At 42.2% G+C, this 72,089-nt stretch overlaps 1 protein-coding gene and 1 non-coding gene across 2 annotated transcripts; one reads left to right on the top strand and one right to left on the bottom strand.

The window, feature by feature from the left end:
- Positions 1-1,747: 1,747 nt before the first annotated feature.
- TEX9 (testis expressed 9) lies at positions 1,748-25,289 on the bottom strand. The gene is made up of 12 exons (XM_069956569.1): positions 25,204-25,289; positions 24,917-25,005; positions 23,052-23,115; positions 20,168-20,247; positions 19,429-19,477; positions 17,780-17,859; positions 17,461-17,639; positions 14,073-14,155; positions 13,775-13,948; positions 7,317-7,451; positions 5,902-6,036; positions 1,748-3,156 (listed from the first exon to the last, which is right to left on the bottom strand). The coding sequence occupies exons 1-12, from the start codon at positions 25,240-25,242 to the stop codon at positions 3,079-3,081; spliced, it is 1,185 nt and encodes a 394-aa protein (XP_069812670.1). The 5' UTR covers positions 25,243-25,289; the 3' UTR covers positions 1,748-3,078.
- A 1,326-nt stretch (positions 25,290-26,615) lies between these two features.
- Positions 26,616-26,806, top strand: LOC138781211 (U2 spliceosomal RNA). The gene has a single exon (XR_011361452.1). It is a non-coding gene; the product is annotated as a U2 spliceosomal RNA (small nuclear RNA).
- The last annotated feature ends 45,283 nt before the right edge of the window (positions 26,807-72,089 follow it).

Below are 72,089 nucleotides of genomic sequence, written 5' to 3' on the forward strand. Positions count from 1 at the left end.
GAAGGCTGCAAATTTCCTCTCCTATTTTATGGAAATAAAAAACAGGTTTGTTGGATTTCCACTCTCAAACCCTTATTGTTCTTAGGGAAAGAAACTCCTTTTTTCCCTTATTCAAGCAGAGAAAGCATTATTTTATTATACACAGACAACACTGGTAGTTGAATCTGTGAGCCTTAGGGCGGGTTCACACTACGGAATTCTCGCGGCTGTCCGCCCGCACGGGCACGCGCTTTTCCGCCGGCTCCATAGACACCATTCTATGGGCCGGCGTATTCCGCGATCCGCTAAAAGAAGTGACATGACACTTCTTTCAGCGTATAGTGGAATACGCCGGCCCATAGAATGGTGTCTATGGGGCCGGCGGAAAGGCGCCCAGATGTGCGGGCGGACAGCTGACAGAATTCTGCGGACATTGTCCGCGAGAATTCTGTAGTGTGAACCCGCCCTTATAAAAGACACATGGAACAGGTGATAGTAACATGTTTTAATTAGTAGCAACAATATTACCAGTAGACAAAAAAATATCAGACTTATTTTGGGACATTTACCATCACTGTGCCCAGTGGCGTAGCTACCATAGAGGCAGGGAAGGCGGTTGCTATGGGGCCCGTGGAGGGAGGGGCCCAGGGAAGATAAGAGCCTCCTGTGTCCTTTTGCTTAACGCCTTATTTACTACAGTGTGTAAATGACCCAGTGTTCTCTAACATGCTGCAACACAAAAAAGGGTTAATATAGAAGACAATTAGCTCTCTGCCTGACTACTCTGATAACCTCTGACCTCTGAGTTCCTGCAGAGGTCAGGGGTTATCAGAGCTAATTGTTTTCTGTATTAACCCTTTTTTTGTGTTGCAGCATGTAAGAGAACGCTGGGTCACTTACACACCAGTAAATAAAGGGTTAAGCAAAAGGTAGTCTGCTCCTGCACCTATGTATATAACCATAGGATTCTGCCTTTGGCCACATCACCGAGTATGTATGTATGTATATATAAATATATAGGCTATGTTCACACTACGTATATTTCAGTCAGTATTGCAAGCAAAACCAGGAGTGGATTAAAAACACAGAAAGGATCTGTTCACACAATGTTGAAATTGAGTGGATGGCCGCCATTTAATGGCAAATATTTGCTGTTATTTTAGAACAACGGCTGTTATATTGAAATAATGGCAGTTATTTACCGTTATATGGCGGCCATCCACTCAATTTCAACATTGTGTGGACAGAGCCTTTCTGTGTTTTTAATCCACTCCTGGTTTTGGTTGCAATACTGACTGAAATATATATATATATATATATATATACTGACTGAAATATACGTAGTGTGAACGCAGCCATATACATATATAATTAGTGTGTAGGGGAGGGGGGGCCCCATACAGTTTTTTGCTATGGGGCCCCATGAATCATAGCTACGCCCCTGACTGTGCCTGTCAAAAACATGCAAATAATGGCAATTTTTTTTCCAAAGCATCTACTTTGCACAAAAATCTGCAATTTTTAAGTATTCGACAGGAGCAGTCCTGTTCACCTAAAGGGTGGGCAGAGGGGCACAGCCTCCTCCTGCGCCTGATTTAACATGATTTACGCCTGTTAGCAGGTATAGATTTTTGCACTTGTCTCAGTCTGGCCAGATTTACTAAGATGCACAATAGTATAAACTCCTGCTCTGCACCAATATTTGTATAGGGTAATACTTTATATACCTGGGCATACAGTTAATCAGGTTTCATTATTACCATTTACATGCTTTTTTGTAAGTTCCATTTCATGGACTAATTTACTTGAGGATACGAAGAGGGAGATACGCTTGGAATAGAGGAAGGGTCCTCCAAAAGATGTTGACGCTTTTTGTCCCCCTTTGGCTTCTGTAGTCGTAACATCACAAGCTTCCTGGAAAACGACTTAAATTGCAAGTGTTGCACACACTACTGGACGGAGCGCGTCCCTTGAGAACACACATTTTACCACAGCATTTCCATTGTATAATCTGCAACTGTGACTGCCTTGGAGACTCTCAGAAAGGAGGTGGAACACGGCCGACACATAGTGCTCGGTTGTATATGCAGGACTTAGATGTGCATGTGTGAACGTTACTACCTCAATCTGATTAACTGTATACACATGTGCATAGAGTAATACCCTATACAGTGGTGGCTTGGATTACGCGCATAATTCGTTCCGGGACCGTGCTTGTAATCCAAATCCACTCTTAAACCAGAGTACATTTTCCCATAAGAAATCATAGAAATGCAGACAATTGGTTCCACACCCCAAAAATAATGATTTATTATTCTGAATAACATATAGGACAGATGAAACAAACATTCAGAAACAGCAGAATATGTGATATTATAAGTTACTGTACAGTAATGGAGGATAGGAAACCCAAGGGCTGACAGAGACTACAGGGAGCATGAAGGAATAAGCAGGACAGATGTGGGCACATACATGCAGCACTCTGTCTAGGGAGAGAGGGGTTACAGCTATGAAGAGATTACCTCCACAGTCCTGTCCCCTGATGTAAGCCCCAGTCTGAAGTGGATCTGCTATGATTTGGAAGGTGAGGGAGACTTCCTGTGCTGTAGACCCCGCTATGCAGACTATGCCCCTCCTCCACTTCCCCTCCCACCCAGTACAGGGAGCTCTTAAACCAAAGCAATGCTCTTACACCAAGTCACAATATTGAAAAACTGTGAGCTCTTAAACCAAGTTACTCTTAAACCAAGGTGCCACTGTAGTCATATTAGCGTAGAGAGAGATTTGTACTATTGTGCGCATCAGTGTTTTATTGGGAGATAAAGGTGATTCTACTCTCCTTAGTATGCCGGCTGGCTCCGGTGACAGCACTCGAGTACAAACCACTAGCTTTTTCCAGATTTACCAAGAGCCTTAGTAAATCTGACCCAGTACACTGCGCAGTGAATTTTATTAGCCCAGTGTACTTGTATGCCGGTTTGGTAAATGTTCCCCCATCATGTACATCTGGTCTTGTAGTTAAACATCTAATAGAAAATGCTGTTAAGACATTGAACAAGTATGTTATATACAATCTAAACATCTGTATGTGCTGCGACTTTAGGAGACGCCCCACTCTAGTGCCTTCATGAACTCCTCTTCTGTAAAGGACAGCATCTTGGCTGATTCAATGTGCATCTGTAGAAAACAAGTGACAAAAATATCCTTAAAGAATATCATTCAGGAAAATATAAGTGTTAAACTAAACATTAGGCTTACGGCTAGCAAAATGAGAAGTTCCCATTCATGTGTTTGTGATGTCATTTGAGAAATAAACCTCTGGACTGTGACAGCTGCCTATATGTTTTAGATTTTTTCCTTCAGTCTGAAGCTTTTAATGCTCAATTCTGCCTTTGTTTATATGAAACAAACATTTAGACAAGTAGCAGGGCTGTAAAATGGTCAGTGTGTTAAATGCAGTTTACAACTTGATTATTATAGTCCACAGAGCAGCATAAAACCAACGTTATTTTAGGTTTCAGAGACCAGTGGGAATTTGTTAGGAGCTTAGAAAGCCTTTTGCACCAACTTGTTTGGAAAAGGTTTTTTTTTTTTTTTTTAGTGGACGATGGCAGTAAATGAATAATGTACCTGAAATTTAATAGAACTCTTTTAGCCCCATTTCTGCCAGGAATTATTTAACTTAAAGTGACACTGTCACCCCCTTTTGTGCATTCTGACATCTCTACACAGGTGTAAAGGGTAAATTTAGCGTTTTTAATACCTTATTTCATATCATACGTCATGGTGCTTGTTCAAGTAAAAAGTGTCCTTTTATCAACTGCAGATTGTATTACGTGGGTGTGGCTTCCCGGCATTAGCACCACTTAGCCCCGCCCACAATGGCACACTTGGCCCGGCCCCCCTTGACGTACATTGGTTGGCTGACGTACAGGGGGTGGGGTCTAGACCTTTTGGACAGCCTGTTCCAATGGCCGACGAGGGGCGGGGCCAACTGTGGCATTGTGGGCGGGGCTAAGTGGCGCTAACGTCACAAGGCCCCGCCCACTTAACACAATCTGCAGTTGATAGTTGATAAAAGATTACTTTTTACTTGAACAAGCACCATGACGTATGATATAAAATAAGGTATGAAAACCGCTAAATTTGCCCTTTACACCTGTGTAGAGATGTCAGAATGCAAAAAGGAGGTGACAGTGTCACTTTAACTATCCCTCTACATAGATTAGAAAGAGAGATGAAACAACAGTGTCTCCTTTCTCTTATACTATTCAGGGAGGCAGTTGTTTCCCCCATCCTTGGCCAGGTGATCACTGTGATGTCACTAGTAAGTGGGGTTATAGCTTGCCTGGCAACATAAGAGATCATGTAACCTGTCTCAAAAGGGAGGGGGAGGACAAAGGAGTGGAGTCAGACTGGACCAAGAAGTGAGGATACTCAGAAGCTTCAGGGTGTCAGGGTGTGCTGCAGCCAAATGGACCAATTCATATAATAGAAACCTATTACAAACATGCTTAGATTATGGGTGGGGAAGTGGGTTAAATCTTTTTACAACCGGAGTTCCCCTTTCAAAAGGTCTCACAAGAAATTCGTCACCACCATATCAAATTAATCTCTCCAAATAAGAAGTCTACACAGCCCCTTACTAAAGTGTGACAGATGGGTAATTGATAAGAATTTTAAGGCCTGGATAACCTATAGTATTATTTTAAAATTGATATATTCATTTACACCGGGAGGTGGTCAGCATACATTTTACACTATGACTGGCCTAATATATTACAGAAAATAATTAATAGATAGCACATTTACATGTGTGTAAACAATCCCCACAGAGGTAGTCTGCCCCAAATCAATATATAGGGAAAAAGGAAGTGACCACCACCACTGGTTAGTTGCTGGGACAGAATTAACTAGCTGAAGGGTTACTGACAATAAGACTGGTTTTAGACCGCTGTATTACAGCCACATTTTAGCATTAATTTAATGACCACAGTATTATTTTTTTCTATTGGCTAATGAGAGAAACAGGCAACCAGCACCAGTCTATGCATATAGCATACAGACCTAGAGAAAAAGTAGTGGCTGCACCTCACACCCATGGCTTGCATTAGTGCCTCTCGGCTATATTTACAAACCAACGCCAGAATGTTGGTACATAATTTGATGAAACCATATTGCCTCAGCACAACTTCACAATCCGGAGCATAAAGGAGCGATCCAACTGGAGACCGTAGTAGTGGTGCTTGACAGAGGTAAGTATCCACATGCTACAGTAGAAAGACAACAAATCCAGCAATAACTTCAGTTTATCTATGATGGATACACGGCAAAGAGGGAGACAAGCAAGCGAGGGTGCGTTCCAGGAACGGCTTGTCTCCCTCCCTGCCGTTTATCCATGATTGAGTAAACTCTATGATTGCCACATAGAGTTACTTTCTACTGTCACATAGAGATGATCGAACATTGGAAAATCTTATGTGCTATCGAACTCGAACCTTGTCGAACCCTCCGCATTTGATTCTCGATGCCATCCCGGTCTGTGGGGAAGGAGGAGACAGCCTGGGTACCGCCTGGAATTCCAGGATTCAGCCTAGGTAATAGGCTGAATCGTGGAATTCCAGGCTGTACCTGGGCTGTCTCCTCCTTCCCCACAGACCAGTAAGGCATCGGGAATCAAATGCGGAAGGTTCGAAAAGGTTCGACTTCGATAGCACATAAGATTTTCCAATGTTCGATCATCTCTACTGTCACATTATCTTTAACACATTGTGATCCCAGTCTGGGTCTGTGATATCACAGGATGTCTTGGTACAGTGGCTAAACTATAACAGTGCAACTGTTAAAAGATGGCCACATTATGGAAAACTAAAACGTAAATGTAACATTGCTTTCTGTTTAGTATGGTTTCTGACTGCATACCTTTTGTCTTTTTAAAATATCAATGAGCTTGAGTTGTTTTTTAAATCCAGCCATCAAGTCGGATTTCTGCTTCTCCAGCTTCTTATTTTCAAGTTTCAGTTCTTCAATCTTTTTCTTCTCTTGGTTTGCCGTATCCTAGTATGAAAATAGTACAAAGAAGTGTTTACTGTAATGCTGTTAATCTGGTCAATTCAATAATTTTAGGATTTACTGAAACGCAATGGTTAATACCCTGGGGGGGGGGAACTGTCCAAGGAGGGACAATCAGTGGGCCAGCAACTGGGTCATGGTCATTGATGGAGAGTGAAAAGTAGTCTGCTACTCTAAACTGATAAATTTAATGTAGAATATAATATAAAAGGTGTTAGAACACACAATGGGAGTTCCCATGTCTACTCCTTTACAGTGCTAAAACCTCCTACAAATCAGCACAAACATTAGAACTGGCTGACTGGACTGCTAACCATCAGAAGTAGGCAGTCTGATAAACAACATTTTCTTTCATTTTTTTTTTTTTTTATGTAGATAGCGTCCCATTGTTGGGGTTTGCAGGCCTAGAGCACAGAGACTCTAAGCCACACCAATTTGACACAGAGCTACAAGTTTGAAAGTTGTTTTTTTAAGACAATAACTGCATCAACTGCTGAACAGACCCCAGGACAGATCTTGGATTAAAAGTAGATATCTGACTGTACTCAAAATCTGCCCCCCCAAAACCACTTGTACTGAGTCATTTTAAGGTCCTGCCTGGTCTAACTGCAAATGTAATGACTGGAACTGACAGCATATCAGGGATGGGATCACTTGCTCATTACATCACTAAAGGCTCTTTCTCCTCCATGCAGCGCTGTGGTGCACATGTTTGGAAAATGCAGATCAAAGTATAGAAGTCTCCTGGCATTCATTTGGAGTTGAAGTATCCGAATTGCATCCTCTTTGTTCCTATCTACATTTTCCTATACTGAATAAATAGATAAGCATCTATCTACTTTGCCAAGTGCTGGGAAAAGGACAATACATATATGAATCGGCGTTCTCCTGATCACTAGGGAAACATTTTAGCAAGATGTTTAATTGCTAAAAAGTGCATCTTATGGTACAGTAAGATACAATTGTTAGTTTTCCTTGGTTATAGAATACCAGCATATTGTGCAGAGTGGTCATCAGTGGCATAGGACTGTACTTCAGTCTCTGGATGGAAATGGTGTATCAGAAATATATTACAAAGTTGCTAAAGTTTTCATTGTACAATGGTACATAAAAAAATTAATAGCATAACAACATAATAACATCAATCTGAAAGGCTGGTTGTGTGTGGGTAAGGCCATTGTTGCATGGCATATTGTAGTATGCTACTGAAAAAATTATTCCATGATGTGTACAGTAATATAGAGTTGAAAATTCAATTGAAATACCTTGTTACTTTGTTTAAGTTTATTGAGCTCCATTTTGTATTTATCAGCTTCCTCCATAGCTCTGTTCAGGCGAACCTCAGTAGCACTTTGATTGCTTGCAGACTGTTTCTGTATTCTTTTAATGTTTTCCAGTTCCTAAATCAGATAAAAAATATGTTCCAGATTAGTATGTAATTGCCTTGTGACTGAAAAACCAATGTACAGTGGTGCTCAACATATGGCCAGGACCTTTACTAAAGTCCCACTTTCTTTTGCATGAATCTCACCTTCTGATTAACCCTTGTCAGGGTATATAGCCAACTAAGGAAACATTCTGAAATAGCTTAAAAGAAGAGTATTTTCTGCAATTCACAGAAAAAAATAAATATTTTTAAAAAATAGTTCAAAACTTAAGATGCTAATACATGGTGACTATATAGTTAAAGTGACTCTGTACCCACAATCTGCCCCCCCCAAACCACTTGTACCTTGTTATAGCTGCTTTTAATCAAAGATCTGTCCTGGGGTCTGTTCGGCAGGTGATGCGGTATTGTCATAAAAAAACAACTTTTAAACTTGCAGCGCTGTGCCAAACTGCCGTGGCCTACAGTATCTGTGCCCTAACTTTGCACCTCCCTTCCGTCCCTCCTCCCCACCCTCTTCATCATTAGGAATGCCCCTGGCAGGATACTTCCTATTCCTCTGCAGCGAACACTACACAGGTGCCTTAACGATCCAGCCCATGTGCAGTGTTCTCACAGCTGATGAATAGGAGACAATCAGCCTGGAGCATTCCTAATGATGAGGAGGGCGGGGAGGATGGACAGAGAGGTTTTGCCAGCCTAATGCACACACACTCTAGGCCACGGCCGTTGGGCACAGGGCTGCAAGTTTAAAAGTTGTTTTTTATGACAATAACTGCATCACCTGCTGAACAGACCCCAGGACAGATCTTGGATTAAAAGCAGCTATCCGAATGTATTACAGTATCAAGGTGAGGCACAATATCGGCAAACTGGCACAGTGGTTATTATTGTTACCGTGCAGCACTTTGGATTTGAACCAAGGTCCCACCAGGACAACACAGACATAGGATTTCCTATGTTCTCCCTGCATTTCCCTGAGAGTAAAGTGCTGCAAAAAAAGGTCAGTGCTATATAAATATAGTGGCATTGACTTTTACAATAAATTTTCATTTTCAATAAATTTATAAACTAACATAAAAGAATAGATCAATTGACAACTCTCCTGGATTTACAATATTTACCATTAGCAGCAAGTTAACCATACTAAATAAAATCATCCAGCAGTCTGCTGTGGATGGTTATGCCCTAGGTCAAGAATCCTTTTGTAAGGAGCACCTTCTATTATCATATTCCTTGAGACTATGTGACCCTCAATCAGGTTATTCCTCTCCTAAATAATTAACACAAGGCAGGTCTCCCAAGCTGTTCTAACTAGCAGGGTCTTTGAGATACACCATTACATAGAACTTCTTTTCTGTAATCTTCTTTTTCCTATTTGGGTTTTGTAATATCTTTCAATGATTAAAGACACAAAATAAAGTGAACTATTGCTTCTGACTAATGAAAGTGTGTCCACATTAGCATAAATCCTATTTTTTATTTTTTTATTTCTTTTTGCAGAAAGGATCACAGCCTAATCATGGATACGCAAAAAATTGCAGATGTGTGAATAGGCATATAGAAAGCTATGTGCCTTTGTCCATAACTGTGAATCCACAATTACAAACACATTTTGTGCATGTGTGAAAGAGGCCCAAGATGTAAAGGATAAAGGACATCACAAAATAGAACAAAGTAGAAGCTAGTTTGCCAGTATCAAAATATCCAAATTACACATAGTACTTTCAGTAAAAATCCTAGCAGAGGTTATAATAGGGCGGTATTGTATGTACACTTCGACCATGTATCTAATTCCTCTGAAGTAAGTTATTAAGTGATAAAGCTACTTTACATTCATACTTACAATCTATATTTATTTCCCTTATGATTGCATAAGAGAAGAAATTTTATAATTACAGTATGTTGCTATTTTATGTCTAACCACTATCAATGTATGTTTTGCTGTGCACAGTGGTGCTCCCAGCCACCCAGGTGTACAAAGAACTATGGAGCAGCGCCATTCAGATAGCTTGGCCACCTGATTGCTTTTTATTAAATAAATTATTCAGTTTGCTATAAATTTAGATTTTAATGGGATATATAATTTTTCTATCTGTAAATTTACTGTAGGTATTTTAGGAATCTGTTGATTATGCCCGCAGGCACCAGAAAGTTATATAGATTTGTAAATTACTTCTATTTAAAAGTCTTGTCTTCCAGTACTTAGCTGCTGTATGCCCTAAAGGAAGTGGTGTATTCTTTCTAGTCTGTCTTTTCAAAAGTAGAGAGTTGGTCTATAAAATGAGGATGCTGGGACTAGGGAAACATATATGTAAATGGATAAGTAACTGGGCTGAGTGACAGGAAACAGAGGGTGGTCATCCATGGGGCATACTATAATTGGATCACAGTTACAAGTGGGAGTCAGTGTTGGGTCCATTTCTTTTTAATATATTTATTAATGACCCTATAGACAGGCTATAGAGTAGATTCACAATTTAACATACAGTATATGGGGGTCTCACAGCTTCCTCAGACACCAAAGCCCCAAATCCACTCATTTTTGTAGAAATGTGAATACAGGGAATCTTTCAGGCAAACATACTTATTTGCTCTTCTAATATGTACAGTGGATTTTGCCTTTTTAGTAACTACTGGAGGAATAACAATTTTACCAGCTTAAAATTAATATTTTATTTGTTTCCATTACTTTCAGTTTTAAGGGTAAAGGTTTTATCTGTCCTATAAGGGTAATATGACAATACCAGTCTGTATTTTACACTGCTTATGAAAAAAACAAGCTTCAACAAGAAAATAAATTTAGGTTACATAAAGGTAGGTCTAGGAATCTAAGATGTTGTGTCCTAAAAGCCATGTGCAACTTGGCTACAGATTGGCTAAGTCCTTGTTCATGGCCATACAGTGTCAGTGCATGAGATTAGACTGTAAGCCCTGCTGGGAGTGTTTTCTCTGTACGGCGCATTGGGATTTGCTGGTGCTACATGATTAATGGGAAACAAATAGACTGTAACAAAATAAAAGCTGACAAATCAAGAAGAGGGGCATTTCGGAAATATGCAGATTACAATTTCCGCCTACCCAACAAAATTACTTTACCAATTTGGATTCACTGCATGTTCCCTAAGTACCGTAGGAACATCATGGACATTATTACATCATCCCTTATTAGCAAGTCCTACAGAGTCTCTTCCAAGGTCCTACCTCGGCTAATATTTCAAAAGCAAGAAAATAGAAAATGACCTCATATCCCTCCTCGCCCCCATCCCTGGGGGAATGCATTGCTTTTAACCTTCATCTGTATTGTGATATTTAACTTCTTCAACAGTACAAGGTGCTATCAGGGCTGGAAATGAAATATGAAGGTTAACCCTTGGTACCAAGAAGCTGGCATGATAAGGAAAAATCTAACAATTAGGGAAGAACATTTCATTGATGTAAAGTAGAAGACATGGCAATGTAAAGTAGATGATGTAAAGTAGAAGACATGGCAATATAAAGTAGAAGACATGGCAATATAAAGTAGAAGACATGGCAATGTAAAGAAGTTGATAAAAAAGTAGAAGGCATGGCAATGTAAAGTAGATGATTGCAGGTTGTTCTTCCTAATAATAAGACATCATTGTTACGTCAGCACTTACACTTTTCTCTAGGAAATGTCCTCCATTGCCAAACAATATTACATCAAGGACTGGAATGTGAATGCATTATAACTAGAGATGAGCGAACCTGGTTCGGGTTCAAGTCCATCCGAACCCGAACGTTCGGCATTTGATTAGCGGTGGCTGCTGAACTTGGATAAAGCTGTAAGGTTGTCTGGAAAACATTGATACAGCCATGCGGGTTTGTAGCTGCCTCTCATTACCTCCGGCCCCGGACACACTGATGTGTGTGGGTCCGCTCTCACTGCAGCGGTCCCACACACATCAGAAGCCCTGCCAGTGCAGGAACGTGTATATATACATGTTACTGATGGGAAGGGGTTAATGGCCATTTATTTTGTTTTAATTTTTGAGTGTGTGAATCTAACCTAAATCTTCAATACATTTAGATGGTAACAGAAAACAAGCTCAGGGGGAGCTCAGTTTAGAGCCCTCAGTATTTATCATGTGAAGTGCAAAGTGTGGAAGCAGTCTACTAAGTATATCTACCTCAAGGGTAAATCCATCATACGTCCCTCTTCTTTAAGGCAACTGCTCACAGCCATTATATTAATGACTTAATCATCTAACATAATACCCCCCCATCTCTGCTACAAGGTAAAGCTGTAATGTCCGCTAAAGAGGATTTACTTTCTAGGAATACAACAAATGGTTCTAAAAATGAGCTGCACTGAGAGGGCATAAATCTTGCTTATGCTGCATTGCTTACATGACTTAATGAGAGGCACTAGTGAATAATAATAATAATATTTTTTTTATTTATATAGCGCCAACAGATTCTGCAGCACTTTACAATTCTGGGGGTACATACATAGACATAAATCAGACATCAGACAAATTTATAGACCTGGTTTGCGATTCTCAGCTAGTCAACATGATTGTTTCTTTATAAATCCAATGAAGGTAACCATGGAAGAACTAACTTGCCTGGTTTAAGAAACACAGTGGCCCAGATTTTATAAATCTGTCTAATTGTTAGGCATGTAAAACAGACTTCAAATACACCAGATTTATCTTATGGTGTGTTTACACTGACAGATTTATCTGACAGACTATTGAAGCCAAAGCCAGGATCAGACTATGAACAGAGAACAGATCATAAAGGAAAGTTTGAGATTTCTCCTCTTTTCAAATTCATTCCTGGCTTTGGCTTCAATAATCTGTCAGATAAGTCTGTCTGTGTAAACACATCATGAGTGTATTAGGCTGATTGATATAAGGTGGGTCCTTGAATTAAGAGCATAATTTGTTCAAGGACTGTGCTTGTAATCCAAATCACTCTTAATAAAAGCAAAAATTTCCCATAAGAAATAATTGAAATGCAGACAATTGGTTCTACACCCCAAAAATAATGATTTTCTTTTATTCTGAGCAACATGTAAAACAAATGAAATAAACATTCAGAAACAGCTGAATGTTATATTAAAAGTTACTGTACATTATAACAATCAGCATGTGGTGTATAATATAAAGTAAGCGCATAAACCTGAAAAAACAGCAGAAGTTTTTAGATACAGGATGGAACTGCAGATCCCCATAATGCAGTAGAGTAGTACAACAGGCTAGAATAGAGAAACAGGGCTGCTGTCGAAGGTCTGTTTGGTCACATGACAGCAATTGGGAGGGGTGTGTGCTCAGCATGTGAGAACCACATGGGCAGTGACAGAAACTTTTCTATACAGCAGTGTGCATAGCTGAGTGTAAGTGCAGGCACATTATAGCAGCAGTGTGCAGTGGCGTACCTACAGGGGTCGCATCGGTCGCAAGTGCGACCTGGCCCACCAGCCAGGGGGGCCGGTTGGCCCCCCCGCCACCTCACTGTGTCCCCAACTTTAACAAGCTGCTTGCATTTATGGGAGAGATCTACATATAATTATCCATGCATGAGGAGTATTTATTATTATTATGACCAACTAACTAATACATCAAGGACCATGGACATTACTTAAAACAATAAGGCTTTTTCCTTCAAGAAGGATGTGTTAACAGAAAAGCAATAGTAAAATATGGGTGTTATGGGATGATATATATTTGGACAATACAAAGCAAGCAGATGTCCTTTTAATTCAGTGACGCCTATTTATATAGTGTCTACTTTATCTTGTTGTGTTTTTTGAATGTTGTTATTGGACACTAGGCTGCCCCCACGATTTAAAGATTTCAAATCTCCCCTCATTCTTATTAACCTATTTGTACTTTTAATGTTTTAATGGTGAAGTTGCTAAGCCAATGAAGTTAAAGGGAACCAATCAGTCCAATTGGGCTGATTTGGTTCTCTAAAGCACAGTATAAAGTTCATGTGGATGATTGACAGGGAGAGGCCCCAGTAACGGGCCTCTCTGCCTGTCACTCATCCCCGCTGAGCCCACTGACAGGGAGAGAGCAACGACTAGACACGGGCGGGGAGCCGCCCAGATCACTACCTGACACGCCTCTCCCTGCTGTGCGTGGTGGGATTAAGCTTCATTTTCTCCAGTATAAAGCTGCTGCTGCAGCCACCACAGGTGCGCAATAGCACAGGCGCAGTGCTCTAGAGAACTAAATAAGCCCAATTGGGCTGATTAATTCCATTTAACTCAAGAAACATGGCTGCTGACAGATGTCCTTGCTGTGAGAAGATATGTCGTTTGGAATTGTGACATTTTTTAAGTTAAAGCAAGAATATGCAACACACCTTCTCTAATGCGGAGAGCTGATGTTGTAAGCCATCATTCTTCTTATTAGCTTCTTCAGATAGAGCTTTATATTTGTCTGCCTGGGTCTGCTGTATATTGGCTGTTCTCTGTAGCCTCACACGCTCCTCTTCAAGGTCCTTTACACGAGACGTAAGGTTGCGGTTTTCATCATCCTGTCAATTAGATAAAACAATTAAACTGATCAATCGTTTCATAGAAAAGTAAGTATGCGGGGCAAAGTGGATTAAGATTATTCATCGATGTTCCTTACAGAGAGTTCAGAAAAGCAGCTTTTACCTTCTTATTGCATTCATGAGTTACACTGTCCAGCTCTTCCTGCATTACTCGTAACTTTGCTTTCAGAAATCTGATCTGAGCCTCTGCAAAAAAGAGAAAAAGGCTTACAGCTATTCATAGTAAATAGTGCAGTGTAGCAGGTCCTACTATAAAGCTGTAAAGATGTTGCTAGATTATAGTACCAAATAACATTGGAAAATACAAAATTACACATACAGGCCAAGTTCATAAGTAACACAGATATTACTCAGTACAATACATATCAAAAATTGTATGACATAAACTGCTCCACCAAATACAAGAGGGGACAATATAAATCTAAAGGTTATGCACAATGTGTAAGTATTTGTATTTAGGCAAACAAACAGGGCACCTCTGATCATGTGTGGTCACTTACTGTATATACATTATATGTTGTCATGACTTTTATGTTTGGTGGTGGAGATAGTAGTACTAGTTCTAAAGAAGAATCATCACATCATCTTTTACCTTACATTTTGTCCGTCTTATTGCTATACGTGTTTTTATGTATTGGGAATTTTTAATGTGTGTCTTCTTCTTCCATATTCTTTAAAAAGTGATTCTGGCTATTTGCTATTATAAGTATGCATTTGTTTTTATTTCTTATATGTTGTTACAACTTTTGGTCTTACAAATATTTCATGTGGCTACTCTTCTGTCTATTACTTTATAAAATACTACCACAGTGAGTTACAAAGTCCACCATTTAGACTGTAATGTGATACAATGCTCCAGGCTTGAATACAGGGAAAAATATTTGGAGTGCCTTTAAAACATAGTTTTAATTGGCCCACCAAACCTTTGTCTCGACTAAAAGATCCGGCAACAACACATTAGTCGCTGAAAAATCTATAGCAATTCAAAACAGACTCATCCCTTTTTATTTTTTTACTAGAAAGGTTATAAATACCAATATGCCAACTTGTTTCTTACACCTTATCCTAACATACTGCACTAAATATTCATTTCTTCTGCACTAATTTCAATGGAACACTTTCTTGGAGACAAACCTAATATAAAATCTTTAAAATATATTTACTATTATGCCTGTATGCTCATTTTATGTATTATATAGTGTTACATCTTTGGACCTACAGGTATCCCACAGTGCTACTCTTTTGGCTACATGTTATCCTGACATATTTTTCCTGTGGAATAGTCATGAAATTTTCTTGTAGGAAAACCCAATAATCGTTAAAATATATTTACTAGAACTTTTTAATAGAAATACTTATTTGTAGGGATGGTAACAACTACTCCAATCATTTTACAAGTTGTGTGAAAAGTAGAGATGAGCAAACCGGGTTCGGGTTCGAGTCCATCCGAACCCGATCGTTCGGCATTTGATTAGCGCTGGCTTCTGAAGTTGGATAAAGCTCTAAGGTTGTCTGGAAAACATGGATACAGCCAATGACCATATCCATGATTTCCACATAGCCTTAGGGCTTTATCCAACTTCAGCAGCCACCGCTAATCAAATACCGAACGTTCGGGTTCGGACGGACTCGAGAATGCTCCAGGTTTGCTCATCTCTAGTGAAAAGCAATAAAAAGTCAAATCTGTCAGCGTTGTACCAGGTATGCAGCTGCTTATCCCAGCAAGTAGGTGTTAGGGGGATAAGATGAACCATACCTTTTAGTTTTGCTGATCAGTTTGTAAAGCGATCATCAAAACTAGAAGGTGTGGTTAATTTTATCCTCCAATCACCCAGGATCTGCAGCTCTGTACCTGGCAAGGAGCTGACAAATTCGCAAATATCATACAGTATTTTCTTGGTGGACATATTCACCAGTCCAGTTGATATTTACAAGTGTGCTTATTATTCTCTAGGACAATTCATAAACCCTGTACAATGTGTCAGATATTTAACACTTGACTCAATGTGACAAGCATGCAGAGCTGCTACAGAAAAAAAAAGATGAGTGTCAGCGTCCAATAGAACAGTCAGACCATAGGGGGAATTAGAGATAACAGAATTTCATGACCTGATATTACTTTCTGCCATAAAACAGACTTTTAAACCTGGAATTATTACCGATTTAATAAAATATTTCCTTGATCACAGTTCCAACACAAAGGCAGAGCATTAGATGCATCATTTCCAGCTCTAGGTCTGAGGTTCATAGTCTCATGTCACTGGCTCATACCCAGTGCTGACACTGCAGCTCAATATCTAGGGAGCGAAGGGGTAGTGGAGGTGACAGACAACCTTCGGATGATGCAAATACATTACTCACACTCTGACAATTCACAACCACATGGGCTTTGCTTCAATGTTGTCAAAAACCTTCACACTTTTAGTTTGTGCACTAGTTCTATATAGGTTACTCACCTAGGAATTAGTATATTAAGTATCTATCAAAGAGAGCAGCACAATTAAAAATCTTTAATAACCCATAATAGGAATAATGCTAGAAAAAAAAAGCAATGCTAACTGGTCATCTGGTAAAAATACATTATACATTATTGCATGATGAAACATGACTGAGCATGCTCTGTGACCTACAGTATGAAGAGGACATTGCACAGGGAGTTGTTATTGTCTCCTCTATCTACTGGTGTCACATGTTGCTGCAATGCTGTAGAGATCACTTTACAGCAGCCTCCTCTTATGACCACAGTCACAACACTAAATCTCAGCTTAGTTTTAGCCCCAGTGGTGAGAATGAAAACTGCAATATTTCAGGATTATTTTATAACATAGATACTATTTTTTGATGACACACTCCTTTTAAATGGAATGTATCAACTTTTCTCCATTTAGAGTATTTTTTTGTAGTTTTACATTTTATGTTATTATGGGGTAGCCATATTGCTCGAGTTTCTGCCACACTAGGTGCACAGATCTGCTTTACTGTAGGCATATCTACATCATAACATGGCTCATTGATTTACTTTAGAGAGTGTTGCAAGCATTTACAGAGGTTACTGTGCAGACAGGAGAAGGTAGTGAGCAATTACTATTACCTATGTGTGGGTGGTGGATCCTGTGTTATCTATATATAGGTGCCATCTTTTATTGTAATCCTGTCTGTGATAATAATAAGAAGACTGCTAGTATGAGAACTCACAACAGGAAGTGTCAGCTTAATATGAGGCTTTGTGACCAGTCTCCATCACTGACTGTCAGTGGTGAATCCTGTGTTATCTGAATTCAGTTCAATAACAGAAGCGAAAACTTGTGTTTTTAGAAGCAAAATGTGGATTTCTGTAAACTTTAGCTGGTGGACTGTTGCAACAGGTAGTAATATTATTGAAGACGCCTGATCGGTTTGAAGAACCGAATAAAATACATTACTAAATTTATATTGCACAATACTCTAAAAGACTTGAGATACATCCTGGCTAACGTAGAGGACTTAAGTACCTGATCCAATTTCATTGTTTATCCCAGGAATGACATCATCTTCACTGTTTTCAGGCAGTTCACCCTCTGTCAGTTTGCTTTCAATCTTACTAATGGTTTTTGCAAGGGAGAAGTCTGCAATATCTGTTGGGAGTGCAACGTCATTGGCACTACGCGTGTCAGCCGTTTTTGGTCGAGGCCTTTATATTAAAAAAACAAAACAAAAAAACAACACAGTATAATATGCCCTTGGAAAAAACAGTGGTTACATAAAATACAAGGCATTAGGAGTGATCAAAGAATTTTAGTGCTTACCACATCAGTAGATTTTTAGAATTACCTTGGTATTTGTTTTTTCGCATTTGTTGCAGTATGTGGTCTGTTCCGCGCTGAAGGTTTTGGTCCTGTTTTACCATCAGTCTGTAAAATGAACACTTATTTAGGCACAAGTTTAAGCTATGTTCACTCACCTTTGAAACGATGGTCATTTTATTGGGCGGCTGTCATTTAATGGCAAATAGTGGCCGTAATTTTACAACAAAGGCTGTTTTTTTTCCATTAAATGGCCATCCAATAAAAACAGCAGTCATTGTGATGCTGTGTGAACATAGCCTCAAAGGTAAAGATTTTACGTCTAATGTATCATATTCTTAAAACTGTATGCTATATAAAAGTGAGACGCCTCATAGTTGTTCTGTTTGGTGCAATTCTGCCCTATTCTTGGAGGTGAGAAAACTGACATTGCCCCCACCCTCAGTATGGCGATCCCCCCTCCCCTCTGTGACGCTGAACACGATAACAGGTACAGTCATCATGTAGGTGGGGCAGGTGATCCTCCCATGGGCTAGCTGGAATCACACATTGATCTTAGCCCTGCCCTTGTACACTGAGCTAATACTAGAGCTCAATAGAAGCTATAGCAGAAAAGGTAGCATGAGATGGAGCAGAGCAGGAGCTGATAGCTACCTTGTGGGTGACAGTGGTTAACCTTATTGCCTTTTAGTGTTGGACTCTAACAAAATAGCTATCAGCTCCTTCTCTCCTCCATGTCATGCTGCCTTTTCTGCTACAGCTTCTACTGAGCTCCAATGTAAGCCTCCTTTACATGGGCGAAAATCAATGGAATTCCAGCCAGCCCATCGAAAGGGACACCTGTCCCACCCACCTGGTGATGCCACCAGTGATCATGTTCAGTGAAAGAAACCGGAAACTGATACTAAACGTGACATTAAAGGAAGTAAAGAGACCACAAGAAGAGTGGTCATGTGACTGAGCCCGAGGACACAAGAGGAGCTAGAAATAAATAAAATAAATAAAAGTGCATATAGAACATATGATACAACACCCACAGAAGCCAATGCTAGTTTATTGAACATTCCGGACAACCCCGTTTAAGAAATTTAAATAATAAAACTTTAAGGGAAACAATTTTTTTTTCCATTACACTGTTATGTCATACTTAAAAAAGGGTGTTTTCCAGCTTTTTTAATAGAAGTTCAATCATTGTATAAATAAAAAGTTAAGTAACATTGTAATTATACTTTGTGTTTCAATTTCTTTGCCATTTTTTAGGATAATTGCTTGCACACATAGCTAATCCTGCTTGCACCTGAGAAATAGATGCACTTGTATCACCTCTACACAATATTTCCTATTCCTTTTTATGGTGCGTTCACACCTACAGGATCTGCAGCTGATTTTCTGCAGCAGATTTCATTTAAATAACTGAACACAGCATCAAATCTGCTGCAGATCCTGTAGGTGAGAACGCACCCTTAGGGGACTTTTGTGCATTAAAGAAAAAAAAAAAACTTTTCAAGACTGTTAAAAAAATGCCCTTTAAATGACATCAAAAACCAATCAGAGCTTAGACTTCTTTTCTTTAACTGCTTAGGGATGTTAGATGGTAAACACTGCTCCCCTTGGTAATTACACAACTCTTTTAGGATTATTACATTTCACAATATTACCCCCATACAGTTTGATTACCTTGCTATGGGAAAGGGTTAATGTTGGTACTTCTGGGGAGAGCAGTTTTCTAGAAAAAAGGCAAAAGGGAAGAAAACTTATTAGGACAACAATATAGAAGATAAAGACATTAAGAACTGATTTTACTCCTTTGGGGGGGGGGGATCTGATGTGATTTCAGATAGGGGCAACTTAGACAAGAAGGCAAACAGTCTGCATCAGAAGCAAAGGTAATGAAATAACTTTATTTACCAATATATGTTTATTTATCAGACAACTTGAAACTCGGTTTCATTGTCAGAAAATGCTTTTAAGTTAAGTCACTCAAAAACAGGACTTTTAAATCTTTTTGTACTGGAACCTCATCCAACAGACTAAGGGGCCTCATGGGGAACATTCCTGCTAAAGTTAAAAAAATATTACCAAGTCTACTTTTATTGTCTCCTAAACACTGTAAAACATCATCACAGGGACATGTCAAAAGTTTGGATTGGTTGGGGTCTCACTGCTGAAACCCTAACAATCAGCAGAGTAAACTAGGAGATGTGTGTGGTAATGCATTTCACTCCCCAGGACGCAGCGATCTTTATCAAAATATCTCCATTATAAGCCTATGGGACTGCCTGGACAGAGATGACTGACAGCGGTGAAGTGCAGCACACTGCCACATGCAGCTACATGCTCGTACCTGCCATAAGCATTTTATTCTTTTATAATGACAGGTACACTTTAAAAAGTATTTTCTTTTAGAAAAAAATACCTTAAACTTTCCTCCTCGTCTTCATCAAAAAGCTTAACCTGTGACAGTGCTGGTCTTGATAGAAGCTGTTCCTGCTCTCTCTGTTGTAGTAAAAAGTCGTAGATGTTAAAACTCCCAACATGCATACACTGCTAAATAATTGATACAATTAACAGTAACTGAGGTCATTTTCTCCACTGTAAATAAATATCAATAGGGGGAGCAGATCATAACCTCGAATGCTGTCTAACGTCACTTATTTTGTAATCCTAATCTTCTAATTCTAGCTAATGGATGGACAGAATATTATAGACCATAAAGGTCAGTCAGGTCACTCCCCATGCCGATCTGACTCTTTTATAGTCTATCAATGTCAATGTTTTATTTGTTCTGCCTTTCCACTTTTGACCCTCTCAACAATATAGCAATCAGTTTACAGGAAGAAGGATCCACAGAAGGCAACATCAAGCTTTACTCAAATGTTCATTGGCATAGAAAGAAAGGATATCCCATTGACCTCCTCTGGGTTAAGGCGCCACAATGGTCCACTCCTTGAGAAAGTAAAACGCGCTGGATGGTGAGGTGGGGGGGCATTGTGCTTCTTGGGGTATATGGCTCTGACTTACAGCTGTGACCATGATGGCAATTTAGCCATTAACTTGCATTGGTAAAGGTTTCCATGCTATTATTTCTTGCACTTGCACTTCAGGCATGGGATGTTATGTCTATCAATAGATTTGGAGTCCAAGTATAGTGATTATGTACATTGTTTCCCCTGTACATGTATAATTTTTTATTCATGAAATATTCTCTTCTTGCCCCTCCACCTTGATCTGTGTCTAAGTGTGTGTATATGTTTTTATGGGATCATTTAGGAAACATAATACATTAATAACATTTCATTTCTTGGTGATTTTTGGTTGGTATTTGGTCAATTAAAGGTTATTTTATGGAGCTTTTTGTCATCTTTCTTCCAGAAACTGCACCACTCTTGTCCTTGGTTTGTGTGTGGTTTAGCAATTCAGTTTCATTGAAGTGAAAGGAGCTGAATTGTAATATCACACACAACCTGAGGACAGGGGTGGTACTATTTTTGGTAGAAAATACATTTATTTTACTAATCTTGGATAATCTTTTTTAAGGAGACCATTTACAGGGGCCAATTATCGGCTAGGAGCATTGCTAGAAATGTGTTTTCAGATGCTAATTGGCCCATGCAAAAATGTCTGATCAGCCAAGGATCAGCCGTTCCCTGGCTGAATGCATTTTTTGGGCCAGGCTGAAATATATCGCTATATCTGCCCACAGCAATGTATTTAAATGGCCACACAAACAATGCCGGGATCATTTGTGCGGTCTGGCAGCGCAACTGCTCATGCCTTATAAAGGCACTACAAACGAGAGCAGATCTCAGTGACTGGCTCTGATCTGTATCTTTCCACAGCCCCATATCAAGCAATGTAAAAAGACCTTTAGCAAGAGGTTGAGGTCAGAAAGGAGTAAAACTGCACATTGAAATATACAGGGTTGATTTGTAGTCTCTATCCAGGAAAACATATACAAGTCTGCACAGGTGCTGCACATACAAAAACAGAGGGATATTTTAATCCAAACTATATAGAAAATTGCTTAATTAAAAAAAAAACAAAAAAAAAACCCACAAATGAGCAACAGAAAAAGGGTTGCATACCAATTAAGTGTAATTAAAGATACTTACACCCTAAGGCTGGGTTCACACTACGTATATTTCAGTCATTATTGTGGTCCTCATATTGCAACCAAAACCAGGAGTGGATTGAAAACACAGAAAGGATCTGTTCACACAATGTTGAAATTGAGTGGATGGCCGCCATATAACGGTAAATATTTGCTGTTATTTTAAAACAACGGCTGTTATATTGAAATAATGGCAGTTATTTACTGTTATATGGCGGCCATCCACTCAATCTCAACATTGTGTGGACAGATCTTTTCTGTGTTTTTAATCCACTCCTGTTTTTTGTTGCAATATGAGGACCACAATACTGACTGAAATATACGTTGTGTGAACCCAGCCTAATGGTGCGTTTACACAGAGAGATTTATCTGACAGATTTTTTATGCCAAAGCCAGGAACAGACTATGAAAAGAGAACAGGTCATAAAGTAAAGACTGAGATTTCTCCTCTTCTAAAATCCATTCATGGCTTTGGCTTCCAAAATCTGTCAGATAAATCTTTCTGTGTAAACGCACCATAAGCTAATAAAATCTTTCAGAGTGGGGTGATTTGTGAACACCAAAATGATGGCACAACAGAATATGCTGTCACTTTTATTAGAGGGGTCTTACCCCTGGGTCCCCCATCAATTTTGTCAATGAAGGGGCTGCAGTGCTGGTTTCATGCTGCACTCTCTTCTAAGCAGCACTGCAGCCCCTTCAATCTCAGGATCAATAATATGCATCATTGCCTTATAGGATTTGCTTTTTCAAACAGTACTCTTATCTTATAAAGGATGACATACCACTAGCCTATGCATCACCTTATGATTTTCCAGGGTCAGAACTCAATGACCCCGTTTGAGCCTAAGAATAAAAGGGCTGTAGTGCTGGTTGGAAGGAAATGCAGTATTAAACCAGTGCTGTAGGATCAGTGGGGGGTCCCAGAGAACAAATCCCCACCAATCATAGAGAATATCCTAGCTATACAATAGGATCGGAATAGCCCAACAATATGACCTAATAATGTTATATAATGTACTGTATTAATAATGAATAAATAGTTTTTTTATCTATTTCTAATCTTGCAGATGTTTATTAGTTACAGAAGGAAGTTACATACGTCATGAGAATCTGCTTTATGGCCAACTAAGTAATTTGTTTTGTGCACAGTGTTCTACAGAAGACAACACCTGTCTAGCTTACTCACCATCACTTCTTCAGCCTCACGGACCAGCTCAGCTGTTTTCGCTTCTAGTTCAGCATTTAGTCGTCTAAATAAATAAAATACACAATAAAGCAGACAAGATTACAACCTCATGTCTATGAATATAATGGTTTTGCAAATAAAAAAAAATGGTGTAAAGAAGGACATGTAAAGCAGCTGAGGCCAACCTTATGGTACTCTCCTCAAGGAAACATTACGCCTTTGGGCACAAAACCTTGTAATGGCTTAATAAATTTAAACAAATCAGATCCTCTCAAACCCTGTCAAGTTGGATGGGGACCGTCAGTGGACAGCCACTGTCAGTACCTTCCACCGTGATCTATAGCTGCAGGAGTGGGACGGCTGGGTAGATAACAGCAGGTACATATTCATACTGAACCTGCTGCCTCTACCCCTCTGTTTTACTCTTTTAGCTATAAGTAGCGTAGGTGTATACAGTATTTGGGGAGGGAAGTTGCTAAAGTTACGCTCTGAGGAGGTGTACATACAGGGACGGCTGGTCAGCATTAGATAATAGCGGGTACATATAGAGAACCTACTCTCATCTTTCTTCACATAGCAGCCTGGGGTCCCTCTGGTGCGGCCTGCTCCATTCTATTTATCTTCAGAGAAGCCCTGTATAGGATCATTTCGTTCCATATGCAGGGCTTCTCTCTTCAGTGTGCAGAGACACGTCAGTGCACGGAACGCCATTGGTGTGATGTTCCGTGTACAGGGCGGGTCTTTTAAACTTGCTGCTGACCCATGAAACACAAAAAATGGCCTGAATTGGTAGAATAACCTATTTAGAGATAATAAGTGCTAGGCAGGGCAGGTTAATTGCCTAAGGGTACGTTCACACTTACCGGATCCGCAGCGTATTTTCCGCTGCGGATCCGCAGCAGATTTCATTTAAATAACTGAACACAGCATCAAAGCTGCACCATCAAATCTGCTGCGGATCCTGTAGGTGTGAACGCACCCTTAATGTAAAAGTCAGGAAACTCATTTAAAGTGAATCTGTCAGCTGTAATTCATGAATCCAAATGGCTGACACAATGTTAGATAACTGTAAGGTCAAGGAGACACATGGTACCTGTCATACATCTGTTTGTGCTTCCATAAAATTATAATTTCTGGTATAAAGTATCAAAGAGGCTTACTGCCCCTCCCATTCCTATCCCTGCTAGATTTACAGCGGAGCCCTGCTTCCAAATTTTGCACCTACATACAGTTTCTAAGCACAGTCCAGGAACAAGGTATGGAACCAGGGCTGAAAGCTGACTGTCAATCAAGCAGGGATGGAAATAGAATGGGACACAAGGTGGGGTTCCACGGATAGTATAGGGCAGGTGATAGGTGACGGCTGAATTGAGGACAAAAAGTTTTGTGAGACCAGAGAATCTTGTTTCTCATAGTCTAGGGGTCATTTAGGTGCTTCTTTCTAGCTACTCAGCCATAGAGCCCAGCTTGGCATAGTGCTGCAGTGGTGGCTGACCTTCTGCAAGTTTCTCTCATCTGCACGCAGGGTCCCATCACACCAGCAGCGGTGAGGAGACCCAAGAATGTATTCCCCCCCCCCCCACACACACACACACACACACAAAAACTCCAGAAAAAAAAAAATATATATAAAAAAGTATGTCTGAAATATTCTCTTACAAAAAGCAGCACTGTAATCTGCACAGTGGATTCCATACTGATCCTGATGTGGAATTTTCAGTGCAGTTTTAGCTTGTGTGAACATGCCCTTAAAGGTATACATCAGGAAATACAGCAAAGCCAATGCTGTGTGAATACAGCCATACAAGACATAACATCCAGGGGGTGTGGGCAGCTCTGTGGCCCCCTGGGTCACCTCTACCTACTTGTACTCTTCCTCTTTGGCCAGCAGGGTATCTTGTGTGGTCTTCTTCACTACGCCTTCTGCAGGTCCAGCTCCTCTGCTTTTCCTCACCTATAATGTGACAGTGTTAGATTATAATGATATATTATATTACACACCTGCACGTGCAGTAAGCGGAATCCGAGTCTGACTCCCTAGTCCCCGGCAACTGCAGTGATCAGAACGCTATGTACGCTATGGCAGCTGGACACAGAACACGGCTCTCTGTACAGCGGTCCTCACCGTGCTCGGGGCAGGCTGCACCCTTACCTTGCTGGATACAGCCGCAGATCTCCGTGTCTCCGCCATTGTACGGTCTTCAGGTTACATTTAGGCGCCGGCGTTGTGTTGCTAAGCAACCAACATTGAACTATCGCGAGACACCAACCTGCACAAGGCGGTAGATCAGCTGGCCTGGTCTATGTGGAGCGCGGGCTGTGTCCGTGTCTGTCAGGAGTCTGCGCACAACTCATCATTCCTATCATTAGTATAGCTACAATTCTTCCCTGTCCGTGGCCGCTGCACAAGCTGCCATAGTCCTGGTCCCACCAGTATAACAGGGTTTTATTTTTTCACTTTTTATCTTTCTTTCTTCTAAGCTGTGGCTGTCATTAGTATACTATTATATCAGCATTTATGAGTATGCCATACAGTATAAAACCTATAGCCCTTTCCTTCACTTCCTTCATTTTAGGGTTCTTATAGCTTAAAAAAAAATTAAATTTTACGCAATCTATTTCAATAATTTTTTTAAACTGAAATTTTTTTTCAGATTTTAAGATTCACACTGGGGTCTGTGTTTGGACTGGCCATCACTTTTTTAGGGTCCTATTTAGAGATGAGCGAACCGGGTTCGGGTTCGAGTCCATCCGAACCCGTACTTTCGGCATTTGATTAGCGGTGGCTGCTGAAGTTGGATAAAGCCCTAAGGCTATGTGGAAAACATGGATATAGTCATTGGCTGTATCCATGTTTTCCAGACAACCATAGAGCTTTATCCAAGTTCAGCAGCCACCGCTAATCAAATACCGAACGTTCGGGTTCGGATCGACCCGAACCCGGTTCGCTCATGTCTATTGCTCATACATTATCTGTCCATGCTCCCGGTCTCCTCCTGCTCCTGACCAGTGATTGGCTGAGAGGCCTGTAAGCTCAGAGAAGCTGCAGCACAGTGCAGGGAAGAGAGCAGGAGGAGACTGGGAGGGCGGACAGGTAATGTATGAACAGTTTAGCAATGCACAGTCGGCGGCTGATTATTTTAGGTCTGGACCTAGAGAACGATCAGCCAATGATGTTTCATCAGGTGATCGTTATCTCTATTAGGGTCCATTTACACAGAAAGATTATCTGCCAAAGATTTGAAACCAAAGCCAGAAAGAGACTATAAACAAAGATCATAAAGGAAAGTCTGAGATTTCTCCTCTTTTTAAATCCATTCCTGGCTTTGGCTTCAAAATTTTGGCAGATAATCTGTCAAATAATCTTTCTGTGTAAATAGACCCTTATGCTGCGTTTACACAGAACGATTATCGCTCGAATTTTCGCAATAACGATCACATTTGAGCGATAAACGTTCAATGTAAACACAGCAAACGATCAAGTGATGAGCGAAAAAGCGTTTATTTTGATCTTTCAACATGTTCTCAAATCATCGTTCATGGTTCGCTAAAAATTTGCAGATCATCGCTTCTCGGCCTTTTGGCTAAGATCAAGTGTAGTATCTGTTCTTATCAGTTTAATATCTGATACGTCCCCTATCTGGGGACCATATATTAAATGGATTTTTAGAACAGGGAGAAATAAAAAGAGCTTGCTCTGTCCTCACCAGGCATTGACCTGGTATTGCAGGGCCTCCAGGTTAAGTGCACAAAAAAAAGAAAAAAAATTGCAGATTGTTTCGTGTAAACAGTCTTTCAAAGATTCATCCTATGTAAAAGATGGGCTTAAGCGATCTTAAAAATGATCCCAATAACGATTTTTCTTACGAATTTTCTTACGATTTTTCTAACGATTTATTCGTCTAAATGCTGATCGTTATAAAAACCAAATCGTTGCTTCAAAACTGTTAAACGATTGATTGGGCGAATTATTGCTCTGTGTAAACGTAGCATTACACAGAGCGATAATCGGCCTGATTCAGCCGATTATCGCTCTCCTAATGCTACGTTTACACAGTGCAATAATTCGCCCAATCGTACGATTAACGATTTCGAAGTAATGATATGTTTTTTTATAACGATCAGCGTTTAGACAGCCTATCTCATCATTTAGACAGCTTAAGCCCATGTCACACACAGAGTAAATTGGTGCAAGACAACCACTACAGATTTGAAAACATATTGAAAAATCAAAATGAACGATTTCTCGCTCGTCGCTTGATCGTTCGCTGTGTTTACACGAGCCGTTTATCGCTCAAATGCGATCGCTATTGCGAAAATTCTAACGATAATCGTATCGTGTAAACGCAGCATAAGTCTATGAGTGCCTTGCAGACTTAAAGGGGTAGTGCGGTGCTAAACAATTATTCACTAAATAACACACATTACAAAGTTATACAACTTTGTATTGTATGTTATGTTAGTGAATCGCCCCCTTCCCTGTGTTTCCCCCCACCCACACCAGACCCGGAAGTGTAGTGCTCTATACATACCTGCCTCTTTCCGACCCCATCCGCCATCTTGTGCCAATGATGTCATCTTCGGACGGACAGCCGAACCGCTCCGACCGTCCCTAGTACCAGCCGCCCTCTAGTGCCGGACGGGTGTCGCGTCATCAGCTGCTCAGCCATGATTGGCTGAGCATAACTGTGCTCAGCCAATCGCGGCTGAGCAGCTGATGACGTGGCAGAGGGCGGCTGGCACTAGGGACGGTCGGAGCAGTTCGGCCGTCTGAAGATGACATCAAGATGGCGGACGGGGTCGGAAAGAGGCAGGTATGTATAGAGCACTACACTTCCGGGTCTGGTGTGGGTGGGGGGAAACATGGGGAAGGGGGCATTCACTAACATAACATACATTACAAAGTTGTATAACTTTGTAATGTGTCTTATTTAGTGAATAATTGTTTAGCGCCGCACTACCCCTTTAAATGGAGAAAATTACTTATGGTTTACAAAGCCAGCACAGTTTGAATCTAAGGAAAGGATCCAGGGGGAGATTTATCAAACATGGTGTAAAGTGAAACTGGCTCAGTTGCCCCTAGCAACCAATCACATTCCACCTGATTGGTTGCTAGGGGCAACTGAGCCAGTTTCACTTCAATCATGTTTGATAAATCTCCCCCCACCCCACAATGTGTAAAATTTTCTTAACAAAAAAAAAGACCAAAAAAAGATTGGTTGTTTTTCAGCTCACAAATGCTGCGGAGAGGGGTGAGCCATAAGACAATACAGAAATAGCAAGGACATACCCACATAACATTTTCGTGTTAGGTGTTTTTTTTTCAGTACATTTTTATGTTTTTCTGCTTTTTGACAGTGTTTGGAGTTTTTTTTCAAGAAATAGTGCCTGTGTTTCTTCCCGTAGACTTCTATGGGCTATGTTCCCACTTCGTTATAATATCGGGGGAAGGCGGCTATCTGGTTAGAGAAGTCTAACAAAGTGTTAAAAAAATCTTTTCCCGTTTTGGCTTGGGATCACACTTACACTATTCCTGTGGATGATTAGAGCCTAAAATCCCCGTTTTAAAGCGTAACAGTTGTTTCAGAGTAAATTTTTTTTTTAAACATTAAATATCAATAGTACAAGCGATTTTAAGAAACTTTGTAATAGGTTTTATAAACCAAAAGAGTTTCCTTCTGGACTGAAAAAGCAATCTCCCAGCCTCCCCCCTCACATCAGATGAAGCAGGATTTCTGTCTCCATTATGTGGCTATGGAGAGGGGAGGGGCTGTTAGGAGTGACTGAGCACGGAGCAGTCCTGCACAGCACAACACCCTGCAATCTTCTCTCAGTAAGTTCATAGATAAGCACTGACCTTTCTGACCCCAGAATCCTGTGTTTTAGGTGCCCAGACAGTCTACAAACAGCTGACCTTCATGTCACCTCTTCCTGCTCCCTCATCTCCCTCAGCCCCTCCCCCCTTCATAGGCTTACAATGGAGAGAGCAGAGCCCGTCTTCACTGGCTTCTCTGTAATGAAGACGTGTTTGCCTGATAATGCACAGATAAGAAGTCAGGGGGGGAGGCTGGGAGATTGCTTCTTGAGTACAGAAGGAGGCTTTTTTGGCTGATAAAACCTATTACAGAGTTTCTTAAAATCGCTTATACTACTGATTTCTGCAATAAAAAAAAATATGACAGTTACTCTTTAAGAAGCTCCCCCCCCCCCAGACTATTTTGAGAACGTTGCTGCCTGCTGAACTTCCTGTTCTGGCTCAGAGTTGTGCGTTGCTCTCTGCCTACATGTCCCAGAATCCCGTGCCTTGCCAGTCTGTCCCCCCTTGTTATGCCTGTTTTGCAGTTTCCCCTCCCACAGAATGGCTTACAGGCAAATGAATGGATTATAACACTTCCGGCGTCCACAGCAGGGGTAGAAAGCATGGTAAGGCCTTGGAATTGTGGCTTACTAGTTTAGATTAATAACTTATATAACTTTAGGTTTAGGGGAAAACTATGGAAAAAAAAATATTTGGCTGGACTTCATCTTTAAATAGATGGCCGCTAACAGTGGCATAGCTATAGGGGGTTGCAATGGTCGCCATGGCGACCAGGCACCTAGCTACAGGGGGCCTGCTGGCCCCCCTCATCACTTCCTGTCACTCTGCAGTACTCCCGAATCAGCTACGATAATGGCAGCTGGTTCAGAAGAACTGCAGTGAGATGCTCTATTCTCCTATTCAGTTATATCAAATCCGTGATACAACTGAATCAGGCCGTTTTTAGCACTGTGTGGTAGGGGTAACTGCAGGGGCCCCCCAAACCCCCACCCCCAAAAGGACCTAGAAACTCCCTGCACTGCAAGCAGCGCCCCCCGGTGAAGACAGCTCCGTGCTACGGCTGTGGCACCTCATCTTGGTAGGTCCACTCAGATTGTGGACACTCACGGCTTCTCCAGTCTGTCCTCCCCCCAATCTCCCAGGATGGTCTGCATCTCTCCAGGCACAGACATGTAAAGGGGGGGCATAGTTACGGATCCTGCACGGTGTACCACTGACTGCTGAGCTGTGGCTACTGTGCAAGCATATGAGCACACAGGTAACCTTCTCACTCCTATTAACCCTTTAACTCCACCATTGCTGCTTAGCTGTCATGAACCACCATTCAGGAGCCTAAAAATTGGGTGACAATGAGAGCTGCACATCATAACAAATGTCACCCAACTTTCTCAGGATCCTGTATGGCAGCAAGCAATATGCAACCTATTGCTCCCCAGCTGTGATGAAATTACAACTCATGCAGCTCTCAGGGCATCCTGGAAATTGTAGTTTCACCACAACTCTGGAGTCAAAGGTTTTGGACTTTAACTTTATAGCTCTAATAGTTATTAGATAAACTGGCACACAGCTTTCCCAGACTCCTGAACACTATATTTGCCTGGTTGTGCAGTGTTTAACCCCTTACTCCAATGCAGTTGTCATAAACTACCATTCAGGAGTTTGGAAAGTTGGTTGAGACACTAGATCAGAGCTGTACTGAGATTATTACGGTTGGAATACAGCTTTCTCAGAGTCCTGAACAATATATTTGGTTAGGTATGCAATAGGAAGCCCCTCACCCCCTGCTCCAGCCGCTAGGGTCCTGCCACCCCTGGTGTATACAGTATGTTATGTTATCTACAAGGTACTAAGTTACAAATTGATCAGTTACATACAGTACAGCAGTGTAACATAGTATGCCACATATAGTACGTATAGTACAGTATATACATATATTATATGAAAAGAAGAAGGCAAGAGGCGGCACTCTAAGATTATAGTGAACAAAACGTGGTTTAAGTTTATTCACCCAGTATGCAACGTTTCAATCTACTCAATGAGATCTTTGTCAAGCACAGATCCTGCTTGACAAAGATCTCATTGAGTAGATTGAAACGTTGCATACTGGGTGAATAAACTTAAACCACGTTTTGTTCACTATAATCTTGGAGTGCCGCCTCTTGCCTTCTTCTTTGAGTTACCTCCGGGACCTGGGTCTGGAACCGTGGGGCAGAGCACCCTATCTGAGCCTTGAGCCACACAGTGCCGTTTGGCAACTCTACATTTTTCTACATATATTATATGCGTATAGTACTATAAATGGCAGTGATCGATAGCACCAGACCCACACAAGGTGGGGGCTTCGCTTTTACCAATACTTGCCCTGTTGGCAAAATAACCAAGAAAAGGCCCTGATTACTGAATATACTGCTGGCCCGAGCCTTCTGCTCTTTCTTCTGCTTCCAGCACATATGACCAGAGAGGAGCAGAAACCTGGACAGGTGAGATTATACTTAGAACTACAACCACCATTATGCCCTTTTAACAGTTTATTAAAGGAGTTGTAGGCTTGCAGCATGTGTCTCTCCAAGCTGCTTAACTACTACCCACATCATGCCCTGCTGACATTTCATGATGGGAGTTGTAATTTTTTCAGTCTGCGTCTTTCAGTTTGCAGCACTACAACTCCCATCATGTCCTCCTGGTAGCTCATGATGGGAGTTGTAGTTTTGCAGTCTCTGTTTCTCCATGTTACAGAAATACAATCCCCATCGTACCCTGCTGGCAGTTAATGATGGGAGTTGTAGTTTTCAAGCTGGAGACTCAAAGATTGTGAAACAATGATTAGGGAATGACACATAAATTATAGGGGACAGTGGCACAATACATGAGGGGGACACAGTGGCACAGTACATGACGGGGCCAGTGACAATTCATAAGGACACAGTGGCACATCAGGGGGAGTCACCGGGTGGGAGGCCCAAGCTAAAATTTTGCACCAGGGCCCATCAGCCTTTAGCTACGCCCCTGGCCGCTAATAATGATCATTATTAGTGGCTGTTTATGTTACAAGACGACTGCCTTCCCTGATATTATTACTTAGTGGGAACATAGCTATAGGGGGAATAAACTACAGAAATAAAAATGTCATGTCTATATGTATATTGGCGTTTTCCTCTGGTGTTTTCCCCCATTCTTCAATAGAAATGCTCAAATCACATGACAGTAAAATACTTGACTTGACTGGTGAATTGGGAGTCCACCCTGCTCCTATGACTACCAACTTCCAGAAGACATCTAGCAGTGAGCATGTAACACAGTATGGGTATAAATAACATTGTAAAGTATTCCAGTTGTCACACTGTCTATTAGACCAGACACTTAGGGCAGGAATTTAATGGCAGATCTATATGGCAGCCTATGCTAATGCCAGAGCCTAGATGAAGTGCAGGTGGCCCTGCTTCTTAGGACATACACTCTGCCTAGAAAATAAAGGCGAGAATTATCCACATACGTAATAATATTTAGATGCCTCTCCATTGCTTGTTGTCTATGCCAGTTTTATTGCCGTGTTGTAAATTCACATTTCTGTTTTATGTCCACTGGCTCTGTTTTAAAGGGTTTTAGAATGAAGATAAGCATATGTTTGTTATTTTGTATTTTAATTTAATTTATATTTTATTAGTATTACTTGCATACTATATTATTATATTACAACTGTATATAATTCCCTGTTTGAAGAACATTATTTAATCATGTTTTCAATGCAAATAAGAACCCGGTATCGCCTTCTAGTGTGGATACCTGCTGTGCTTGTTTACTTTCTTGTAGAGAGAATATTAAATATTCTAACAAGCATTCATGTCAGCTGATGGCTCCTGCAAGTTAAACATGCTAAGGTAAAATAACAGTATATATACAGAGACTCATACATTCTGGTAATATTTGTACTTGATCAATATGAAATAAGCTTTTCATTAATTTCCATGATGGTTTCAATAAATTTGTGTTAAATGGGGTACAGTGTAAAGTCACTGCAGGTGAGCGCCAATCTCATTGTGTAAAAGGACCCTTAAAGGCTGGGTTAACATTACCATAACATTTTAGTGTCTGTAGTATGTCCCCAAGTCTCGACCTGACTGCACTTCTGATGATCTGAACTGAGAGCCCCAGTGTGAGTAAACATGTTGTGGAAGAAATCTACAGTGGAAAATAGAAATATTAACAGGTAAATTTGCAAATCTGCCTGCAGGTTTTACCATGGTTTTCACCGTCAATATTACAATGGGTTATAGATAAACAGTATCATCAGTACTTGTGCCATATATAATTACATACTGCTAGTATACTGCTCTTCAAAATGTCTTTCCTGTTAGTTGTGAGTAGAGATGATCGAACAGGGCTGAGGTTCAGGTTCCTATGAACCCAAACCGTCGTCATTTAACTCCTGCTGCCTTCCCGTTCCGTGGGGAAGTTGGAGACAGCCTGATTACTGCCTGGAAAACAGGGATACCACCTACACCTTCCCCACGGAGCGGAAAGGCAGCAAGAGTCAAATGCCAATGGTTCGGGTTCGTACGAACCTGAACCTCGGCCCTGTTCGATCATCTCTAGTTGTGAGTTGGGATGGAAACAACAAATCCTCAGCTTCCAAGGAAAATTGCAAGAGCTCACCGCAATGGCAAGATACAGACTCACTACAGACATGAAAATAGTTAAAAGCAGCCCCCCCCAACTGCTAAAAAAAATTCCCACAAACTTAATGACAGAAACAAAAGGACAGCGCTCCACACTGGGTGAGAAAAACAAGAGCAGGTAACTCTCACCGTTTGGAGGTGTTGGGAGTGTTTTTTCCCAAAAAATAATGAGGCTCTTGGTTACCATTTGCAACCAGTGTAAACCACCCCACCAACGATAAGGTGGCCTCATGCTCGGGGCGGACCCTACACTGTACTATGGCCTCTCCATGGCATGTAATAAGTCTATACTCTGGGCATGCAAGATCCATCTTATACCAGCAACAGTAATTATACCACCTGGGTGGGATGGGTGGAGCGCACAACCAAGTAAAGGCAGCTGGTATAAGATGGATCTTGCATGTCCAGAGCATAGGCGTATTACATGCCATGGAGAGGCCATAGTACAGTGTAGGGTCTGCCCCGAGCATGAGGCCACCTTATCGTTGGTGGGGTGGTTTACACTGTTTGCAAATGGTAACCATTGGTAACCATTATTTTAGTGGAATTTTTTTCAGCAGTAAGGGGGCTGCTCTTAACTATTTTCATGTCTGTAGTGGGTCTGTATCTTGCGATTGCAGTGAGCTATTGCATTTTGCTGTGTTTTTGTGTGTGTGCGCAATTTTAGCCATAGCAACATGCTTTTGCCCAGTGTGAATGGTGTTCTAGGAGAGCTGACCAAATTTGTCTTTTTTTCTGAAATCCTCAGCTTCGTTTGTCTGTAGCTTGAAAAAACCATAGTAAACATAAAAGCCATTAGAAATGCTGTAAGCACTGATGAAATGGCTCACCTAGACTTAAAACAACTAGTTCGTCTATTGCTGCGTTTACACGGAACGATAATTCGCCCATTCGTACGATTAACGATTTCGAAGTAACGATTTTTTTTATAACGATCAGCGTTTAGACGGAACAATATATTATATGGAAAATTCGTTTTGTGATCGTTTTGCGCTCGCTTAAGTCTATCTTGCACATAGGAAAAGTCGGTGAACGACTGTTTAAACGGAACGACCTGTGAATTTTTTGCGAACGACGATTGTGACGGACGACGAACATGTTGTAAGATCAAAATGAACGATTTCTTGCTCGTCGTTGGATTGTTCGCTGCGTTTACACGTACGATTATCATTCGAATTTGATCGCTATCGTGCAAATTCGCACGATAATCGTTCCGTGTAAACGCAGCATAAGAATAGGCCATCAATAATAAATTTATGGATGAGTGGTGAGAAAGCCACTTTCATAAGGATTCCCCATTGGTCTTCATTTTCTCTGTTTGGAGACAATACTCAGCCACTGATGCTTGTTTGAGTTCCAGCCCAACATATATCAAGTGTGCTACTTGTTAAAGGTGTTATTCAGCGCTACAAAAACTTGGCCACTTTTCCCACACTTTTGTCTCCATTTCAGGTGTGGTTTGCAATTAAGCTCCATTTACTTCAATGGAACTGAGTATCAAACCCCACCCAATTTGGAGACAAGAGTGGTGCAAAAGTGGCCATGTTTTTAGTAGCATGTTTAACTTGCTGCCACTGAACTTCATGTTCTGGCACAGGAGTTGCGCACCACTCTGTGCCTACAATTCCCAGTATCCCATGTGTCGGCAGTCTGTCCTCCCTTGTTACGCCAATATTCAATCCCCCCTTCCCCCATAGAATGGCTTACATGTAAATTAATAGACTACAACACTTCTGGCATCCACAACAGTGAAAATACGCCCTTATTTTGATAATTACAGGTGCTAATAATTATCATGATAATTATTTATGCCCATAATTAGCAAAATACGGCTGTATTCTTGCCTCAGAAATTGTTGTGTGAACATACTGTTAGACTGTCTAATCTGGTAGTGGTACATGTGGTGGCACACTCCCCTTTTAAAGACATACTTTTCAGTAAGCCATGCCCCATTTCAGGAAAGGTGCAAAAAGTATCTAAAACACACTAAGGGGGAGATTTGTCCATGTTACCTTCCATCACAGATCTCATCCTACTCTTTGATACACTGCTCGGCCTATTTTTATGAGGAATGGGTGTCAGGAACGAGACAGCAGGACAATACAAGACAGTGAGCCCTGACGCTGAACCCCACCCACTGTCCTCTACCTACTTGCCACAATCCGCCCTAAGATGGCGGCGAGCAACTGGGCGGCAGTCCCTGCACTGGCTAAGTGGGACACAAAGACAAGACAGACAGACAAAACACAATAAAGAATGGTCGACAGTCTGGGTCACAACAATCGGGCAGCGCAGTACAAAAACACAATCCAAAAAGCAAAGTAAATAAACAGGCAATATGGTCAGGGGCAGGCAGCAAGTAGGGATAGTCAGAATACAAGGCAAAATAGTCAGAATACACACAGAGCTAAACAGAGGCAGAAGCAGGCTGAGACAAGCTCAATATCCGGCACTAGAATGAGCCTCAGCCAAATACTTATAGGGAACAAGGAGACAGTTTCAGCCCCCTATTGGACAAGGCTCCTGGTTCCAAACAAAATCACCTGCGGATCAGAACTGGCAGCAGTGTAACTCCTTAATAGCCAGAGCACACAGCAGACGGGTGGGGCTGAACACAAAACTAGAAATAGGCCAGTGTTCAGACAGGGTTCAGGGTACTGCACAAGACATACAAAACACTGAATATCAGCGTCATCTCAGCCGCGCAGCACGAGCTGAGGGGCGCACGGAGTTCATCCCAGGCACATTCATGACAGTACCCCCCCTTTTATGAGGGGCCACCGGACCCTCACTCAAATCAGGAGTAGGCGGAAAATTACCTTTCACCACACAGGTTTCAATGTCACTATCAATGTCGCTATCCGTCTCCCACTCGTCAGCGGAGGACTCAGGGTTACAGACAGATGAGTTACAGACTGAGTTATCGTCACCACAATTTACATTAGCATCAGGCACAGATATGGCAGGTTTATCAGAAGAACAATTTATGCCAATTTCACCAATGGTTACCTGTGCGCCCAGATGACCTTCCTGGGAGTTACCTGGACGCTGATAATAATGTTCTGATTGCCGGGGACGTATGGGGCAATGGCTGATGTAGTGACCACTGTTCCTGCAGTAAAAGCACAGGCCATTATGTCTCCGAAACTCTTGTCTTGTCCTGATGTTCAATACTCCCAGCTGCATAGGTTCCTCCTCTGAGACATCAGGGGGGAGGAAAGGTTTTTGAACAGGAGAAGTGGAAGTTTGGAAGAGGTCAGAGTTAGCTTTCGCCCTCTTTCTGTCACGTAGTCTGCGGTCAATAGAAATGGCCAAGGCCATGGTCTCTTTAAGGGTTGGTGGATCTGGGTGACCTACCCACGCATCCTTAATGCCCTCTGCTGATCCTTGCTTAAAGAAAGCCTTTAAAGCCGGTTCACACCAAGTAGTCACCACACAAAATTTTCCAAATTCAGAACAATATTCCTCTGCTGGTCGCTTACCCTGACGCAGAGAGAGTAGATTATTCTCTGCCAATGCCATGTGATCCGGTTGAGCATATATAGTACCCAGGGACAAAAAGAATTTCTCTAAGCTACTCCATTCCTCCGCCTCAGGAGGGATTTTAAGAGCCCAAGCCTGAGGATCTCCCTGAAGCAGTGAGACCACAATACCAACCTTCTCCTGCTCAGAAGGGAAGTGATTGATCCGAAAAAACAACATGCAAGAACTCCTAAACGACTCAAACTTCTCCATTTTGTCAGAAAATCTATTAGGGAGCAACATGACAACTTTTCTAGGCCTTTCCACCACTGGGGGCGCTACCACAGCATTATTCTGGTTGGCAGACAAAACTTGAACCTGTTTAGCTAGGTCTTCAACCAGGCAAGACAAAGCCTACATCTTAGCAACCAGGTTAGAATCCATTAACTGGGTGATCTGGTTTGCCAGTTTGACCACCAGGCCTGACACCCCCTCCACCTGGGTAGCAAGATCTTCCACAGTAATCATGGCACCAGAGGGGGGCAGTATATATATTGGGCCGGATATTCTGTCAGGAACGGGACAGCAGGACAATACAAGACAGTGAGCCCTGACGCTGAACCCCACCCACTGTCCTCTACCTACTTGCCACAATCCGCCCTAAGATGGCGGCGAGCAACTGGGCAGCAGTCCCTGCACTGGCTAAGTGGGACACAAAGACAAGACAGACAAAACACAATAAAGAATGGTCGACAGTCCGGGTCACAACAATCGGGCAGCGCAGTACAAAAACACAATCCAAAAAGCAAAGTAAATAAACAGGCAGTATGGTCAGGGGCAGGCAGCAAGCAGGGATAGTCAGAATACAAGGCAAAATAGTCAGAATACACACAGAGCTAAACAGAGGAAGAAGCAGGCAGAGACAAGCTCAATATCCGGCACTAGAATGAGCCTCAGCCAAATACTTATAGGGAACAAGGAGACAGTTTCAGCCCCCTATTGGACAAGGCTCCTGGTTCCAAACAGAATCTCCTGCGGATCAGAACTGGCAGCAGTGTAACTCCTTAATAGCCAGAGCACACAGCAGACGGGTGGGGCTGAACACAAAACTAGAAATAGGCCAGTGTTCAGACAGGGTTCAGGGTACTGCACAAGACATACAAAACACTGAATATCAGCGTCATCTCAGCCGCGCAGCACGAGCTGAGGGGCGCACAGAGTTCATCCCAGGCACATTCATGACAATGGGTGGGCCGTTATACAAATCACGAATGTGCAAAAGAAGAGCCCGTGGAGCCTCATCAAACAGTCTCAAAACACAGGACTAGCCAGATAGGGGTGGCTCCTGTAAGGAAACCACCAAAACCACCATATTAAGTGCCCCTATATGTCAATGTAATGACAAGGAAAAAACCAAGGCCAGGTATCCATCCACATACAGCTTTTGCGGGGTGTTGCCCCTCATCAGTGTGAAGCAGGATTCTGGCTAGGTGGAAGCAATGCCTAGTAGAGCCATAAGGGAGACAAATCGCTGATCTCAAGAAGACCAGCCACACGACAACACTGCTGGCTGCTCGTGAAGGTGCTTAATGCAGTGAAGTCCTAGGTGCATTGCCCCCTGGGAAACATGAATATACAAAAGAAGAGCCCGTGGATCCTTATCAAAGAGTCTCAAAACACAGGACTAGCCAGATATTCCTCCTGTAAGGAAACCACCAAAACCACCATATTAAGTCCCCCTATAAGTCAATGTAATGACAAGGGAAAACCAAGGCCAGGTATCCATCCACATACAGCTGTTTCGGGGTGTTGCCCCTCATCAGTGTGGAGCAGGACTCTGGCTAGGTGGGAGCAATGCCTAGTAGAGCCATAAGAGAAACAGATTGCTGATCTCAGGGAGACCAGCCAAATGACAACACTGCCGGCGCTACTGAAAGCGCTCAATGCAGTGAAGTCCTAGGTGCATTGCCTCTTGGGAAACATGAATATTCAAAAGAAGAGCCTGTGGAGCCTCATCAAAGATTCTCGAAACACAGGACTAGCCAGATATCCCTCCGGGAAGGACCCAGCCAAGGGGTGGCTCTTGTAAGGAAACCACCATATTAAGTGGCCCTATAAGTCAATGTAATGACAAGGAAAAAACCAAGGCCAGGTATCCATCCACATTCAGCTGTTTTAGTGTGTTGCTTCTCATCAGTGTGAAGCAGGATTCTGGCTAGGTTGGAGCAATGCCTATAGAGCCATAAGAGAAACAGATCGCTGATCTCAGGGAGACCAGCCAAACGATAACACTGCCGGCTGCTAGTGAAAGCACTCAATGCAGTGAAATCCTAGGTGCATTGCCCCCTGGGAAACATGAATTTGCATCAAAGAGTCTCGAAACACAGGACTAGCCAGATATCCCTCCAGGAAGGACCCAGCCAAGGGGTGGCTCCTGTAAGGAAACCACCAAAACCACCATATTAAGTGGCTTTATAGGTCAATGTAATAACAAGGGCCACTTAATATGGTGGTTTCATGGTTTCCTTTCAGGAGCCACCCCTTGGCTGGGTCCTTCCCAAAGGGATATCTAGCTAGTCCTGTGTTTCAAGACTCTTTGATGAAGCTCCACGGGCTCTTCTTTTGCATATTAACGTCTCCCAGGGGGCAATGCACCTAGGACTTCACTGCATTGAGCACTTTCACTAGCAGCCGGCAGTGTTGTCGTTTGGCTGGTCTCCCTGAGATCAGCGATATGTTTCTGTTATACAAATCGAGCACTTTTTAGCTTTGCATCATCCCCATTTCCTCATAGATTGCAGAGTTTTGTAAGCAGGGCCAAGCTTCTACCCGTCCTGTCCATAGCTAAGAAGGTTCTGACTCCTAACATTACACAGTGTCTGGAGGTAGTTCAGACTACAACCTCTCCCCAAACAGTGTGAATTTATAGTGACATCTGTCACCAAGTCTGACCACTGTAATCACTGCTATAATCACAGAAATTAAATGCCATTACTCATCCCTGAAAAAAAATGTCATTTATTTATGGATTTTATTATTTTATTTATTGACTGAGCATAATTTATAGGGAAATAAGATTCCTTCTTGCCAGACCATACCTACAGAGAGTATATAGTTTACAGGACACCCAGACTGTGAAGTGCAAGCAGAACCAACGTTTCCCTATGACACAAAAAAGTATTTTCAGTTATTTTATGCTTTGGTATTAATAGTTGTTATTGACTTTTCATTCTCATCAAATTATATATTTATCATGATATTGTATTTGCCAGGATTTTATGTTATATTTTATATTTTGATTATTATATGATTTTTGTAGCAAACTCAAAAACCACAACCACATTTTTGTGTTAACTAAAAAAGGGATGCGTTTTAATCCGTTTCTTCATCTGTTATTTTATAATGGAAGTCAATGGATAAACAGATCAAAATGAATGCACACAAATGCATTGGGGTTTTTTTTTAAAATCTTTTTTGCATAATACAGATTGCAAAAACGGATTGCAAAAAAACATAATGTGAATCCACACAAGGTACTATTTTTGGAAAAAATGGCAGTTCTTTTCATACTGCAATGATATGCATTGAAGTCAATGGAACAACGGCCTAAGGCCTAAGGACAGGTGTGGCACTGCTTTTAAATGAAAGCAGACATGTTTTTATAGAGGGCCCAGCTAACCGGTTTACTTATGTTTTCCAATGATACCTCCCCATAACTGAGAGATCTGGCCCCCCTCAACCATTATGTAAATGTGTGGTGTACCCCCGGTGTGATGTTATATCGGAGGAGCTGTCGGTCACTTGCTAGATGATGAAGTGTGACGCCACTCCGGTGGTGGATGGCCGAGATACAGCCGGACCTTGGGATGTTGTCACGTGACACCAGTGTCTGGTGGGCACACAGGTGTGATGGCACGCCTGCTTTTATTTCATCAGGTCAGCTGTACCCTTTTCCCCTGTGGTCATTGTCCTGCCGGGATGCTACCGGGTCCCTTGGGATGATGTAGTCACGGATGGCCAGAGTGGTATAGTGACCCTCCCAGATAGTAGGACCCGCCACCCACAGAAAGGGGGGATTGTCTCAAAGTTGCGGTGTGTGTACTGTGTCGGTGGTGGTGAATAATCACAGACTGTTGAAAAAAAGTTGAGTTAGTTTACTACTTGTAAATGTGCAGCAGGTAATACAGAAGTAACAGTATAAGGTTTCTTTGGATAAAGTCTCTGAAACACACTTGACAAAGTTCCAATAAACACTTGATAAGAGAACAACCAGATCTGTAGTATAAGTGCACTGTAGGGTATAGTTTAGTTGGTTGCGTGGTACTGAGTAAGCCAAGAAGTAGAGTAGCAGAGAGGAGCATGCCGTGAGAGTCTCAACCCATGTAGTAATGTGCTCTGCCGGGATGTTGGAGGATGAGGTAAAATACTTGTAAGAAGAATAAGAATAAGAAGAAAACCTGTGCCGTGTATTGACCTTTGACTTCAGTCTTCACACCACCTTAAGCCCACTAGACTTGGCTGAACCTTCCTAATGGGTGACACAGGCCCCAGACCTTGTTACCTGGGATGAGCGGAATGCTGAGGGTTCCAGGCTGACACCCGCACTGCGAGATGGAGTTCATAGGCTACTGCAACTTTGCTTCACCCGGATCAGTTCCTGGCTTTGTGTCTCTGGTATGGATACTGTCCTGCACTGCGACTTCTCCTTGTCCACGGCGTCGGTTGAGGTTATCTCTGGCTAGTCCTCTCTTAAGAGGGGTTCAACAATGCATAGTGCTTTCGATAGTCACTGATAAAGAAGTGGGTAACAGTGAGCTGTCTTGTGTCCTTCCCATGCGGGGTACTGACTAAGACTGACCCTTGGGGTACGGGGACCTGGCAGAGGGCCAGGCCCCAGATAGGACCACTGTGGAGAGCTATCTAGCGTGTGTCCTTCCTCCACAATGTCCAGAACGAAAGACTCTTGCTCCTCTCCCACCCATGGGACTAACTTCCTCTCCAGCGTGTATGGTGGGCTGTGAGTGGGTGAAAGAGTGCAATAGAAGAAAGGAGGGAGATGATAGGAGAGAAAAAAACAGACATCCTACTGGTCTGCAGATTCTGGTAACACACAAACACAATAACCCTTTGCAATCCTTCAGCTGTGCTGCTTCCAGATATACATACATAATACAGCGGCATCTAGTAACTAACTTTTAGTACTACTTTTACCTCAATAATAATATAAGAAGTACAGACTTTTGCGAATGGTGTATATATAACTGCAACACCGCTAACACCACAAATGAACCACTGAAACTAGCCATTGGGACGTGAACACCAACAGTTCACTGCAGGTGGGTTTAGCAGGCAGCCTGTGACTCAACCAATCAGCGTCACGGGTTGACTTCCTGACTACACAGCTTGTATGACCATAGGACAAGCTTTGCTACAAACAAGGAGACGTCACAGTTCACATAGTGACAGGTCCACTTTGAGCAACAACTTGTTACAATAAGTCATGATAGCGGAATTTTGATCTTCAATACCAATTTGATACTTAATAACGTAGAAACCCCCTCACAGGAGTGCAAATCTAATGCCCCCCTCCCGAGACTGCAGATGTAATGCCCCTCCAGACTGCAGATGTAATGCCCCTCCAGACTGCAGATGTAATGCCCCTCCAGACTGCAGATGTGATGTCCCTCCAGACTGCAGATGTAATGCCCCTCCAGACTGCAGATGTGATGTCCCTCCAGACTGCAGGTATAATGCCCCCCCGACTGCAGATGTGATGCCCCTCCAGAATGCAGATGTAATGCCCCCCCGACTGCAGATGTAATGCCCCTCCAGAATGCAGATGTAATGCCCCCCGACTGCAGATGTAATGCCCCTCCAGACTGCAGATGTGATGTCCTTCCAGACTGCAGATGTGATGTCCCTCCAGACTGCAGATGTAATGCCCCCCAGACTGCAGATGTAATGCCCCTCCAGAATGCAGATGTAATGCCCCCCGACTGCAGATGTAATGCCCCTCCAGACTGCAGATGTGATGTCCTTCCAGACTGCAGATGTGATGTCCCTCCAGACTGCAGATGTAATGCCCCCCAGACTGCAGATGTAATGCCCCTCCAGAATGCAGATGCGACGTCCCTCCAGACTGCAGATGTGATGTCCCTCCAGACTGCAGATGTGATGTCCCTCCAGACTGCAGATGTGATGCCCCTCCAGACTGCAGATGTGATGCCCCTCCAGACTGCAGATGTGATGTCCCTCCAGACTGCAGATGTGATGTCCCTCCAGACTGCAGATGTGATGTCCCTCCAGACTGCAGATGTGATGTCCCTCCAGACTGCGGATGTCATGCCACCCAGACTGCAGATGTGATGTCCCTCCAGACTGCGGATGTCATGCCACCCAGACTGCAGATGTGATGTCCCTCCAGACTGCGGATGTAATGCCACCCAGACTGCAGATGTGATGTCCCTCCAGACTGCAGATGTAATGCCCCTCCAGAATGCAGATGTGATGTCCCTCCAGACTGCAGATGTGATGTCCCTCCAGACTGCAGATGTGATGCCCCTCCAGACTGCAGATGTAATGCCCCTCAGACTTTTTTTTTCTTATTACAAGTAGACCATGTAATAAATATGACATGTTATATGGTATATGGTATATTCTTCAGGTCTGTACTATTACATTGATACAATTTATGTTCATTTTATTTTTACTAAAAATGACTACATTACCGAACCCCACTGTGTATGGTGCGGCTCAGCAGGGGTTAAATGCCACTGTCAGTTTTGACTGTCAGTTAAATAGCTGACACAAGTGGACGCTCTATGTTGGCTATTTGATCTTAGCGCTGCGGTGAGTGGGATATGAAAGAATGAAGTCCAGCACTCACTGTCTTGAGGCAATCAGCTCAGCTTTATTCCAGGTGAAACATGGAGCAGGGAGGGAGGAGGTTAGGTGCAGGACGCAATGCCTGGATCGACAGCAATTTGAGGTGTATAGGTCTTTTTCTGGCCAGGCTATTGTGCAGCTTATTATAAAGTATTGAATACCAGGAAATCCTGGTACCCAACCATTTTTTTTCACCAAGTATTGATAGTAGTTATAGATGAGCAAATTTACAGAAAGAATGAGGCAAATCTCTTCATTCCTATCTGCATTCTGCTCATTAGGCTGTGGACTTTGAAGTCTGCTCCGCTCTGGGTGATGGAAAAAGATGGATCCAGTCCTGGGGAACTATTCCCAGTTTTCCAGGACTGGATCCAGATTTTCACAGCACCCGGGGAGGAGCTGTAAATTACTGTAAATTTGCTCATCTCTACTAGTAGTATTGATTTTTCAGGGCATTGTGCATCACTAGTCACAATATTTATATATAGCTAAAATATGTATTTTTATTTTATTTGTTATAAATATATAGCTTATTATCCCTGATTTCAAATGAATATGTATCTAAAAAAAATCGCGAATAACCTTGTAGCTACTCAGGGCAGCACATTGGCACATGCTTCTGGTAGGAAAGCATTACAAAAATATTTTCCATTTAAGCAGCTTGACAGAGCTAATGTGACTAGGAAATATATCTAGTAGTCCAGGCGTTTTTGCTATTCAGCATCTGTGATGTGATCAGTTCTGACTGCTAGGGATGATTTACTCTAACTTCTCAAATATTTCTCATGGTTTTCTCTGTAGGACAATAATAATTCAATAGTATTTCTATCAGATATTTAGGGGGGTTTTTTCCATACGTTTGCAGCAGGTCAGCTAGAAAACAACAGAAGTGAAGCTGCACTAAACTCTTAAACCTTTCCTCCATTAAAGCATTATCACTTTGACTGTAACCCAGATTGACCTCGCCAGTTGTGTATGAGTCTGTAATTCGGACTTGGTAGCTGGGTAGAGAATAAGCTTATTTTATACAAAGCATCCAATCACAGGCCACAACCAGGAAGAAAACAACTTGTCACGCTGTATCTGTGTAGAAAACCAGGAATGTCTGATAGTAAAAGATGCCATAGGTTAGAGAAAGCCCACAATCATTTCCTAGTGGATGATGACAGACGGCTTTGGATAGAAGCTAATGTTATCACATTTTGTAAACAACTTGACAATAAGCTCCAGGGAAACATTAGAATAAAAATGAACACATGGCTATATGAGTGGATCTAGATGGTGTATATTATACTATACTCTTATACCAAATAGAAAGCTCAAAGACCTCTGTGGCACATAGAGAATATTTTAGTGTGCTCTAAAAAAAGGCAAGAAATTTTTTTCTTCTTTTCAGGCAAAATGTTTTATTTTACAAACATATTTGATAACTTTAAAATGGTCACATGAATGTGGAAATATTAGTACAATTACAAAATAATCTACAGTATAGTAATATAAAAATGAACTTGCTAGATTTATACTCTTTTTATATAGAATATAAAGCGTATGGTTTCTTATCTTTGACTTCTTCTGGCTGATAACAATTTTTGCCATTTAGAGGAGGGGTTAGCACCACATTTTAGAGTACATATATGGTATAGTTTAAAGGGGTTGGCCACTTTATAGTAAAAGTGTCATGATCGTGCCTGAAAAGTCATCAGTGCCACCCTCTGCTGCGAAGATTCGACCTCTGCGCCAAAGACTGCGCTTTTGGCCATGATCTGTTCCTGGTTTTACTGTGTTCTCTGCTTGTGTCTTCTGTGTTCCGGTCCATGTTTTCTTAGTCCTCCCTGCACTTTCCTTGTTGTGGTCTGTTCACTAATTGTCTCTGCTGTGTTGTGATTGACAGATCTCCTCACCTCGGCCTTTCTGTGATTCTCTTGTGTGTTTCTCCTGCTCAGCCTATCAGCTTGGATTCCGGGACTTCTGTTCCCTTATAGTTTGGTCTCTCCCTTCACTCTGAGCTCTTGATAGCTTTGTTTGGCTAGTCTGTACTGCTAGATCCTGCCTTTGCTATTCTGCCGGTTTTCTTGGTTTCCTTATCCTCTTGCCTGATTCTCTCCAGTCTTTGTCTTTTGGTTCTGTTTGTTGTTTAGTCCTCAGTGTGCCTCGCTTGTCCTCAGTGTTCCTTGCTCTGTCCCCAGTTCATCTTGCTACATTCTCTGGCTTTGGCTCCACCGTTACCTTGTTGTATCTCTGGCTTTGGCTCCACTGTTACCTTGTTGCATCTCTGGCTTTGGCTCCACTGTTACCTTGTTGCATCTCTGGCTTTTGTCCTCCTTTAGTTTGGTCCCCTGTTCTTGCTGCCTTCTTGGTCCTGTCCTTCTGTGTGACTTTGCTTTGTCTTCTGTCATTGTACCTTGTTCCTGTACTGTGTCTTGTCTGTGTTTTGCACATATTTGAGCGCAGGGATCGCCGCCCAGTTGCTCACCGCCATCTTAGGGCGGATAGTGACAAGTAGGTAGGGGCAACGTGGGGGTGTTAGCTATAGGGCCCACTTGTCCTTTGTGTCTTTGTTCCCAGGGGCTCCGACAAAAAGAGTTCAGTGTACAATATTAGGAACAGCACTTACTGACAGCAGCTCCCTGTGTACCTCATAGAGCTAAAATCAGACAACCTTCCTTCAGGCTGTGCTGTCCTGCTCTGTGGTGAGTCTGCCCATAACATGGCCGACAATGAGGAACATGCCTCGTCCCCAGTGTTCTCCATAGACATACACAGGTTCAGTGGTGGACATTAGAGGGCGGGACATGGTCACATGCTCCTCATTGTCGGCCATCTTATGGACAGACTCACCACAGAGTAGGACAGCACAGCCTGGAGGTGGGGAGTCCACTTTTAGCTCTATGAGGTACAAAGGTAGCTGCTGTCAGTAAATGCAGTGAGTACTCTTAATAACACTTTTCACTGAATAATTTTACTATAAAGTGGCCAACCCCTTTAAGTTCTATTATATTTTGGTGGTGGATGATAAGAAAACATTTATGGCAATTGATTTTACAACTTGTTTGGGTTTTTAAAGAAATGCATTGTGACTGCGTACAGTATATATAATTTACAGGAAAGTGTAAGAGTAAACCTGAGGCTTTATCACTGAACAGCACTGAGGACTTTTGGTGGGCCCCAGACCGTCTAAGTAAAACTGTCAGGCGAAATAAAGAGAAGTGAAATAAAAGGAACCCCTCCATTTGTTTGCATTCCATACATGTCACAGTCAGTTAGGCGTCAGTGTAGTTACTTGCTTTTGTATTACATGTGAGTAAGGGCACAAAAGAAGCATCTAATAGTGCACAAAAATATGGGTAAACAGTATAGTTTTATTGTATATCAAATAAATTGGCATGTTATTTCTGGTGTTTTCAGCCACAACATTTTATTCTAATCGGTTTTCACAGATTAAGCAAACAAAAAAAACTGTTTAGATCAGGATTTTTTTCCATCTTGTATCATCAGGCATAATAGCTTTTCTAGGCATAGTCTGATTACACCGGCTTTCCTATCTATATGACAAAGGTTCTTAGATGTTAAACCTCATAAGCATGAGAAAAAAATTGTAAACATCAGCCTCATTGTCTAGAAACACCACAATTATTTCACCAGATGTAATCTTTTAATCTGGAGATTCCGGGCACTCCTGATTACTTGGGTGAACCAGGAATGGGTTTAATAATATTCCTCTAGTTGTTTTCATGCAAGGTCACAGCACTAGTTGATGGAAGGTGCTCAGTCTCAGATAAGGTTTGTAAAACAGAATAAACAATTCAAATCCCCAAATATTCCTTACGGTTTTTATATCAATTGTATCAAGGTATCATACTGTAAATTGGGTTTTGAATATATTTTCTAAATAATTTTCTTTAAATAGGATTAAAATGCATATATTAAAATGGATATATTTTATAAACATTTTCTTTTTTTAACTAGTTTTTTTTTTAGGAGATACATATTAAAAATAACATGGATACAGATTTATTATCATGTCCAGTATGGGTATAAACATAGAGTAAGACATAATAAACGTCCATTCCAGGGAACTCATCCATGTGCAAAGTTCCAGGATATCCCCCAGTCAGGGCGATCACAGAAACCATCATATAAAATAAATCAACTAGAGGAGTAGCATAGGTAATCAGTATCAGGAGTGAGATGTTTTCTAAACACAATACGCAACTTAAGCTATTTATGGGGATTTCCATTTCGGAAATAAGTGTCAGGGGGGAACGACACCAAGAGTTCTAGACTCTTCCAAATTTGGTGGGGCAACCCCTATGCTTAAAGGGTAACTCCAGATAAGGAAAACTTGTTTTTTATTAAAAGTACATTAAAAGTTATATAGATGTGTCTATACAATGTATTACCATATCTGTACAATTCTGCCACACTGGTAGCTGATAGAAATACAGGAAGTGAAAAAAAATCCCTTTGCAAATCCACATTTTCTCCTGCTCCCTCTGCTCTCCCACCTTAGGAGACATATATTCCATGCCTCTGTCTCACATTGTGTGTGTTTGCTAGACACAGGCTGATGATGCAGAACAGGGGGCAGGATGTGATTCACCATCTCAGACTGGCCAGAAGCAGGTGTTTCAACTTCGCTGATTGTGCAAAAGTCTACAGAGAAATTAGGGCTGTGTTCACACATGTTGGGAGTGTCATTGCAGTACTGCAGTATCTGCACAAAAATCATGCAGTAACACAATTAGATATTGCTAAACAGCAGAGAGGATAAGAGCCAACACTGCCAATCCCACCTGCACAAAAAACAAGGCATAAACAGTATATCCCATGTAAGTTAGTATCGAATAAAGTCATTTTTGTGGGAATCAACTTCAAAGATAAAAGATGCTTGATCATAACATGTGTGTGGAAAGGAAAAGAAAGTAAAAAAAATTAATTTAAAAAGAGAAATACAGCATGCTGTGCGGTTGGTACCACAATGAAATGAAGTACTGCAAATAATCCAGTAACACAATGAAACTGCAATGTGTGAACACAGCCTAGATGTTTTGCAACAGCTTTGGGCGGGGAACAGGCAGGGTGGGGGACTGTGATACTCAACCCAAAAATACAGAAACAGAAAACAGAACAAAACACCCCAAAACAAATGGATTTTTGGTAGTTTCAAAACTGGGATAGATAGGTAGATAAGTATTGTTATATGCTTCTGCAGAAGTTTCTTTTTTTTTTTACCTCTACCCGGAGTTCCCCTTTAAAGACAATCTGCTTATGACACCGCAATGTTAACCATAGTAATCCACATAGGTCTCGTGGGAGGCCTCCTATCAATCCACCACATTGCTATGGCTTTACAGGTTAAGAAAAGGGTTTTACGCAAAAAGATGATATTGTGATGGGTCCACGCCTCCTCACTCAATGAACTGAATAAACATACTGTAGGGTCAGGAGGTACCTGCATGGGACACATGGTCGTAAGGGTATCTATTACCTCCCTCCAAAAGGATTGTAGGCAAGGACAAGCCAGAAGTCAGCTGGCTCTGTCTGACAATTTGGACATATCCTACCCATGCAGTGAAGCCATCTAGGAATCAAGTAACTTTGGTGAATGATATATAATTGTGTAAGCTTATTGTTTATCGAGGGTGAGACTCTAAGATGAGATTCCAACATAATATCATAAGTGTCATCAGACATAGCAGGGATATGGTCTCGCCATCTGTCCACAGCCGGGAGAGGCTGCTTTCAGGCGAGGGAGGTGAGAGTATATGAATGATACTAGTCCACTAGTGTCTAATGACACCTATTAGGGGGTAAGTAGAAAAAGGGGGGTCATTAGGGCCAAATTGTGTCTGCAAAGAATGTCTCAACGGAAGGTACTTATAAAAATGAGTCTTAGGAAGAAAGTACTCAGATTTTATTGTATCAAAGGAGATAATAACTCATTTTTTTTAAATTTGCGCTATACAGTGAACACCCACCCCTTTCCAGTATGCAGCATCATGAAAGTTACGTAAATGAGGGAGGGAATCGTTGTGCCATAGGGGGGACTCTACAGGGATATCTGTATAACTAGATATAGCTGCTGCCGCCTGCCTCACCTGCCGAGCGGTTCTATGGATGGGAAACAGTTGTCTATTAGGCACCCTGTCTGCCACCAGCACTGACCATAACGAAGACATTTGTGAGTAATCAAGAAGGTGACCTCAAGAAGGCCCTGGGCAGGGCCGTTTTAATACGTTGGTGGGCCCAGTGCACAGCCCTCAAGAGTGGGCCCCCCCCCCTTCCCTTTCGGCACATTGTATAATGTACTGAATTTGCCCCCACACTGTATCAAGAGCCCCAATACATAGTAGTTACCTTATAACACTATTTCCACCATACAGTGATTACATATTACATAAAAACTGCACTAAACAAAACAGAAAGATATCACCAATGATACCATTACATAATACCGCCACATCATGACCCCTAACACTACAACCCTATAACAGAGTGCAGTTACATCCAGTGACTCACCGGGGGCGTCTTCTCCGATCAGAGTCTGTCACCTTTTCTTTTTCTCTCCATCCAGCCTGGGCCACCTTGAAGTCTTCTTCTGGCAGTGAATCTTCTCTCCAGAATCTGCAAGACAAATATTTTAGGCTCCAACACATACAGTAGTTAGGTCCCTTGTACCCCTAGTTACACCCCTCTGTGCCTCCATAGTTTTAAGGTGTCCCTGTAGTATATAGACCCTCATGTGCTCCTCCAGTTATATACAGCCCTCCTGTGTGCTCTCCCATTAGTATATAGCCCCCTGTGCACTCTCCCCAGTAGTATATAGCCCCCCTGTGCTCTCCCACAATAGTATATAGCCCCCCTGTGCTCCCCCCAATAGTATATAGCCCCCCTATGCTCTCCCCCAATAGTATATAGCCCCCCTGTGCTCTCCCCAATAGTATATAGCCCCCCTGTGCTCTCCCCCAATAGTATATAGCCCCCCTGTGCTCTCCCACAATAGTATATAGCCCCCCTGTGCTCTCCCCCAATAGTATATAGCCCCCCTGTGCTCTCCCCCCAATAGTATATAGCCCCCCTGTGCTCTCCCCAATAGTATATAGCCCCCCTGTGCTCCCCCCCATAGTATATAGACCCCTGTGCTCCCCAATAGTATATAACCCACTGTGCTCCCCAATAGTATATAGACCCCTGTGCTCCCCAATAGTATATAGCTCCCCTGTGCTCCCCAATAGTATATAGACCCCGTGTTCCCCAATAGTATATAGCTCCCCTGTGCTCCCCAATAGTATATAGCTCCCCTGTGCTCCCCAATAGTATATTGCTCTCCTGTGCTCCCCAATAGTATATTGCTCCCCTGTGCTCCCCAATAGTATATAGCTCCCCTGAGCTCCCCAATAGTATATAGCTCCCCTGTGCTCCCAAATAGTATATAGCCCCCTGTGCTCCCCAGTAGTATATAGCTCCCCTGTGCTTCCCCATAGTATATAGCCCCCTGTGCTCCCCCATAGTATATAGCCCCCTGTGCTCCCCCATAGTATATAGCCCCCTGTGCTCCCCAATAGTATATAGCCCCCTGTGCTCCCCAATAGTATATAGCCCCCATGCTCCCCAGTAGTATATAGCTCCCCTGTGCTCTCCCCCATTAGTATATAGCCCCCCTGTGCCCCCCCCATAGTATATAGCTCCCCTGTGCACTCTCCCCAGTTGTAAATAGCTCCCCTGTGCTCCCCCATAGTATATAGCCCCCTGTGCTCCTCCATAGTATATAGCCCCCTGTGCTCCCCCATAGTATATAGCCCCCTGTGCTCCCCCATAGTATATAGCTCCCCTGTGCTCCCCAATAGTATATAGACCCCTGTGCTCCCCAATAGTATATAGCCCCCCTGTGCTCTCCCCCCATTAGTATATAGCCCCCCTGTGCTCCCCCATAGTATATAGCTCCCTTGTGCTCCCCAATAGTATATAGCTCCCCTGTGCTCCCCAATAGTATATAGCTTCCCTGTGCTCCCCAATAGTATATTGCTCTCCTGTGCTCCCCAATAATATATTGCTCCCCTGTGCTCCCCAATAGTATATAGCTCCCCTGTGCTCCCCAATAGTATATAGCTCCCCTGTGCTCCCCAATAGTATATAGCTCCCCTGTGCTCCCCAGTAGTATATAGCTCCCCTGTGCTTCCCCATAGTATATAGCCCCCTGTTCTCCCCCATAGTATATAGCCCCCTGTGCTCCCCCATAGTATATAGCCCCCTGTGCTCCCCCATAGTATATAGCCCCCTGTGTGCTCCTCCAATAGTATATAGCCCCCATGCTCCCCAGTAGTATATAGCTCCCCTGTGCTCCCCCAGTTGTATATAGCTCCCCTGTGCTCCCCCATAGTATATAGCTCCCTGTGCTCCCCCATAGTATATAGCACCCTGTGCTCCCCCATAGAATATAGCTCCCCTGTGCTCCCCCATAGTATATAGCCCGATGTGCTCCCCCATAGTATATAGCCCCCTGTGCTCCCCCATAGTATATAGCCCCCTGTGCTCCCCCATAGTATATAGCTCCCCTGTGCTCCCAAATAGTATATAGACCCCTGTGCTCCCCAATAGTATATAGCCCCCCTGTGCTCTCCCCCCATTAGTATATAGCCCCCCTGTGCTCCCCCATAGTATATAGCTCCCCTGTGCTCCCCAATAGTATATAGCTCCCCTGTGCTCCCCAATAGTATATAGTCCCCTGTGCTCCCCAATAGTATATAGCCCTCTGTGCTCCCCCATAGTATATAGCTCCCCTGTGCTCCCCCATATTATATAGCTCCCCTGTGCTCCCCAATAGTATATTGCTCCCCTGTGCTCCTCAATAGTATATTGCTCCCCTGTGCTCCCCAATAGTATATAGCTCCCCTGTGCTCCTCAATAGTATATAGCTCCCCTGTGCTCCCCAATAGTATATAGCTCCCCTGTGCTCCCCAATAGTATATAGCTCCCCTGTGCTCCCCCATAGTATATAGCCCCCTGTGCTCCCCAATAGTATATGCGCTCCCCCTCCCATATAACATTGAAAAAAACAAACACTTTTACTCACCTGGATCCACGCGTTCCTCTTCTCTTCCCTCTTGTGGTCGCACTTCCTGCGGTCACAAGAGGCTGCACTCCCCTTACCCTCGCGCCGACGCTCCAGTGACGTCGGGCGCTAGAGGGAGAGTGCGGCCTCTTGTGACCGCAGGAAGTACGGCCACAAGAGTGACTGACAGGGAGGGAGCCAATGGCTCTCTCTCTGTCAGTCTCATTGCTGCTGAAGCACTGAAGCGCCACAGCAGCAGCAGCGGGAGGGGGCAGCAGCGGACGGGGGGCCCTGCAGGGGGCGCCATGGAGGGGTAAGTAGATTACCCATCCATGGCGCTCCCCCCTGACAGGCTGGTGGCCGGAGCCCTGTGCGACCGCACTGGTCGCACATAGCAACGGACGGCCTGCTCGGGGGGGCCCCTTTAACCAGTGGGCCCGGTGCACGTGCACCATGTGCCCTCTGGTTAAAGGGGCCCTGGCCCTGGGAATGGGTACAAATATATGCTGAAGGATATACAGGCATTTGGGGAAGACAACCATTTTGGTCAAATTTTTTTCTACCAGCTACAGAAAGGGGGAGGACACTCCATATTTTAAATTTATCCCTAAAATGTCACTACATTTATGCGTAACATGTCAGATGGTTTGGAGCTAATTTGGATGCCTAGGTATCTGAAACAAGAGACTACTAATAGACCTTGTACAGAAGAATTCAGGAGGGGAGATCTAGAAGAATGCATATACAGAAGATTTGGTCCAGTTCATTACCAGGCCGGAGTAGGTACCACAGGGTATCTATAAGTTGTATGGCTCTGGGCAGGAAAGGATCCGGTTCAGAAAGAAAAAGAAGTAAGTCATCAGCGTAAAGTCCTACTCTGTCTTCTCCACCCGTGTACCCAAGTCCTCTATAGATATGATCCGTCCTAACTATAGCTGCTAGAGGATCCATAGCTAGTATTTTATAAACATTTTATTACTAAATGCAGGCATATGCTCTTGTTTCACTCTAATAAATTTTTTAGCATTTTAATGTTAGCATTTTAAATCTTCTGAGTTGTCTTTATTGTTACAGAAACTTTGCAAACTGAATCTCTTAACATAAATTAAATATTCACTTACTAAATTCCTACTAACTTGGATTGATTTATATGGAAATCTGCTATCTGCCACCTTTTTTCCAGACCAGGCAGGGCATTAGAGGCGGATAATTCCAGCACATAGAAATGAAATAGCGGCACTCACCCGGATAGTCTTCAATCTTTATTGCAGTGTATCACACAACATGAATCCACTAGGGCAGCATACAGGTGAGGGAGGACGCAAGGGGGTGCATACAGCGACGGCCGTTTCGTGCGCAGGCGCACTTCGTCACGGCTAACACACGTCAGACGATCCCAGATCCAGTCTATTTGAGTCGTCAAACACAACTGTGAGTACAGGTGCAATTTAATTACAAAAGTTAAAAACGGTTAAAAACAATTACAGGAAGGCATGAAACTCATTCTTCTCGTTAAATCCAAGAGGACCTGTTGCTTTAAAATGGGAAATGAGAAAGGCTTCTCTTCTCAAGAGATATTTATGTCTATCACCTCCATTCTCATTTGGAAAAACCCTTTCGAGACCGCAAAACCTCAAGCTGCTAGTGTCACTGCCGTGAACTGATCTCATGTGATCTATAAGTCTTGAGGCACCCTTACCTGTTCTTACAGAGGTTACGTGTTCACGGAACCTTACTTGTAGCTGCCTAATCGTTTTACCGATATAAAAATGGTTACAACTACAGTAAATCATATAAACAACATAGGTGGATTTACATGTGATTAGTTGTCTGACACTCCATTGCTTCCCTCCTATACTAATGTTTTGCAGTGCAGCGTTGGATTTGCAATGCGCACAGTGCAGACATTTTTTATTTCCTATGGGGGAGAGTGGTAGCCAGCTCTTACTATGGAAATCCTTTTTAACTTTGTTAACCTTTAGGCGATCACCTAATGTTGTATTTTTCCTGAAAGTTATTAGGGGTTTTCTCAGTGCTTTTTCTCGCAACAAAGGATCACCTTCAAGCACATACCAGTATTTGTGGATAGCATTACTCAGGGCGTCATTAATAGGGGAGTTGTTAAACGCAAAGCAAAATCTGTCACTATTCTCATTATTAGTGTTGTATCTGCGTTTTTTGGGGGCGAGTGAAGTACTTCTGGGGATTTTATCAGCTTTCATCATGGCTTTATCTATTATTTCTAACGGGTACTTACGATTAATAAATCTGTCTTTTAATTCTATTGCCTGTTTTTGATAAGTTTCATTTTTACTATTGATACGTTTTAATCTAAGTAGTTGGCCATAAGGTATAGCTTCTTTAACCTTTTTAGGGTGTGAACTACCAAAATGAAGGTATGAATTGCTAGCTGTCGGTTTGCGAAATCCTTCAGTGTGTATAACGTTATTTTCAACATATATTCTCACGTCTAGAAAGGGTAACGATTGATCACCGTATACTCCTGTGAATAGCATATTCATATTATTAATCTGGTTCAAGTGTTGTATAAAGCCAGAGAACTCCTGTGCCGTGCCATCCCATACAATGAGAACGTCATCCATAAACCTAAAAAAATATTTAATGAATTTACAGAACGGGTTGTTCATAGAAAAAATAAAATGACGTTCAAAAATAGCTAGAAATAAATTAGCATATGTACACGACACAGGAGTCCCCATGGCTGTACCAACCGTCTGCCTATACCAGGTGCCATCATATTGGAAGGTATTGTTTTTTAGAATGAAGTCTAGTGATTCACAAATAAAGGTACAAAAATTCTCTGATTTATCCGTGTCAGCTAGAAATTCACGTATAGCTTCAACTCCTATTGTGTGTGGTATGCGAGTATATAAACTCTCAATATCAAGAGATACTAATTTAAACTCTGGTTGCCAATCTATCTCCTGTAACTGTAAGAGTAAATGAGTGGTATCCTTTAAATATGTAGGGATCGCTGTAAGGAGTGGTCTCAATAACCAGTCCGTGTACTGTGAGATGTATTCAGTCGCTGAGCCGATCCCCGCCACAATGGGCCGACCGGGGGGTCGGCTTAGCGACTTGTGCACTTTGGGGAGATAGTACCATTTGGGATATTTTGGGGCGCTCGGGAGTAACCTTTCTGCGGTTTTCTCAGACAAAATATCTCTCTCAACATAGGACCTAAGTAGGGAACGCAGTCTATCCAACACTTTGGGGGTAGGGTTACTTAACAATTTACAGTAAGTAGTGGTGTCACCGAGCAAACGTTCAGCTTCTGCTGCATAGTCCCTCGATGACAAAACCACTACACTGCCCCCTTTATCCGCCCTCCTTATCAGTAAATCAGGTCTACTTTGCAACCATTTAAGTGCACGTTGTTCTTCCAGTGGTAGATTACACTCAGCTTTAGGGTAGAGAATAGCTTCTACTTCACTCTTGACTAGGTTAGAAAATACCTCTACAGCTCCCCCAGGTTCTAGTGGTGGGTTGAAATCGGATTTATTACCACCTCTAAAATCCTGTACTTCCACTTCACCTGCTGGCTGTGCAGGTGAAATCTCAGACAGGCTAGCTAGACAGTCAAGAACCTCTTGTTCCTGAGGACTAAAGTCATCAGATATTCTGAAACCCAGAGGTCCTACTAGCGCTGGAACCTCACCCTCTTTCCTGATGTCGGTCCTGGCTGGAATTACAGAAAAAAATCTAAACAGGTTAATTTTTCTAGATGCTTTATATAAATCTACTTCAAATTTAGGTAACGAAAAATCTTCCATAAGTCCATAGTTCAGACCCCTAGAAAGCAAAGAAAGACAGTCCTTATCTAACTCTACACCCGAGATGTTAATGACATTATTTTCCTCTGTCAATGGCGCCACGACACTTGTTTGCGTTTCCCGTATCTTCCTCTCCCTCTGGAGCCTCCTCTTTCTGCCCCCTCTCCTGATTTTCCGTCTAAAGGGGTTGTTCTCTCGTCCACTGTCTGGCGTTCGTCCGACTGGCTAGTGTCAGAGTCAGTTGTCCAAAAGTCCACCATGTTTGTTTTTTTATAAGGTTTTCTTTTTCTCACTTGCTTTTTGATTTTCCATTGGAATACTTTTCCCGAATCATAATCCGTTTTATCTCTTAGAAATTTATCTCTTTTTTTCTCTTTAATTTCTTTTTGGATGCTAATCAGACGTTTCTCTAGTTTCTTAGTGATAGCTGTGAACTGTGGTTCAGGAATCCTGGTGCTCAATTCTTTTTTTGCTTTACATAATTCCATTGCTACCTTTTCATATTCAGTTCTATTTTTCTCCAATACAATCAACATGAGTTTCATTGCATGCTCCATATGGGCTTCATCCCATTTAGCAACAAAATCCGTATCGTCTTGGAATTGAGATGGCAGTTTATAAGAGCGAAGGCCCCTAGGAACTCTGCGGCTATTTGCATACGACTCGAGAGACTGCAAGGTCCAAAATAACCGCACTTCTCTCTCCGCTAAAGAGGTCACTCTTTGTTCCAAATATTTGGGGCTAAGCACTTGAAGCTCATCCTTAATGTTACAAGACGTGAAGTATGCACTAGCGTCCTCCCTACCTGTTTCCAAAACCTCCTCCGTCAGATTACTCCCAGGCTCTTGCTCCATGTCGACTTGCATGTTGACTCAGGTGTAGTGTGTATAATCAGTGTGCTCAGGTCCACGCAAAGAGAGTCCAGTAACAGATATTGCAACCACAGAGGAAAAGAAAATCACGGACCGGCACTAATACTGGTTCACACTAAGTTATCAGCAAACTGAACTGACATCGTGGGAGGCTAAAAATACGTGGTGAAGATACAGGTGGTGCTCAGCTCACAGTGTATAGTCACGGATAATTCCAGCACATAGAAATGAAATAGCGGCACTCACCCGGATAGTCTTCAATCTTTATTGCAGTGTATCACACAACATGAATCCACTAGGGCAGCATACAGGTGAGGGAGGACGCAAGGGGGTGCATACAGCGACGGCCGTTTCGTGCGCAGGCGCACTTCGTCACGGCTAACACACGTCAGACGATCCCAGATCCAGTCTATTTGAGTCGTCAAACACAACTGTGAGTACAGGTGCAATTTAATTACAAAAGTTAAAAACGGTTAAAAACAATTACAGGAAGGCATGAAACTCATTCTTCTCGTTAAATCCAAGAGGACCTGTTGCTTTAAAATGGGAAATGAGAAAGGCTTCTCTTCTCAAGAGATATTTATGTCTATCACCTCCATTCTCATTTGGAAAAACCCTTTCGAGACCGCAAAACCTCAAGCTGCTAGTGTCACTGCCGTGAACTGATCTCATGTGATCTATAAGTCTTGAGGCACCCTTACCTGTTCTTACAGAGGTTACGTGTTCACGGAACCTTACTTGTAGCTGCCTAATCGTTTTACCGATATAAAAATGGTTACAACTACAGTAAATCATATAAACAACATAGGTGGATTTACATGTGATTAGTTGTCTGACACTCCATTGCTTCCCTCCTATACTAATGTTTTGCAGTGCAGCGTTGGATTTGCAATGCGCACAGTGCAGACATTTTTTATTTCCTATGGGGGAGAGTGGTAGCCAGCTCTTACTATGGAAATCCTTTTTAACTTTGTTAACCTTTAGGCGATCACCTAATGTTGTATTTTTCCTGAAAGTTATTAGGGGTTTTCTCAGTGCTTTTTCTCGCAACAAAGGATCACCTTCAAGCACATACCAGTATTTGTGGATAGCATTACTCAGGGCGTCATTAATAGGGGAGTTGTTAAACGCAAAGCAAAATCTGTCACTATTCTCATTATTAGTGTTGTATCTGCGTTTTTTGGGGGCGAGTGAAGTACTTCTGGGGATTTTATCAGCTTTCATCATGGCTTTATCTATTATTTCTAACGGGTACTTACGATTAATAAATCTGTCTTTTAATTCTATTGCCTGTTTTTGATAAGTTTCATTTTTACTATTGATACGTTTTAATCTAAGTAGTTGGCCATAAGGTATAGCTTCTTTAACCTTTTTAGGGTGTGAACTACCAAAATGAAGGTATGAATTGCTAGCTGTCGGTTTGCGAAATCCTTCAGTGTGTATAACGTTATTTTCAACATATATTCTCACGTCTAGAAAGGGTAACGATTGATCACCGTATACTCCTGTGAATAGCATATTCATATTATTAATCTGGTTCAAGTGTTGTATAAAGCCAGAGAACTCCTGTGCCGTGCCATCCCATACAATGAGAACGTCATCCATAAACCTAAAAAAATATTTAATGAATTTACAGAACGGGTTGTTCATAGAAAAAATAAAATGACGTTCAAAAATAGCTAGAAATAAATTAGCATATGTACACGACACAGGAGTCCCCATGGCTGTACCAACCGTCTGCCTATACCAGGTGCCATCATATTGGAAGGTATTGTTTTTTAGAATGAAGTCTAGTGATTCACAAATAAAGGTACAAAAATTCTCTGATTTATCCGTGTCAGCTAGAAATTCACGTATAGCTTCAACTCCTATTGTGTGTGGTATGCGAGTATATAAACTCTCAATATCAAGAGATACTAATTTAAACTCTGGTTGCCAATCTATCTCCTGTAACTGTAAGAGTAAATGAGTGGTATCCTTTAAATATGTAGGGATCGCTGTAAGGAGTGGTCTCAATAACCAGTCCGTGTACTGTGAGATGTATTCAGTCGCTGAGCCGATCCCCGCCACAATGGGCCGACCGGGGGGTCGGCTTAGCGACTTGTGCACTTTGGGGAGATAGTACCATTTGGGATATTTTGGGGCGCTCGGGAGTAACCTTTCTGCGGTTTTCTCAGACAAAATATCTCTCTCAACATAGGACCTAAGTAGGGAACGCAGTCTATCCAACACTTTGGGGGTAGGGTTACTTAACAATTTACAGTAAGTAGTGGTGTCACCGAGCAAACGTTCAGCTTCTGCTGCATAGTCCCTCGATGACAAAACCACTACACTGCCCCCTTTATCCGCCCTCCTTATCAGTAAATCAGGTCTACTTTGCAACCATTTAAGTGCACGTTGTTCTTCCAGTGGTAGATTACACTCAGCTTTAGGGTAGAGAATAGCTTCTACTTCACTCTTGACTAGGTTAGAAAATACCTCTACAGCTCCCCCAGGTTCTAGTGGTGGGTTGAAATCGGATTTATTACCACCTCTAAAATCCTGTACTTCCACTTCACCTGCTGGCTGTGCAGGTGAAATCTCAGACAGGCTAGCTAGACAGTCAAGAACCTCTTGTTCCTGAGGACTAAAGTCATCAGATATTCTGAAACCCAGAGGTCCTACTAGCGCTGGAACCTCACCCTCTTTCCTGATGTCGGTCCTGGCTGGAATTACAGAAAAAAATCTAAACAGGTTAATTTTTCTAGATGCTTTATATAAATCTACTTCAAATTTAGGTAACGAAAAATCTTCCATAAGTCCATAGTTCAGACCCCTAGAAAGCAAAGAAAGACAGTCCTTATCTAACTCTACACCCGAGATGTTAATGACATTATTTTCCTCTGTCAATGGCGCCACGACACTTGTTTGCGTTTCCCGTATCTTCCTCTCCCTCTGGAGCCTCCTCTTTCTGCCCCCTCTCCTGATTTTCCGTCTAAAGGGGTTGTTCTCTCGTCCACTGTCTGGCGTTCGTCCGACTGGCTAGTGTCAGAGTCAATTGTCCAAAAGTCCACCATGTTTGTTTTTTTATAAGGTTTTCTTTTTCTCACTTGCTTTTTGATTTTCCATTGGAATACTTTTCCCGAATCATAATCCGTTTTATCTCTTAGAAATTTATCTCTTTTTTTCTCTTTAATTTCTTTTTGGATGCTAATCAGACGTTTCTCTAGTTTCTTAGTGATAGCTGTGAACTGTGGTTCAGGAATCCTGGTGCTCAATTCTTTTTTTGCTTTACATAATTCCATTGCTACCTTTTCATATTCAGTTCTATTTTTCTCCAATACAATCAACATGAGTTTCATTGCATGCTCCATATGGGCTTCATCCCATTTAGCAACAAAATCCGTATCGTCTTGGAATTGAGATGGCAGTTTATAAGAGCGAAGGCCCCTAGGAACTCTGCGGCTATTTGCATACGACTCGAGAGACTGCAAGGTCCAAAATAACCGCACTTCTCTCTCCGCTAAAGAGGTCACTCTTTGTTCCAAATATTTGGGGCTAAGCACTTGAAGCTCATCCTTAATGTTACAAGACGTGAAGTATGCACTAGCGTCCTCCCTACCTGTTTCCAAAACCTCCTCCGTCAGATTACTCCCAGGCTCTTGCTCCATGTCGACTTGCATGTTGACTCAGGTGTAGTGTGTATAATCAGTGTGCTCAGGTCCACGCAAAGAGAGTCCAGTAACAGATATTGCAACCACAGAGGAAAAGAAAATCACGGACCGGCACTAATACTGGTTCACACTAAGTTATCAGCAAACTGAACTGACATCGTGGGAGGCTAAAAATACGTGGTGAAGATACAGGTGGTGCTCAGCTCACAGTGTATAGTCACGGATAATTCCAGCACATAGAAATGAAATAGCGGCACTCACCCGGATAGTCTTCAATCTTTATTGCAGTGTATCACACAACATGAATCCACTAGGGCAGCATACAGGTGAGGGAGGACGCAAGGGGGTGCATACAGCGACGGCCGTTTCGTGCGCAGGCGCACTTCGTCACGGCTAACACACGTCAGACGATCCCAGATCCAGTCTATTTGAGTCGTCAAACACAACTGTGAGTACAGGTGCAATTTAATTACAAAAGTTAAAAACGGTTAAAAACAATTACAGGAAGGCATGAAACTCATTCTTCTCGTTAAATCCAAGAGGACCTGTTGCTTTAAAATGGGACATGAGAAAGGCTTCTCTTCTCAAGAGATATTTATGTCTATCACCTCCATTCTCATTTGGAAAAACCCTTTCGAGACCGCAAAACCTCAAGCTGCTAGTGTCACTGCCGTGAACTGATCTCATGTGATCTATAAGTCTTGAGGCACCCTTACCTGTTCTTACAGAGGTTACGTGTTCACGGAACCTTACTTGTAGCTGCCTAATCGTTTTACCGATATAAAAATGGTTACAACTACAGTAAATCATATAAACAACATAGGTGGATTTACATGTGATTAGTTGTCTGACACTCCATTGCTTCCCTCCTATACTAATGTTTTGCAGTGCAGCGTTGGATTTGCAATGCGCACAGTGCAGACATTTTTTATTTCCTATGGGGGAGAGTGGTAGCCAGCTCTTACTATGGAAATCCTTTTTAACTTTGTTAACCTTTAGGCGATCACCTAATGTTGTATTTTTCCTGAAAGTTATTAGGGGTTTTCTCAGTGCTTTTTCTCGCAACAAAGGATCACCTTCAAGCACATACCAGTATTTGTGGATAGCATTACTCAGGGCGTCATTAATAGGGGAGTTGTTAAACGCAAAGCAAAATCTGTCACTATTCTCATTATTAGTGTTGTATCTGCGTTTTTTGGGGGCGAGTGAAGTACTTCTGGGGATTTTATCAGCTTTCATCATGGCTTTATCTATTATTTCTAACGGGTACTTACGATTAATAAATCTGTCTTTTAATTCTATTGCCTGTTTTTGATAAGTTTCATTTTTACTATTGATACGTTTTAATCTAAGTAGTTGGCCATAAGGTATAGCTTCTTTAACCTTTTTAGGGTGTGAACTACCAAAATGAAGGTATGAATTGCTAGCTGTCGGTTTGCGAAATCCTTCAGTGTGTATAACGTTATTTTCAACATATATTCTCACGTCTAGAAAGGGTAACGATTGATCACCGTATACTCCTGTGAATAGCATATTCATATTATTAATCTGGTTCAAGTGTTGTATAAAGCCAGAGAACTCCTGTGCCGTGCCATCCCATACAATGAGAACGTCATCCATAAAGCTAAAAAAATATTTAATGAATTTACAGAACGGGTTGTTCATAGAAAAAATAAAATGACGTTCAAAAATAGCTAGAAATAAATTAGCATATGTACACGACACAGGAGTCCCCATGGCTGTACCAACCGTCTGCCTATACCAGGTGCCATCATATTGGAAGGTATTGTTTTTTAGAATGAAGTCTAGTGATTCACAAATAAAGGTACAAAAATTCTTTGATTTATCCGTGTCAGCTAGAAATTCACGTATAGCTTCAACTCCTATTGTGTGTGGTATGCGAGTATATAAACTCTCAATATCAAGAGATACTAATTTAAACTCTGGTTGCCAATCTATCTCCTGTAACTGTAAGAGTAAATGAGTGGTATCCTTTAAATATGTAGGGATCGCTGTAAGGAGTGGTCTCAATAACCAGTCCGTGTACTGTGAGATGTATTCAGTCGCTGAGCCGATCCCCGCCACAATGGGCCGACCGGGGGGTCGGCTTAGCGACTTGTGCACTTTGGGGAGATAGTACCATTTGGGATATTTTGGGGCGCTCGGGAGTAACCTTTCTGCGGTTTTCTCAGACAAAATATCTCTCTCAACATAGGACCTAAGTAGGGAACGCAGTCTATCCAACACTTTGGGGGTAGGGTTACTTAACAATTTACAGTAAGTAGTGGTGTCACCGAGCAAACGTTCAGCTTCTGCTGCATAGTCCCTCGATGACAAAACCACTACACTGCCCCCTTTATCCGCCCTCCTTATCAGTAAATCAGGTCTACTTTGCAACCATTTAAGTGCACGTTGTTCTTCCAGTGGTAGATTACACTCAGCTTTAGGGTAGAGAATAGCTTCTACTTCACTCTTGACTAGGTTAGAAAATACCTCTACAGCTCCCCCAGGTTCTAGTGGTGGGTTGAAATCGGATTTATTACCACCTCTAAAATCCTGTACTTCCACTTCACCTGCTGGCTGTGCAGGTGAAATCTCAGACAGGCTAGCTAGACAGTCAAGAACCTCTTGTTCCTGAGGACTAAAGTCATCAGATATTCTGAAACCCAGAGGTCCTACTAGCGCTGGAACCTCACCCTCTTTCCTGATGTCGGTCCTGGCTGGAATTACAGAAAAAAATCTAAACAGGTTAATTTTTCTAGATGCTTTATATAAATCTACTTCAAATTTAGGTAACGAAAAATCTTCCATAAGTCCATAGTTCAGACCCCTAGAAAGCAAAGAAAGACAGTCCTTATCTAACTCTACACCCGAGATGTTAATGACATTATTTTCCTCTGTCAATGGCGCCACGACACTTGTTTGCGTTTCCCGTATCTTCCTCTCCCTCTGGAGCCTCCTCTTTCTGCCCCCTCTCCTGATTTTCCGTCTAAAGGGGTTGTTCTCTCGTCCACTGTCTGGCGTTCGTCCGACTGGCTAGTGTCAGAGTCAGTTGTCCAAAAGTCCACCATGTTTGTTTTTTTATAAGGTTTTCTTTTTCTCACTTGCTTTTTGATTTTCCATTGGAATACTTTTCCCGAATCATAATCCGTTTTATCTCTTAGAAATTTATCTCTTTTTTTCTCTTTAATTTCTTTTTGGATGCTAATCAGACGTTTCTCTAGTTTCTTAGTGATAGCTGTGAACTGTGGTTCAGGAATCCTGGTGCTCAATTCTTTTTTTGCTTTACATAATTCCATTGCTACCTTTTCATATTCAGTTCTATTTTTCTCCAATACAATCAACATGAGTTTCATTGCATGCTCCATATGGGCTTCATCCCATTTAGCAACAAAATCCGTATCGTCTTGGAATTGAGATGGCAGTTTATAAGAGCGAAGGCCCCTAGGAACTCTGCGGCTATTTGCATACGACTCGAGAGACTGCAAGGTCCAAAATAACCGCACTTCTCTCTCCGCTAAAGAGGTCACTCTTTGTTCCAAATATTTGGGGCTAAGCACTTGAAGCTCATCCTTAATGTTACAAGACGTGAAGTATGCACTAGCGTCCTCCCTACCTGTTTCCAAAACCTCCTCCGTCAGATTACTCCCAGGCTCTTGCTCCATGTCGACTTGCATGTTGACTCAGGTGTAGTGTGTATAATCAGTGTGCTCAGGTCCACGCAAAGAGAGTCCAGTAACAGATATTGCAACCACAGAGGAAAAGAAAATCACGGACCGGCACTAATACTGGTTCACACTAAGTTATCAGCAAACTGAACTGACATCGTGGGAGGCTAAAAATACGTGGTGAAGATACAGGTGGTGCTCAGCTCACAGTGTATAGTCACGGATAATTCCAGCACATAGAAATGAAATAGCGGCACTCACCCGGATAGTCTTCAATCTTTATTGCAGTGTATCACACAACATGAATCCACTAGGGCAGCATACAGGTGAGGGAGGACGCAAGGGGGTGCATACAGCGACGGCCGTTTCGTGCGCAGGCGCACTTCGTCACGGCTAACACACGTCAGACGATCCCAGATCCAGTCTATTTGAGTCGTCAAACACAACTGTGAGTACAGGTGCAATTTAATTACAAAAGTTAAAAACGGTTAAAAACAATTACAGGAAGGCATGAAACTCATTCTTCTCGTTAAATCCAAGAGGACCTGTTGCTTTAAAATGGGAAATGAGAAAGGCTTCTCTTCTCAAGAGATATTTATGTCTATCACCTCCATTCTCATTTGGAAAAACCCTTTCGAGACCGCAAAACCTCAAGCTGCTAGTGTCACTGCCGTGAACTGATCTCATGTGATCTATAAGTCTTGAGGCACCCTTACCTGTTCTTACAGAGGTTACGTGTTCACGGAACCTTACTTGTAGCTGCCTAATCGTTTTACCGATATAAAAATGGTTACAACTACAGTAAATCATATAAACAACATAGGTGGATTTACATGTGATTAGTTGTCTGACACTCCATTGCTTCCCTCCTATACTAATGTTTTGCAGTGCAGCGTTGGATTTGCAATGCGCACAGTGCAGACATTTTTTATTTCCTATGGGGGAGAGTGGTAGCCAGCTCTTACTATGGAAATCCTTTTTAACTTTGTTAACCTTTAGGCGATCACCTAATGTTGTATTTTTCCTGAAAGTTATTAGGGGTTTTCTCAGTGCTTTTTCTCGCAACAAAGGATCACCTTCAAGCACATACCAGTATTTGTGGATAGCATTACTCAGGGCGTCATTAATAGGGGAGTTGTTAAACGCAAAGCAAAATCTGTCACTATTCTCATTATTAGTGTTGTATCTGCGTTTTTTGGGGGCGAGTGAAGTACTTCTGGGGATTTTATCAGCTTTCATCATGGCTTTATCTATTATTTCTAACGGGTACTTACGATTAATAAATCTGTCTTTTAATTCTATTGCCTGTTTTTGATAAGTTTCATTTTTACTATTGATACGTTTTAATCTAAGTAGTTGGCCATAAGGTATAGCTTCTTTAACCTTTTTAGGGTGTGAACTACCAAAATGAAGGTATGAATTGCTAGCTGTCGGTTTGCGAATGTAATTAAATTACGGTTTGCTTTTGTAATTAAATTGCACCTGTACTCACAGTTGTGTTTGACGACTCAAATAGACTGGATCTGGGATCGTCTGACGTGTGTTAGCCGTGACGAAGTGCGCCTGCGCACGAAACGGCCGTCGCTGTATGCACCCCCTTGCGTCCTCCCTCACCTGTATGCTGCCCTAGTGGATTCATGTTGTGTGATACACTGCAATAAAGATTGAAGACTATCCGGGTGAGTGCCGCTATTTCATTTCTATGTGCTGGAATTATCCGTGACTATACACTGTGAGCTGAGCACCACCTGTATCTTCACCACGTATTTTTAGCCTCCCACGATGTCAGTTCAGTTTGCTGATAACTTAGTGTGAACCAGTATTAGTGCCGGTCCGTGATTTTCTTTTCCTCTGTGGTTGCAAAGGGCATTAGAGGGGTTGTCTGGGAACATTACATTAAAAAAATATATATATAGCTGAAGTTGTTGTAAAAAAAAAAAAAATACTACCTACCCCAGTGCCCGCCGCTCCCTGTCTGACATCATCTGGTTCCCTACCTGGTCATTGCTTCTCCCTTCTTTGAAACTAATCATCTCAGCAGGAATTGCCGACTTGGTCAGTCACTGGCCACATCTGTGTCCCACAAGACAATTCTGTGCTTGTCTGAGTAAGCAATTCCTAATGACACCACTTGTCTTAACCCCTTTAGGACCGCGCAAATTTTTGTTTTTGCGCTTTTGTTTTTTCCTCTTCGTGTTTAAAAGGCCGTAACGCCTTCTTTTTTTACCTACAGACCCACACGAACCCTTATTTTTTTTGCGCCACTAATTGTACTTTGCAATGACAGACTTAATTTTTCCATGAAATTAGCTGCAAAGCTGGAAAAAAAATATTTGCACAGTGAAATTGAAAATAAAACACAATTTTTTTATTTGTGGGATTTTGTGTTTACACTGTTTGTCCTATGGTAAAACTGACATGGTATCTATGTTCCTCAAGTCAGTACGATTACAATGATATGTAACTTGTATAACTTTTATTTTATTTGCTGGCTTTTAAAAAATTAAAACCTTTTTAAAAATCTAAATGCTCCTTAAAATTGCTCTATGACCATGCTTATAATGCTTTTATCCTTTGGTCTATAGGGCTTGTTAAGTTGTCATTTTTTGTGCCATGATCTGTACTTTCTATCGGCGCTCTTCCGACTTGGCCTCTTGAGTCGCTGTGCGCATGCCCGCCTGCGTTCCACTGGCGGGCGTGCGTTTCTGTGACGTAGGCCGGAGGGAGGTGCGTGATTCCTGGCCCCTCCTATGACCCGCGTCGCTCCCCGGAAGGAATCCTCATCTGTGATATAAATAGTGTGTGAGACAGGCGGTGTTCTGGTCGTCATCTATTACTGGATTCCCTTTTTGCACTAAAAAGATTTTTTATGTGATTTTAAATCATGTCAATAAAAATTGTTACATTTGAAATTTAGCTTTGTGTGGTGTAATTGTTATTCTATAAAAGCTGATTGATTCTTTATATTGTTTGGACCTGTTACGTTGTGGTGAATTAACTCTTTATTTAGAGAGGTGATATACATTTTTATTAGGGGAGGGGATTTTTTATGAATGAAAAAACTTTATTATTATTTTTTTATTACACAGTAATTAGAAGTCCCCTGGGGGACTTCTATATACACACCATTGATATCCCATTGAGATCAACGCTGCGTATATACTAGAGCCATTAGATCTATTAGATCGGTACTCTATTGGTCTGGTCTGCTGCAAACCAGATCAACAGAATACGCGTCCGGGGTATTCTTTATACAGTAAGATTTGAAACGTCGAGAATATAAGCTTAAAGGAGAAGTACAGTAAAAAATTTTATTAATGTATTGTAGTGCCTCCCAAAAGTTATACATATCAACAATATACACTTCAGTTATTACAGGAAATGCTTATAAAGTGCTTTTTTCCCTGCACATACTACTGCATCAAGGCTTCACTTCCTGAATAAAATGGTGATGTCACGACCCGACTCCCAGAGCTGTGCGGGCTGTGGCTGCTGGAGAGGATGATGGCAGGGGGATGCTCAGTGTCCCTCCAGTGCCGTGTCCCTCAGTGTCCCCCTGCCATCATCCTCTCCATCAGCCACAGCCTGCACAGCTCTGGGGGTCGGGGCGTGACATCACCATTTTATCCAGGAAGTGACATCACCATGTTTTCCAGGAAGTGAAGCCTTGATGCAGTAGTAAGTACAGGGAAAAAAAGCACTTTATAAGCATTTACTGTAATAGGAGTATATTGGTAATTTGTATAACTTTTGGGGAGCAATACAATACTTTAATAAAAATTTTCGCCGGACTTCTCCTTTTAGAATGGTGCTGAGAACTTATTATTTGGAAAGGGGGTGACAATCACTTTAAAGGGTTGGTGTCACAAAGCAAAGAACCCATATATGTAAGAACAAATGTGTTGTTTTTAGTAAAGTGACTTACAACACTGTGCCAGTTTAAGTCCCTATGTATGTATTCACTCCCTGGTTTCCTCTATTAACTCTGACCCTGCTGTTGCCATGCAACAGTGCAGACACTTTCCCACAATTCTCCTTGCTTGCATGTGAAGTGAAAATCAACTGCCAGTATTAATGCGTCTGATCATGTGACTTTGATTGAACTGAGCATGTGTGACCCAACCTGGTGGATGCCTGGTGGGCCGTAACCAAGGGCAACAGATTATCACACAAAGCAGCACATGAGGGATTAGTGAGTCTATATCTTTCCAACAATACATTTAAATAAATGCTTGTACATTGGAAATGTGTTTCATTTAACATATTGCATCAGTAAGGACTTTTTCTTTGTGACACCACCCCTTTAATAAACTCTTTAGAGATCATGCACATGACATAATTTCTAGGTTGTTCTATGGAGTATGCAATGCATTTTTTATGTCAGATTTTTAAAGAATCCTAAAAACTCTCTTACAGAATAGAGGTACATTAGAGGCCATATGCACCTTCAGCCTTCATATGGCATGGGGTCTGCTTTAGCACAGTCAGTTGACAGAGCACATAACCAATCCTAGCATTGGTGTATACTAGGGATGCACGATGCACCGAAAAATCGATACTACTATCGATTTTCGGGGCAAAAAAAGGTTTGATACCAGGATTTCCTGGTATCAATACTTTATGTTAAACTACAAAATAGCGTAGTTTAACATATAGTGCCGAGAACATGACAGGCGGCTACCTGAGCGCCTGTCATGTTCTCTCTGTGCCACCCCTGCGAACACAGACCCGGGACCCTGCGCGCTCACTCGGGCCCAGATCATCCACCTACCATGCAGCTGCCGCCGGCAAATTTTAGGTCGCCGCTCCTGCCTCTGACATCGCCAGCCTCGGGACACGTGTGTGTCACTGCGGGTCCTATGGGCTAAGATGAGGACCCCCCCCCCTCCACAGGCACCGAGCATGAGACACAGCTGGGCCGGTGAGTGTCTGACAAGGGCAGAGGGGCAGCACAGGGTCGGCGGCAGGAGAGGGAGGAGAGCGGCTGAGAGCTGCACGGTCCGGGAGAGGAGAACGCAGGAGAAGGCTGGAGGTGGGGGAGGCGAGGAGGCGATCTGACAGGAGGTAGCTGTGAGGCCGGGCCATCAGGACATCCCCGGGGCCGGCATCAGCAATGTGGGGGGTGAACAAAAGGTCGGCCTGGCTGCGACTGTGAAGGGAAGTGGGAGGGGGCGGTAGCCTGCACATTACTCTGCCGCCCGAATCCAGCTGGAATAGTGCAATTACAACCCCCATCATCCCCCCTGATAGCTGAAGTGTATCACATGACTACAGTTCCCATCATCCCCCTGATAGCTGAAGTGTGTGTTACATGACAACAACCCCCATCATCCCTGATAGCTGAAGTGTGTGTTACATGACTACAGTTCCCATCATCTCCCTGATAGCTGAAGTGTATTACATAACTACAGTTCCCATCATCCCCCCTGATAGCTGAAGTGTGTGTTACATGACTACAGTTCCCATCATCCCCCTGATAGCTGAAGTGTATCACATGACTACAGTTCCCATAATCCCCCCTGATAGCTGAAGCGTGTGTTACATGACTACAGTTCCCATCATCCCCCCTGATAGCTGAAGTGTGTGTTACATGACTACAGTTCCCATCATCCCCCTGATAGCTGAAGTGTGTTACATGACTACAGTTCCCATCATCCCCCTGATAGCTGAAGTGTATCACATGACTACAGTTCCCATCATCCCCCTGATAGCTGAAGTGTATCACATGACTACAGTTCCCATCATCCCCCTGATAGCTAAAGGGTGTATCACATGACTACAGTTCCCATCATCCCCCCTGATAGCTGAAGTGTTATTGTGCATATTATAAGATTATCACCTTCCTGATGACGCACGGTAAATGGTGCAAGCGGAGAAACCACCAAATTCAGTACCACATAAAAACGTGCTACTAAATAAAACTACAGATTGCCCCACAGCCATGTTAAGAATCAGAATAGGGCTATTTTTTTAAGAACATTTATTTTAAATAATGGAAACTTTATTTATAAAGTAATATGGTTCATACAGACCTGACAGTCGGGGGGGATCTCTACTCTTGTGTTTTAAAAAAAAAATATATAATTTATTAAGTATCGAATTGGTATCAAGCATTGAAAAAAAAAAGTTGGTATTGGTATCGAACTCAAAATTCTGGTATTGTGACATCACTAGTGTATACTTCAATATACACTGAACAGATATGGTTTTTCTGTACATTTAGCATGGCTGCTGTTGATATAATTCCATGTCACTTCCTGAGATTGGCGACTCTCTTTTTCTTTCCTGCTTCTCTTTGCATTATCCCTTTTTACAGTTATGCTATAATGCTGCAGTGAGCACAGCCAATGATGTCCCTTTGTATTGTTTAATCTGCTATTTAATTAAAAATAGAAGCACTTCTATTTATTTTCAGAAAACACATAAAGAACTTCAATAAATTCACACTGAGTTTAAGTTCTTTTTAACAAGCATTGTTCTCCACCCTAGTTACATAACTATATTATTTCCATGACACAGATGGTTTTTTTTTTTTACAGTTGTATGAAGTATACGCTCCTTCTCCCATTGTTATGTTACCATGCTTTGTTTTTTTGTTTTTGTAATGTTAAATCCATATTAAGAGCTACATTAAGCAAATTCATGTTACTGTAAACTGCTGCCTCTTTGGTCTGCAGTAACCAGGGGATTGACACATTTGAATTCCTGCAGCTTTTGCCACAGTGCAAGCAGAGAGTACCTCCACTAAAACCAAAAAGAGATTTGCTATTTGAAGTATTAAAAGAAAATCAGTAGTTTTTCCCAGCACGTATGCTAAGCGTGTTCACCCAAAAGCATAACCCTAAACTAAGGATAGATTCACACTGCATTTATGTTTATGTTTAAAGCAGCACATTCAGTTTAGGATTTTCACATGGCTAGAGCAGTGCCGGCTCAGGGAAGCCAATGCCGCCGTCCTTTTTTTGAACCACGGCCTGATTCCTGCGTACAGTGCTGTTTTATTCCCGGGCACTGTCCGGGGCTGAAACACTGGAGGTGGACCAGCAGCCCGCAATGGGAAGAAATCCCTGTCCCTCTATGACACGACTCCATTAGAATCAATGAAGCCGCATCATAGAGGGGCAGGGTTTTTCTCCCACTGGGAGGGCTGGTCTGCCT

The sequence above is a fragment of the Dendropsophus ebraccatus genome, chromosome 1 (genome assembly GCF_027789765.1).
Source record: "Dendropsophus ebraccatus isolate aDenEbr1 chromosome 1, aDenEbr1.pat, whole genome shotgun sequence".
NCBI lineage: Eukaryota > Metazoa > Chordata > Amphibia > Anura > Hylidae > Dendropsophus > Dendropsophus ebraccatus.

Excerpts from the sequence above, each read along its gene's own strand:
- TEX9 (XM_069956569.1), bottom strand. The coding sequence starts at position 25,242 with ATGGCGGAGACACGGAGATCTGCGGCTGTATCCAGCAAG. Across the intron at positions 19,478-20,167 it reads GACGAGGAGGAAAGTTTAAG|AAAACTGCTCTCCCCAGAAG; the intron begins GTATTTTTTTCT and ends CCTTTTTTCTAG. Across the intron at positions 13,949-14,072 it reads CTCATGAATGCAATAAGAAG|GATGATGAAAACCGCAACCT; the intron begins GTAAAAGCTGCT and ends TCTAATTGACAG.